The sequence below is a fragment of the Miscanthus floridulus genome, chromosome 2 (assembly GCF_019320115.1).
Source record: "Miscanthus floridulus cultivar M001 chromosome 2, ASM1932011v1, whole genome shotgun sequence".
NCBI lineage: Eukaryota > Viridiplantae > Streptophyta > Magnoliopsida > Poales > Poaceae > Miscanthus > Miscanthus floridulus.
The window spans coordinates 39,261,381-39,333,469 of record NC_089581.1 but is presented as its reverse complement, the minus strand read 5'-3'; the positions used below and the strand labels follow the sequence as shown (position 1 = coordinate 39,333,469).

The following is a 72,089-nucleotide window of genomic DNA, read 5'->3' as shown; positions in this document are numbered from 1 at the left end:
CACCTAGTTAGTTCGTTGTTGAGCAGGTCTAGGGCGGCCAAAGCCATCGATGATGACACAAGAAACAAAGGTTGAGTGATTTTTAAGATCGATTTTGAGAAGGCCTATGACAAAGTAAATTTTGAAACTTTTTATGACAAGCCCTTAGACTAAAAGGTTTTCATCCGACTTGGTGCGAAGGGATTGAGATAGTGGTTCAAGGAGGAAATGTATGAATTAAAATAAATGATCATTTGGGTCCTTACTTCCAGACTAGAAAGGCCTTAGACAAGGAGATCCTTTATCTCTAATTTTATTCAATATAGTGACAGACACATTGGTAATTATTTTAAATAGGGCCAAATAGGTGGGTCTTATTAGGGAAATAATCCCACATCTAATAGAGGATGGACTGTCAATTTTGCAGTATGCTGACGATACAGTTATTTTCTTAGGCCATGGCATCGACTTAGCAAAGAATATGAAATTGCTACTTTGTGTCTTTGAACAATTGTCTGGTCTAAAAATTAACTATCACAAAAGTGACATCTTTGTTTTAGGCAAGCGTGTGAGGAACAATACTCACAACTCTTTGGTTGCAAACTAGGACAACTTCCTTTTAAGTACTTAGGCATCCCAATGCATGTTAGAAGACTATCGAATAAAGACTAGAAAGTGATAGAAGATAGAATCGAGAAAAATTAAGCAGCCAGAAGAGTAAATTGTTATCAGCTAGGGTGGGGGGGGGGGCTACCGATGTTTATGATGTCTTCTTTTAAGATCCTTAGGGGAGTTCTAAAAAAGATTGAATATTTCAGATCTAAATTTTTTGGCAATATGATCAAGAAGAAAAGAAGTATAGGTTAGTCAAATGGCCTATTCTCTACCAGCCAAAAGACCAAGGTGGAATGGGAATTATGAATTTAGAGCTACGTCTGCTAAGTAAATGTTTGTTTAAGTTATGTAATGAAGAAGTCATTTGGTAGGATTTGATTAAAAACAAATACCCAAAAAATAAAACATTGAGCCAAGTTGGAAAGAAAGCAAGGAATTTCCATTTTGGGCAAGCCTTATGGGTGTCAAAGATTAGTTCATAAACCTGGGTTGGTTTAGATTAAATGATGGAACTAAAATTAGGTTTTGGGAAGACAAATGGTTGGGACATCAGGCTTTTAAAACCCGATATCCAAAACCTATACAATGTGGTGCGCAAAAAGCAGGCAACGGTAGCCGAGGTTCTGCAAACTACTCCTCTAAACGTGTGCTTTAGAAGGGCTTTGGTGGGGACAAAACTAACAGGATGGCATAGCCTAGTTGCTAGTATTATGCATGTTATGCTCAATAATATGCCGGATATGTTTGTTTGGGGGTTTACATAAAAATGGGTCCTTTTCTGTGAAATCTATGTATAAGTTTCTTGTCAGCAGTGGTTGCAAAGTCACACATGAGATATGGCAAATGAAAATACCCTTAAAAAACAAATTTATGTGGTTCCTTTTTTAACAAAAGATAATCAAGAAAGAAGGAATTGGAATGGTAGTAAAGTTTATTTTTTTTAATAAACATGAAACCATCCAACATCTTTTCTTTGATTGTCATTATGCTCGTTTTCTCTCGCATGTGGTTCATTGGGTGTTCGGTATTGCCCCTCTGAAAGGTCCTAATGGCTAGAGGGAGATGAATAGCCTATTGAAAATTTCTACAACAACACTTAACAAAGATGTTAGACAATTAAACAGCGAAGCGAGTGTTGCGCTAGCCTGCTAAAATGCAAGCCACCTATCACAATTCTAGTGTCTATGATCTCTAAGCACACAATGACTATGTCACTACAATAAGTTAGTGTGCTCTCAAAGATTAACTAAAGAGCCACACTAACCACTAGACCCGTCATAAGCTTGCTCTCAAAACTAATTACACTAAAGAGTGAAAGCAATGTTAGAAATATAAATGCAAGGTAGGGGATGTGATGATTATACCGCCATGTAGAGGAATTAAGCCAATCACAATGATGGAGCCTATCAATCACAATGAATACGGAGAAATCCTCGGACAAGATGACACAAGATTTTTATACGGAGGTTTACTTGCTTGCTGGCAAGCTAGTCCTCGTTGTGGCGATTCACTCACTTAGAGGTTCACGCGCTAATTGGCATCACACGCCAAACCCTCAATAGGGTGCCGCACAACCAACACAAGACGAGGATCACATAAGCCATGAGCAATCAACTAGAGTACCTTTTGGCTCTTGTAACACCTCTGGTGTTTTGACCTAACACTAAAACTTGCCATGTCATCATGAGCATTGCAAAGCATTCATAAAGTAGAAAATTTTGAATGCATTCACTAAATAAGCCTTATTTCATAATGTTGTTATTTCATGTGATGTGTTTCAAAACCCTAAATAAAGATCATGACCACAAGGGTCAAATTTCATGTGATCATGTGAGGCCATGTGTCATTTGACTCAAATAACCCTAATGGGCCATGTTACTGGTCAAAAATAAAAGTTAAAGTAAAAGGAAGACAAATCAAATTTGAATTCAAATTCAAATTATAAAAGTCCTTTTTGCCCCTTTTGACTAATTCAAAATCCATGTGGAATTTGGGGTTGAGGCAAAAAGCAAAGTTGAAGATTATTTTATAAGGATCAACTTTGGTATTCAAAGTTTTTCAAGTTTACATATAAAATTTGGAGTAATTTTGAAATGATTCAAATACTCAAATGCACCATAAATTCAAATTTCAAAATAGAGGCAGAATTTGAAAATGTTCCTAGAAGCAAAGTTGTAGAGTTTGAAAAATTGAGCAACTTTTATTTTTGGAGATTTTCAACTTCTTTAGAAAAATTGGGAGTAATTTGCAAAATTAATGCAGTGGCAATTATGTAAATACTTCAAAATTTGAAAAGCAGCCGGCGCCACCTCTCTGCTTGCCGCCGGCGGCACGCGGTTGTCGCCGCCAATCAGATTGCGCCGCTTCCTCACGCTTTGACACGCAGCTGGTGCCGTGGCGGGTCCGTGTGTGCGCTGTTGACGCCGGGCAACCCCTTCCCATCTATAAATAGTAGCAGCCGCCGCCGTCGTCCCCATTTTCCCCTTCTGCTCTGCTCCGCCGCCAGCTAGCTCCACCGCTCGCCGTAGCCACCGTCAAGCAGCTTCCGTCGTGCCCAGCTACGCCAACATGATCGCCTCATTCTTGCGCTTCTCTATGGCTTGCTCACGTCGCCTAGGTTAGTCAGAATCGCCCGGCGCAACGTCTTCTTCCCTGAGACCGGTCGGAGCTCCGCCACCATCGCCTCGACGTGGCCAGGCTGTTCCAGACCGTCTCCGTCTTCACCAACCGCACTGGCGTGATCGTGGTGAGATACTGAACACGATACTCACTTTGTTTTAGACTCTACTGCGCTGTTGCCGGGGTTACGCCATGAGCCGACGTGCTCGAGCCGCCATGGCCGGCGTGGAGTCTTCTCTGGTGCACCTTCTGCCATTCAAAGGGCGGGGATGGGTTCGTAGGAGTGTGTAGATCATTTGGGTGCGGTCTACCTCGCCGGAGCATCACCGTCGGTGCATTTTGGGCCGGCCAGTGATGGCAGCGCCGCCGTGACCTGTATGAGTCACTAACGAGTGGGGTCGGGCTGTCAGTGAGAAGGAAGGAGAAGAACAGTGATGTTTTGTTATTTTCTGATTTTGAATAGTGCCGAATCTTTGGAAATTTGTAGAAAAATAATCATAGCTCTAAAAATTCTGAAATTTTGTGTGTAGCCTCTGTACATGCTCTAGTATGGTTCAAATTTTTGAAACTTAAAATTTGAATATATTTTTAATGTTCAAATATTCAGTCCATTAATTAATAAATGCAATTTCCATGATTTTTGTAGGCCACTGAATAATTCCAAAAATTATGAAATTTGTTTTGGTACACTAATTTGTCATAATAAAGCTTACATAAAATTTTCAGGTCATTTGGAACAAGTTTATTTTTGGGCTTATTTCCAAATTAATTCGAAAATAAATAAAAGCAAACCCTAAGTGTTTGATTAGTGTTTGATCTTGTTTGGGTCATGTTTTGTGACTAGTAGGATTTCAAGATTAGTTGGGTCAAATTACATGTGTAGTTCTTGATGGTAGGATTACAAGTTAGTTTTGTTGGTTTGCAACTGTACCGTGAAGGAAAATCTTATTTGGGGTGTTTTTACATTTCATGTATCGTGAAAGCATCATGTTTACATTATCATCATGTTAAAACATATGTTATCATTTCATGTAGAACCCGAGAGTGAAACGATTCTAGTTGAGCAAGTTCTGGAAGAATCCTCGGTTGTCACGGGATTCAGTAATCGTGATACTGATCCGGAACCTGAGATCGTCAACGAAGGCAAGCCCCGGTTTATGCATTAAACCATTACCTTATTTACTTTGAAAAGTTTATCACCTATGTTACTTATTGCATTAAGTTGATTTATTCAAATGTTACCTACTTGATGCATTGCCTACCTTGTTAATTGTTTACCATCCTTGAAGATGATTTCATTTACAAAGGCGTAGAATGCTTAGTATGCTTTATGGTAGGCTTTCAAAGTAAAAGTTTTGATACAACCAAAGATGGCATACTGGCCAAAGAAAGAAAGAAGATAGAATGAACTAGAGACTAGTCGGGTGACTTATCTTGAATTTTGGGTAATGTTGCTGACTATGTCGCTTAAAGGCCACTCATTGTGGATCTTCTGAACGAGACACTTTGTAGTACTGGTCACATACTCCGGTAAGCCTACTTCAGCTAATCTGATACTAAGACGAATGCCCATGCACTAGGAGTGGAGAGATGGCGGGAGTAGCGTGTACCCTCATGGCTGGAATGTGGCCGGATTTGAGGTGTGCTGTGCTCTTGGGTGGCGTGGAGACGGCTTTGTATAGGAGGATCCGGTAGCGAGGTTGATATATACAAGATTAAGTTCTACATATGTCGTGTGATAAGGAATCCCTAGCTAGGACTTGAATCAATTTAATTGCCGGTGCTCCGCGGATATGGAGACTCGATTCATTATAGAAGCAATGTAGGACTGGTGAATTACTAAAATATGAGAAAAGAATGGAATGAGAAGGAATGGAATATGGGAAATGTACATTTAGTTGAGATAATGAACTAAAAGGACTTAGGGGTAAAACTTGAAAATAGGATAAGAATAGTAATCTTTTGGCAAAGAACTTTGAGTCTTGCTACATCCTTACCTTGGCCCAACACCTGCATCTTTAAAGTCTTTCACCCCCTATTATGTCGGGTTAGTCTTGTTGAGTACTTTTGTACTCAGGGTTTGTTAACCCTTGTTGCAGGTGAGTCGCATGCGCAGGCTTGTTTTGGTCCCTGCTGCATGTCTGTGTTTGAAGTCAATGACGATGAGGAGTGATGAATGGCCTTTGGACAAGGCACTAGTTTGTATGATAAATAAAGTTAATGTAATATTATCCCGCTACTATGGTTGTATGACACTTATGGTATTGTAAGTTTGAAAACAACTGGTTTGTAAACTATGTTATCTTAAGACTTTCACTATCTTTACTCTGATGTATATATTTGAATAAACTGTTGTAATCTGCAATGTCTGTGATTAGGATCCTGTTTGAAAAGAGAATCATGGATGATTTGGGTTTCGTGAGGACACCCGACAGACCTGTTGAGTTGTTGGGAACTCATGAATGCTATTCGAGGTCTGTTAAGACAATGATAGGTGCATGTGGGCCCCATTCCTTAGGAGGTTCTGCCACAGCTCTCTGTCGAGGAAAGTTCAAGAACCCCTCACAATCACCACGATCAGAGCCAGAGACAAGCACCTTCCTTCACTCGACGATCCTTGCTGCACCAAGCCATCTAGGTGACGGCAACCACCAAGAGTAACAAGCGAATCCTATAGTGAAACACGAATACCAAGTGCCTCTAGATGCAATCACTCAAGCGATGCACTTGGATTCTCTCCCAATCTCACAAAGATGATGAGTCTATGACGAAGATGAGTGGGAGGGCTTTGGCTAAGCTCATAAGGTTGCTATGTCAATGCAAATGGCCAATAGAGTGAGCTTGAGTCAGCCATAGGGCTTAAATAGAAGCCCCCACAAAATAGAGCCATTGGGCTCTCACTGCAGCCTATTATAGGGTGATTGGACACACCGGTCAGATCGATCGGACGCACGCCACCAGCATCCGATCGCCCAATTTCTACCACATGTCACTAGGCATTTAACCTCAGCCGTAGATCTCCAATGGCTAACTCAGACACCCGTGCGATTAAGTAATGACCGAACACGCTATCATGAAGACCGGACACGCCGATCCACAGTCAGCCCCCACGCGCGTGCCACAGCCATGCCGTGATCAGGCGCGCCAATCCCTTTGGCTCCACGGCATCAGGTCGCATCAAAAGAGCATCCAAAGCACCTAGATATGTACCTAACGCATCGGGTCCACCACGACCGGACATGCCCCAGCGTTCGCTTGCCCTTCACCTCGCTGCGCGTCACCACATCATCAGATGTCAGCCTAACCGAACGCACCAGTGTCGTGTTAGGTCACCGTTTGCCTCAACGTTCGGTCAAGCACCAGACAGAGGCCAAGCATGCCAACCTTTTTATAAATGACCAGACTCACTGACCCCACATCCAGTCAGTTCGAGCACAGCGTTCGGTCACTGATTTTTAGTGAAAATGAACTCCTCCACTTCAACTTCTCCACCCTTGCTCAAATATGCCAACCGCACCCTTGTCTTTCATGCATTAGATCGGCATCCACCGAGAGCCCCGACCAGCTAGCCGGGTGCGGCACAACTTTGCCAGCAACGGCGGGACAAGCTGCCCAGCAGGCAGCCGTGGAGGGGCCTATAGTAGGAACTCCGCCTGGACCTCAGCAGGCGGTCGACCAGACGCCAGTCCCTGAGCGGTTGGTCGAGAAGACAGCCGAGCAGAGTAGAAGTGCTCTGAGCACGAACCCTGCTGAGATGGATACCATGGCGCCAAGGGAGCCGAGTCTAGCCAAGGAGCAGCAGCCAGAAGTGGCCCAGAACATTCTTGCTGACGTGATGGCTCGTGGAAAAGCCCTTGTGGTCGTGGAGTCTGCAAACTCCAGACCAGTGCCGCCTCCCAAACAGGAGGCTGAAGAGGAAGAAGTGGAAGAGGTCCTGGGCCGTCCCCAAGATAGGCGACAACATGTATATGTGTCGCGCTATCGGAACGACGAATGGGTCATGCATGAAGAAATCCCAGAGGTCGAAGAGACCTTAAGAGTCGAACGGGCGGCCAAGCATCTGGTGACAGAAGTCCAGGTATATTTGGCTTGAGTCCTTGACCCTGTTATGTAGTTGAACTGTCTGACGTAGCTTGTCTGTATGCAGGACTTGATGAAAACTGCAAGATACCGAAAAAGGTGCTTCGACCAGATTGAAGGAATCACGGCGACCAATAAGGAGCTGACGGCTGAAGTGGAACGCTTACGGCGCCAACTTGAAGCCGCCGACCAAGAGAGGACAGACCGAGAAGCACAGAACCAAAACCTGGTTGGCCAGCTCAATAACAAAGAGCGGGAGAAAGCAAGTAAGTTTTTCACCGTATCATAGCAAGTGCAGGACTTGTGTTATTGTGTTCTTGGCAGTAACAGCTATAATGCAGGTTTAGAAGCTAAAGTGACCCGCCTCTAAGGGGAAAATAGCCATGTGACCGCAAAATGTGATCGCCTGAAGGAGGACAACGAGAAACTGGCACGCAGCCAGTCTGAACTCCAAGACCACACCACCAGAATGAAGGATGACCTGAAAAGTAAGTATTCTAGATCACCCTTCTCATTCTATCGCCCACCTTGCCTTGTCGTGTCACCACGTTTAATGTCTTGTACTGCGTTTAGTTTTGAAAGTCAATGCTAAGAGGCACCTAGAGGCCGTGATCAAAGAGCACAACGACTAGAGAGCACGATGCCTCAAGGCCACTGAGGAGCGGGACACGTGGAACAAGCGATGCCAAGAAATGGCAATTGGCATTATGCCCGTCCTCAATCTTATCGACCTGGCGCTCACAGAGGAAGAGTTAAGGACGCCCTAGCTCGGACTGGTCGAGAGATGCAAACAAGCATGGGGATGGTTCCAAGAGTTCGTGAAGGAGGCGGGTGAGTACACGGGTGCCCATGTGCTAAGCATGGTGCGTGCTCACTACCCCCTGATCGATCTCAAATGCCTGGAGGCTGGGTACCCAAAGGAGATAGACCCAGACAAGGCAGAAGAGCTTCAGACAGCCCAGCTGGACTTGTCGTCAAAGATAATTGGCGATATTAACCTGTGTGGAGGTGGGACAGCACCTGTATACGGTATGCCGTCGACAAGCCAGCTGGAAATGCCATCAGCTGCAAGCCAACCAACGAAGCCTGCGGTCTCGATCAGCCAGGCACCGGTGGGGCCATCCCCTTCAGCTCGACTAGCGCAAGAGTCCCCGAGACTCGAGTAGGGTATTAGAGGCGGCGAGCAGTAAATGCCATGCGCCCCGACCAGCCAGTGTAATAGGCTTAGAGCTGTAGAAGGAGGACATAGTTATGTTATTGTAAACTTGAGCCTCTTCAAGCAAGCTTGTAATAACGTAACTGTATATCATTATAAGCTTGTTTGCTTTATACAAAACGTATTTAAGCTTGAAATTTTTTGTTGGTGTAACTAAGTGGGTACGTGTTAACGTTCTGTTTAGTTGTATCGTTTTGCTCGACACATCATCCCAAAGGGTTTGTGTGGCCCTAGTTGGCATGTGGTCAGAGTGTGAGGTACTATGACCTGTGCACATGTGGACGCAGACAAGTCAAACCAGGGGGACCTGCCGATCACCCGCAACGTAGAGAGTGGATCCCGTGCACGTGTTGGGAGGAACCGGAGACAGGACCTGCTTCGAAAACCGTAGAAGGAGTGGTGGTTGACTTGTACTAGCTAAGTCAGAATAACCATAAAATTCGGAGTGACACATTAGAGTGGTCAGAGAAATCATAATTGCTTTATTAAAGTAAATCAAAAATACAAGTAAAGTACATATCTCAGTAGTTAAGCATAGAAACGTCTAAGCTTGTCGATGTGCCATGAGTTTGGTACGTCCATGCCGTCCAGGTGAGCTAACCTGTAAGACGTTGGACGTGTGACTTCCTTGATCATGAAGGGTCCCTCCCATGGGGTTGCAAGTTTTGTGGACACCAGCCTGGTTCGTCTTCCACTTTAGGACTAAGTCCCCGACCACAAAGAAACGCTCTTTAACATTCTTGTTGTAGTACCTACGCAAAACAGCAAGGTATTTGGCCGTGCGTACACAAGAATCGAGCCTTTTCTCCTCTGCGCTGTTGACTTCTAGCTCCCGTACTTCATTGACCTTGCCCTCGTCGAAGTTCTCTACCCGTGCTGATCTGAAAGCTATATCTGGTGGGAGGACTGCCTCAGCGCCATAAACCATAAAGTATGGCGAGACGTCGGTGTTACGACTAGGCTGAGTCCGGAGGCCCCAGACCATGGCTGGTAACTCCTTAAGCCATCTTTTGGGAGCTTTATCATTTTCTCTGTACATCCTCTTCTTCAATGCGTCCAAGATCATGCCATTTGCCCGCTCGACTTGTCCATTAGCTCTAGGGTGCGCCACCGAGACGTATTTTACAACTATGCTCCTTTTATCGCAGAAGTCCCAAAAAGCGTTCCCGGTGAACTGAGTACCCAGATTAGTAATGATGCTGTTGGGCACACCGAAATGGTGGATGACCTGGTCAAGGAACATGACAGCTTTCTCTGAGGATGCCTGTACCAGAGGCATGTATTCTATCCACTTAGAAAATTTATCAATTAGCACGAAGACGCATGTAAATTTCCCAGGAGCCGGTTTGAAAGGCTCGATCATGTCGAGTCCCCAGCATGCGAAGGGCCAAGAGGCTGGAATCGTCTAGATCTCATGTGCTGGTACATGGATTCTCTTAGAGAAGAACTAACAACCCTCACAGCGGCAGACTAGCTTCTCTGCGTCGGCTACTGCTGACGGCCAATAGAACCCTGCTCGGAAAGCCTTACCGACCAGTGTTCTTGAGGCCACATGGTTACCGCAGGAGCCAGAGTGGATTTGGTCCAGGAGATGCTCGCCTTCCTCCGAGGTTATACACTTCATCAAGATTTCCTCCTTAGCGTTTTTGCGCCATAACTTGCCATCGACAAGCAGATACTGCTTACTGCGATGCATCAGGCGCTCGTTTTCTATTCGATCGATATAACTGCTACCATCTGTTAAGTACTTGATGAAAGGTGTTCTCTAGTCCGGCTCATGAGTGGTCGGAAGCAGCTCAGTTGTGCTTGGCGCTGGAACCGCTGCCACTAATTGCTGATCTGGAGTTTTATCGACTGTAGAATCTTCATTTTCGATGGAAGGCGTGAGCAGGTCTTGGACGAATACACCATGTGGGATTTTGGCTCGAGATGATCCTAACTTTGATAGCGCATCCGCTGCCTGGTTCTTGTCCGGACCACATGTATGTACTCGATGCTATAGAACCTACCTTCCAGCTTTCTTATCAATTTGCAGTACGCGTCCATCTTTTTGCTGGTCGTGTCCCAGTCCTTGTTGAGTTGGTTGATGACCAGAGCCGAGTCTCCATAGACATAGAGACGTTTAACACCAAGCTCAACCACAATGCGTAAACCATGTAGGCACGCTTCATACTCGGCGGCGTTATTAGATGCTGGGAAACAAATCCTGAGGACATACCGGAGCTGCTCCTTGGATGGTGATACGAAAAGAACTCCTACTCCTGCACCATCAATGTTGAGAGAACCATCGAAGTACATCGTCCAATATTTGTCAGATCTCGGAGAGGCAGGCGTGCTTAAGTCTACCCACTCGACGATGAAATCGACGAGTGCCTGAGACTTGATTGTAGTACGGCTTGCAAATTCTAAGGAAAAGGGGCATTGCTCCATTGCCCATTTGACGATGCGTCCGTTCGCATCCTTATTGCGAATGATGTCCCCTAGAGGATACTCGGTCATGACCACCACACGATATCCGTCGAAGTAATGTCTCAACTTTCGAGATGTTATCAGTATGGCATAGAGCAGTTTCTGAATCTGTGGGTATCTGGTCTTAGATTCGTTGAGTACCTCACTAATGAAATAAATTGGCCACTGTACCTTGTAGGCGTGGCCCGGCTCATCACGCTCGACCACCATTGTAGTGGAAACCACCCGATCGGTCGCTGCAATGTAAAGTAGGAGAGTTTCATCTTTTCTGGGAGCAGTAAGCACCGGGGGTGATGTGAGGTATTCTTTTAGCTGTGTGAAAGCAGCGTCTGCTTCCTCCGACCACTCAAACTTCTCGGATGCTTTGAGCAGTTTGAAGAACGGTAGCCCTTTTTCTCCTAATCTTGATATGAAACGGCTTAGAGCGGCCATGCATCCAGTAAGCTTCTGGACATCTTTCACCTTTTTGGGGGGCTTCATGTCTAAGATAGCTTTGACTTTCTCTAGGTTAGGGCATATGCCGTCGTGGCTGACGATGTTGCCGAGCAGTATGCCAGAAGGAACGCCAAAGATACACTTCTTTGGGTTTAATTTCCATTGGAACGTATTGAGGGCTGCAAAGGTGCGTTCCAGATTGTCAACAAGGGTACGTACTTCCTTGGTTTTGACAACTACATCGTCAACATAAGCCTCGATGAGGCCGTCTCTTATCTCGTCGTTGAGGCAAGCCTGTATAGCGCATTGGTAGGTAGCTCTAGCGTTTTTGAGCCCGAACGACATAGTCGTGTAGCAGTAGGCGCTGAAAGGCGTGATGAAAGATGTCTTGATCTGATCATCCTTTTTGAGAGCGATCTGGTGATAACCAGAGTAACAATCGAGAAAGGAGAGCAGCTCGTAACCGGCGGTTGAATCTATGACCTCGTCTATGCGAGGTAAGCCGAAGGGGTCCTTAGGGCAGTGTTTGTTGAGATCAGTGTAATCAACGCACATTCTCCATTCATTATTCTTTTTGCGTACAAGAACTGGGTTGGCTAACCATTCCGGATGATACACTTCTTTGATAAATCCGGCTGCCAAAAGCCATGTAACTTCTACCCTAATCGCCTCCTTCTTGTCGCGAGCGAACCATCGTAGCTTCTGCTTGATTGGTTTGGCCTTGCTGTTGACATTTAAGGAGTGCTCAATCAAGTTCTGAGGTACACCGGGCATGTCGGAAGGTTTCCATGCAAACACCTTCACGTTGCTCCTCAAGAACCTAACGAGCGCGTCTTCCTATTTGGGATCCAGGTTGGCCCCAATGAGGGCCGTTTTGCTGGGATCGCCATCGACCAGCTAGATCGTCTTGTGCTCCTTGGACCTGATGTTCTTGTGCGGAGCCTCAAGCCCTGGGATCTCCAGGTGGTCGGCCGAGGTCTTTTTAGCGTCGAGCATGGTCTCAGCCATACGAATAGAGAGGTCATGGGCCTCTGCTATTTTGAAGCTGTCGTCCTCGCAGGTATAAGCTGCATATACATTGCCCCTAAGGGTTAAAACTCCTTTCTCGGTAGGCATCTTGAGCACCAGATACCTGTAATGAGGTATGGCCATGAACTTGGTGAGCGACGGTCGACCAAGAATAGCATGGTAGGTGCCGTCGAAGTCAGCGACCACGAAGTTGGCGTAGTCGGTGCAGAAGTGGTCCGGGGTCCTGAATTGCACAGGTAGCGTGATCTGCCCGAGAGGTGTAGAGCTCTGTTCGGGGAGAACACCCCAGAACTATGCCTCGTACGGCTTTAGGTCTGCCTTGGATATTTTCAGGGCGGGCAGGCTGTTCTTGAATAGTATATCAATGGAGCTGCCACCGTCGATCAGTACCCTGTCGAACTGAACCTTGTTGATACAAGGATCGAGGACCAGGGGAAAACACCCTGGCTCAGGTATGGTGGCCCATTGGTCCTTCCTGCTAAAGTGGATTTCATGGTGAGACCACGGAGGAAGCCGTGGATCGGTGAGAAGGTTGTCGGTGTTTGCCACGTTCAAGCAAGCGCGGGCGAGCAGCTTGCATTCTCGTTTGATCTCAATGGACACCTTGCCGCCGATGATGGTGTGCACGCGATTAGTCGGCTTGACGTATTTATGGCGAGGGTCTGCATCGTCGTCGTCGTTGTCCTCGTTGTGCTGTTCCCCCGCGTTGTTAGGCTTATCGGACGTATCTGGAGCCTGTTGACGCGTGTAGATAGTCTTGAGGACGCGGCAATTCTCCATGGTGTGGTTCGACTTAGGATGGAGCTGGTAGGGCCCCTTCAATGCTTTGGCATAGTCGTCCTCGTAGTTACGACGTCCGTCGCCCTTTTTCACGGTATTGACCTTGCCGTCGTCTTCCTGAGCACGCTTGCTCCTGTAATCGTCACGACGGTTGCGCCGCTGATTACGTTGGTCACGGTGGTCGCGGGAGTCGTTGCGCTGGTTGCGATGGTCAAAATTGTCGTTCCGACCACGATTGCTGCAGTAATCGTCGCGGTGCGGAGGGTGGTCGGAGCATGGAACCCTTGCTGCTTCGTCAATGATTATCTTTTTAGCGTCGTCGGTGTCCGTGTATTTCTTAGCGGTGGCCAAGAGCGCTGTAACTGATTTAGGTCTCTTCCGAAGGAGCTTGTCTCTTAGGGCGTCGTGGAAGCGGAGGCCGGTGACAAAAGCCTCGATTGCTTCGTTGTTGGAGATTGATGGGACCTTGATGCGCATCTCCGAGAAACGCCGAAGATACTCATGCAGTGGTTCGTCTTTTCGATCTCGGATCCATTGCAGATCATACTTGTTGCCGGGTTGTTCACAAGTAGCGATGAAATTGTCGATGAAGGCCTGCTTGAGCTCCTGCCAAGAGTCAAAATAGTTCGCCAGCAAGCTAACCAGCCATTAGTGACCTGCTTAACCAACAGCGACTGGGAAGTAGTTAGACATGACGTGCTCGTCAGCCATGGCTGATCGACATGTAGTTTCGTAGAGCATGACCCATAATTCAGGGTTTTCCTTGCCGTCGTACTTCTAAAGTTTCTCGAGCTTGAAATTCTTGGGCCATATGACTTGGTGAAGGTGTGGAGTGAACTGCTTCAGACCCGGCAGGCCGTGGGCGGTGTCATACTCCATACGGCGATAGCTTTCATGGGATGCACGATCGTTGGCTCTCTGGTTGATGCGAGCACGCAGATCACGTCCACTGAGGTAATGGCGGAGATCGTTATTGCCATCACGGTGATCTCGATTGCCATCTGGATTAGCCCTACGACCGTGGTTATCACGGCGACTGTCGCGGTTATCTCGGCGGTTGTCACCTCGAACATCATGGCAATTATCCTCCCGGCGGCAGTTTTCGTCCCGACCACCATCATGACCACCGTTTCTGCCTTGACGGTGGTCCGATGGGTTGTTGTTGTGCGAGCCAGGTTGGTTGAGCGGCTATGAGCAACTTGAGTTTTGGCGGCTGTGGCTTGATTCAACTGAAACGGATGGAGCCCGGGCTTGATTCATCTCTGTGGTCTGAGCCATAGCAGCCGTTAGATAAGCTTGTATGTCATCACGGACTGCTTGGGTCTCAGGAGTGTTGGGCAGCCGCTGCATTATCGCCATGGCGATGGCTACGTTGGCGCTTGGAGTCTTGAAGACTTGTTTGTCCCCCACCCTGTCGAAAGCATTGTTGAGGTCATGTGGTTGAACCCTTATGCGTCGTGCCTCCTGGTCTGCTTCAGCTTCGATTTGCTGGCGATTAAACCGGTCAATATTGTGTGCTTTGCGTGCAGTCTTTTCTTGTTCTATTTTGCCAACTGCTGGCGGCTCGTCATTGCTAACAACGTGGATCAAATCCCCTCGTCTTGGCGAGAAAGACAGAAATTGGGGGAAACCCGGGGCGTGGTCTGGTAGATCCAGATCGTATTTGACGCCTTCATCTTCATGATGCTGAAGCTCGATGTGGACAGATGCGTTGGATGTGATGCTGGATGAGGAGCTGGAGTCGCCCTCTCGGACCATGTGGACGGATCCTTCTTGATAATCTTCAATCCGGACCATGTTGACGATGTTGCATGGCTTCGGCGGAGATCGGTATATAGGACACAGATCTGAGCGGCATCATAGATTGTACACGTAGCTGGAGGCAGCATTTTGCAGGCCATAGGGCTGGACCTGGTGGTTTTCTGTCGGGACTTCGTACTCGCAGAGTCGGAGACTCGTCGCGAAGGCTGGCTGGCGGCGAGCGAAACGCCCCTTAGGAGTAGATACGACCACGAGATCTGTTCCAAGTCGTGCAGGACGACTGGTCTGAGCTAGTCGGGTAGATCTGTCGTGGGGAGCTGTTACCTGCTCATTAGGTTGGCTTTGAATCGTACTTACTAGAGCTAGGGTTTCAGCGAGTTTGATGCCGACCCGATCGATGGAGTCGAGCAGGTCAATGTTGTCGATCTGCCTTCCTCTGTAGTGGGGAAGCGGATGACGGGTTATTGGCATGGCTGTAGGCGTGGTCGGAGCCAGATGTACCGTGGTTGGAGCCAGATCCATCGTGGTCAGAACTGTATTCGTCGTGGTCGGAGCCATGTTCACCGTGGTCGGAGCCGTGTTCACCGTGGTCGGAGCCGTAGCCGATGCAGGTGAAGTAGCCATCGGCGCAGGTTGAATCCACGCCTCCTCCATGGTCATGGCGATGGAGTCATCGGAGCCGGTGGTCCAGGTGATCTGGCCAACGATGAACATGAGGCCGTTGGGCGTAGCCATGGAGCCGGAGATGATGACCATCTTGTTTGCTTGGGGAGCAGTATGCACACCCCCTACCTGGCGCGCCACTGTCGATGAAATATGGTCAGCAGTCTACCTAGGGGTATGCCCAAGGTAGTAGATTATGGGCAGACAGATGCGCAAACCCCAAATAAGACGGTGACGCAAGACAGACATGAGGTTTTATCCAGGTTCGGCCACCGAGAAGGCGTAATACCTACGTCCTGCGTCTGATTTGTATTGTTGTATGTCAATGAGAGATGTTTTTTAGAGGGGTACCCCGCCCGCCTTATATAGTCTGGGGGGTAGAATTACAGATCTGGAAACTAATCCTAGTTAGTTATAATTGCCATATGTGGTCGGATAAGGATTCCTATTCTAACCGACCAGGATCCTGCTTGATTCCTTGTGCGGGACTCCGATCAGGTTAACTGGGCCGCATGTCGTCTTTCGGGTGGACCGAACCCATCGATCCGGGCCAGCCCAAGCTTAGCCGTAAGGGTATAGGGGTTAATACCCCCACACCAAGTGTATCACCTTGTGCATGTGTGTTAGCATATTTTCACAAATATTTTCAAGGGTGTTAGCACTCCTCATGGGGATGGTGAAGTTACAGATGAAGAAATGATTGTAGCTCTAGGAGAAGTCGAGAATGAAGAAGAGGAGGAGGATCCTGAGGAGTTAGTGTACTTCTCAGATGAAGAGGAGGTTTCGTCCGGTATGGGCACGGATGTCGAAGACTGAGAGCTTAGAGTAGTAATAGTTCCTTTACTGCTTTCTTAGAAAACCAGGGTTGTCTTGTGGGATACAAGACATGTAATATAAATAAGGACCCTTTGTAGCATGAAACCTTTTAAATGCTTTCAATAAAGAATAATGTAAGTAAATGTGTTTCTCTAATAGATGCCTCATCCTATCATCCGAACTGGTGCTAGTGGCTCGCATGACGATGATGAGTGCCCAAATCCTCCACCAATGCCTTCGACTATGGCAGATGCCATAGCCGCACTCATCAATGCAACGATAGAGAATGCTAGGCTGTTAAGGGAATTGGCGCAAAACCAGCAGGCACCATACCCTAATCATGGCCATCGTAATAATGGAAATGATGAGTCAACCTATGTGGATTTTACTGACACACGTTTGCCTGTGTTCTCTAAGGCAGAAGAACCTTTAGAAGTAGATGATTGGCTTAGGACAATAGAGCAAAAGTTCAAGCTGATTCACTGTACCGAGGTTCAGAAACCTAGGTTTGCGGCATAGCAACTCCAAGGAGCTGCTGGTGCCTGGTGGGCAAATTTGGTAGTAGTATAGCCCGCTGGTCACCAAATCAACTAGAGGGAGTTCAAGGATGCCTTCAGGGCACACTATATTCCAGATGGTGTGATGACCATGAAGTTAGAAGAGTTCTCGGCTCTTAAGCAAGGGGAGCACCCGGTGATGCACTATGTGGGGTGCTTCAATCACCTGTCGTAGTATGCTATTGAGTATGTGAATACTGACAGGAAGAAGAAGAATCATTTTCTTAGAGGCCTGAACACTAAACTTCAGACCATGATGGCAACTTGTGGTAACGCAACTTATCATGAGACAATCAACATTGCTATCGCTTCGGAGGAGAATTACCGCCGACACAAGGAGACGAGGAAAAAGAAAATATCTGCTTTCGGATCATCGAGTGGAAAGCGTCAAAAGATAGTCTACCATCCTCAGAATCATGGCCATGCACCATTCCGCCCACAACAAGGCCAAGGCAGGCAGCAAATCTTTATTCGTCCTACAACTAATACACCTTACCCTCATCAAGCACCGCAAGCAGCAAAATAATACAAATAATGCAAACCGCAATGCTACTCCTCAGAATCACAATTATCCATGCTATAATTGTGGTAAACCTAAACACTTTTCCTAAGAATGTCCGTATCCTAGGAAGAATAATCCTGATACACCCAAAGCCCTGATTACTCAAGCTCAGAATCAGTACAAGGGCAATGCTCAGAACAATCAGAAGGGTCAGGCTGAGAAGAAAACTAGAAGGGTCTTCTATACTCAAGTGGAATCTATTCTAGAAGGAGAACCAGTAATGATGGGTATGTTTCCCATTGCTAAGCATCCTACAATTACCTTATTTGATTCTGGTGCATCCCATACATTCATCAATCATACATTTGTTGTGAAGCATGGGATAGCTATTGGGGAAACAAAAGAACCATATCATATACAGTCGCCCGGGGGACGAATCTGTACAAGGGAGGTAGTTTAGCATGTACCTATTGATTTGGGAGGTTATGAGTTCCCTACCAATATGTTGATATTAAAGGATCAAGATATAGATGTGATCCTTGGTATGAACTGGTTAACCCAACATGGGGCTATCATAGATGTCCTGCGTAGAACCATAAGGGTAAATGCACCTGACAACAAAACCCAACTTCTCATCCAACTTCCCTTTCCTAAGAGCACAGTGGAAACAGTCTGTGCAACCATTGTTGAAGGAGCTGAGAAAGTTTCAGTGGTATGTGAGTTTACGGATGTCTTTCTCGATGATCTACCTGGTCTGCCACCAGACCGAGATGTAGAGTTTAGAACTGATCTAAAACCAAGAACAACACCCGTATCTAGAAGAGCATATAGGATGCCACCCAAAGAACTAGCAGAATTAAAAATGCAACTACAAGAGTTGTTAGACAAGGGTTTCATTCAACCCAGTTCATCACCTTAGGGATGCCCTGCTATCTTCGTGAAGAAGAAGGATCAAACCTTAAGGTTATGTGTTGACTATCGGCCGTTAAATGAAATCACCATAAAGAACAAATACCCCTTACCTCGAATTGATTTGCTTTTTGATCAACTTGCGGGAGCTAAGGTGTTCTAAAAAATAGACTTGAGATCAGGCTATCACCAGATTAAGATCAGACGAGAAGATGTGCCGAAGACAGTGTTTACTACCCGATATGGTCTATATGAGTATCTAGTCATGTCTTTTGGGCTGACCAATGCCCCGGCTCATTTCATGTATCTGATGAACTCAGTTTTTATGCCCGAGTTGGATAAGTTTGTCGTGGTGTTCATTGATGACATTCTTATCTATTCTAAGAGCAAAGAGGAACATGTGGAACATCTCCGCATTGTTCTACAAAGATTAAGAGATCACCAACTATATGCCAAATTCAGTAAATGTGCATTTTGGTTGGAGGAAGTACAATTTCTAGGTCATGTGCTATCTGCTGAAGGTATAGCAGTTGATTCGAGCAAGGTAGAAGAAGTCCTTAACTAGAAAGCACCTGCAACTGTTCATCAAGTTCGTAGTTTTCTAGGGTTGGCAGGGTATTATCGTCGGTTCATCCCTGACTTCTCTAGAATTGCGAAGCCAATTACTGGATTGCTGAAAAATCAAACGAAGTTTGTATGGTCAACAAAATGTGAGAAGGCCTTTCAGACATTGAAGAAGTTGTTGACAACTACACCAGTATTAGCACAACCTGATATCGAGAGGCCATTTGATATCTATTGTGATACGTCCGGAATTGGTATTGGTTGTGTTCTAATGCAAGAAGGCAGAGTCATAGCATACGCTTCCAGACAACTCAAGAAGCATGAAGAACATTATCTCACCCATGACCTTGAATTAGCTGTTGTTGTTCATGCACTCAAGATTTGGCGACATTATTTATTGGGCAATATCTGTCATATCTATACGGATCACAAAAGTTTGAAATACATCTTCACTCAGTTAGAGTTGAATATGAGGCAAAGAAGATAGTTAGAACTTATCAAAGATTATGACTTAGAAGTGCATTATCATCCGGGCAAGGCTAATGTGGTTGTCGATGCCCTTAGTCGCAAGAGTCATTGTCATTGTTTAGTTGTAGAACCTATGCAACGAACATTGTGTCAAGAGATGGAGCATCTGAATTTACAAATCATAGAATAAGATTCCCTATCCAATATTGCAATTGAGTCCACTATCAAAGATCAGATCATTGCTGCTCAACAGAAAAGTAAGGGCATAGCCCATATCAAGGATAAAGTCAGATATAGAAAACCAACATGTTTCAAGATTGATGAATCAGATATCATATGGTTCAAGGATAGATTGGTAGTACCCAAGAATCTAGAACTGCGAAAGCAGATTCTTGATGAAGCTCATTCTACAAGATACTCCATTCATCCGGGTAGCAACAAAATGTATCATGATCTGAGAAAGAGATATTGGTGGACCAAAATGAAAATAGAAATAGCTCAATATGTGGCCAAGTGTGATATTTGTCAGAGAGTCAAAGCAGTTCATATGAAGACTGTAGGTCCATTACATTCTTTGTCAGTTCCATCTTGGAAGTGGGAAGATATCTGTATGGACTTTATCGTGGGATTGCCTAGGACATCTACAGACTATAATTCAATATGGGTTATTATTGATCACCTAACTAAGATAGCTCATTTCTTACCAGTTAGAGATAAATATCGAGCGGAACAGTATGCAAAGCTTTATCTTGATAGAATCTTCAGTCTGCATGGAGCACCCAAGACCATTGTCTCTGATAGAGGGTCATTGTTCATATCCAAGTTTTGGAAAAGTCTACATGAGTCTTTAGGAACTAAACTTATCCGTAGTTCTGCTTATCATCCGCAAACAGATGGACAGACTGAAAGAGTAAATCAAATTCTTGAAGATATATTGAGAGCATGTGTCCTTTCCTTTGGTGCTAAATGGGATGAATGCCTTCCCTTAGCTGAATTCTCATATAACAATAGCCATCAAGAGAGCATTAAAACGGCACCATTCGAAGCACTGTATGGCCGTAGATGCCAAACACCTTTAAATTGGTAAGAAGCTAGAGAACATTGGTTCTTTGGACCGGATGTGGTCAAGGAAGCTGAAGAGAAGGTTAAACTCATACAAGCCAATATGAAGGTAGCTCAATCCCGACAGAAAAGCTATGCTGATAAGAGGAGACGACCTCTAGAATTCAAAGTGGGAGATTATGTCTACCTTAAGGTATCACCAATGAAAGGAGTTCATTGTTTTGGGATTCGGGGAAAGTTGGCGCCCCGTTATGTAGGTCCTTTTCAAATCCAACAACGGTGTGGACTAGTCGCCTATCGCGTCAAGCTACCAGATCACATGTCAGTTGTGCATGATATCTTCCATGTATCTCAGCTAAAGAAGTGTCTTTAAGTACCGGACCAAGAGATCGACTTTGGTGATGTAGAATTAGAACCTGATTTGACTTATGCCGAGTACCCCATTAGAGTCTTAGATCAGAAAGATCGAGTTACTCAAAGGTGTACAATCAAGTTCTACAAAGTACAATGGAATCAACACACTGAAGATGAAGCTACTTGGGAGTCCGAGGATTACTTAGAAGAGAACTTTCCTGACTTCTTTGCTTCTATCTAGTTGCAATACCTTGCCTATATTGTAACTTGTCTCGTTTGATTACAGAATGGAAAACCCCCTCACTAGCCTTTTTAATAAAGTTCTGATGTGTTCGCTTGACACATTTCCTTTTCCATTACTTAGCCTTAAGTTTTAAATCTTGGGACGAGATTTCTTTAAGGGGAAGGGTTGTAACACCTCTGGTATTTTGACCTAACACTAAAACTTGCCATGTCATCATGAGCATTGCAAAGCATTCATAAAGTAGAAAATTTTGAATGCATTCACTAAATAAGCCTTATTTCATAATGTTGTTATTTCATGTGATGTGTTTCAAAACTCTAAATAAAGATCATGACCACAAGGGTCAAATTTCATGTGATCATGTGAGGCCATGTGTCATTTGACTCAAATAACCCTAATGGGCCATGTTACTAGTCAAAAATCAAAGTTGAAGGAAGGCAAATCAAATTTGAATTCAAATTCAAATTATAAAAGTCCTTTCTGCCCATTTTGACTAATTCAAAATCCATGTGGAATTTGGGGTTGAGGCAAAAAGCAAAGTTGAAGATTATTTTATAAGGACCAACTTTGGTATTCAAAGTTTTTCAAGTTTACATATAAAATTTGGAGTAATTTTGAAATGATTCAAATACTCAAATGCACCCCAAATTCAAATTTCAAAATGGAGGCAGAATTTGAAAATGTTCCTAGAAGCAAAGTTGTAGAGTTTGAAAAATTGAGCAACTTTCATTTTTGGAGATTTTCAACTTCTTTAGAAAAATTGGGAGTAATTTGCAAAATTAATGCAGTGGTAATTATGTAAATACTTCAAAATTTGAAAAGCAGCCGGCGCCACCTCTCTGCTTGCTGCCGGCGCCACGCGGTTGTCGCCGTCGATCAGATTGCGCCGCTTCCTCATGCTTTGACACGCAGCTGGTGCCGTGGCGGGTCTATGCGTGTGCTGTCGACGCCGGGTAACCCCTTCCCGGCTATAAATAGCAGCAGCCGCCGCCGTCGTCCCCGTTTTCCCCTTCTGCTCTGCTCCACCGCTCGTCATAGCCACCGTCGAGCAGCTTCCGTCGTGCCCAGCTACGCCAACACGATCGCCTCATTCTTGTGCTTCTCTACGGCTTGCTCACGTCGCCTGGGTTAGTCAGAATCGCCCGGCGCAACGTCTTCTTCCCTGAGACCGGCCGGAGCTCCGCCACCATCGCCTCGACGTGGCTAGGCTGTTCCAGACCGTCTCCGTCTTCACCAACTGCACCGGCGTGATCGTGGTGAGATACTGAACGCGATACTCACTTTGTTTTAGACTCTACTGCGCTGTTGCCGGGGTTACGCCATGAGCCAATGTGCTCGAGCCGCCATGGCCGGCGTGGAGTCTTCTCCGGTGCATCTTCTGTCATTCAAAGGGCAGGGATGGGTTCGTAGGAGTGTGTAGATCATTTGGGTGCGGTCTGCCTCGTCGGAGCATCACCGTCGGCGCATTTTGGGCCGGCCAGTGATGGCAGCGCCGCCGTGACCTGTATGAGTCACTGACGAGTGGGGTCGGGCTATGAATGAGAAGGAAGGAGAAGAACAGTGATGTTTTGTTATTTTCTGATTTTGAATAGTGCTGAATCTTTGGAAATTTGTAGAAAAATAATCATAGCTCCAAAAATTCTAAAATTTTGTGTGTAGCCTTTGTACATGCTCTAGTATGGTTCAAAAATTTGAAACTTGAAATTTAAATATATTTTTAATGTTCAAATATTCAGTCCATTAATTAATAAATGCAATTTCCATGATTTTTGTAGGCCACTGAATAATTCCAAAAATTATGAAATTTTTTTTGGTACACTAATTTGTCATGATGAAGCTTACATAAAATTTTTAGGTCATTTGGAACAAGTTTATTTTTGGGCTTATTTCCAAATTAATTCAAAAATAAATAAAAGCAAACCCTAAGTGTTTGATTAGTGTTTGATCTTGTTTGGGTCATGTTTTGTGACTAGTAGGGTTTCAAGATCAGTTGGGTCAAATTACATGTGTGGTTCTTGATGGTAGGATTACAAGTTGGTTTTGTTGGCTTGCAACTGTACCGTGAAGGAAAATCTTATTCGGGGTGTTTTTACATTTCATGTACCGTGAAAGCATCATGTTTACATTATCATCATGTTAAAGCATATGTTATCATTTCATGTAGAACCCGAGAGTGAAACAATTCTAGTTGAGCAAGTTCTGGAAGAATCCCCGGTTGTCACGGGATTCGGTAATCGTGATACTGATCCGGAACCTGAGATCGTCAACGAAGGCAAGCCCCGGTTTATGCATTAAATCATTACCTTGTTTACTTTGAAAAGTTTATCACCTATGTTACTTATTGCATTAAGTTGATTTATTCAAATGTTACCTACTCGATGCATTGCCTACCTTGTTAATTGTTTACCATCCTTGAAGATGATTTCATTTACAAAGGCGTAGAATGCTTAGTATGCTTTATGGTAGGCTTTCAAAGTAAAAGTTTTGATACAACCAAAGATGGCATACTGGCCAAAGAAAGAAAGAAGATAGAATGGACTAGAGACTAGTCGGGTGACTTATCTTGAATTTTGGGTAATGTTGCCGACTATGTCACTTAAAGGCCACTCATTGTGGATCTTCTGAACGAGACACTTTGTAGTACTAGTCACATACTCTGATAAGCCTACTTTGGCTAATCCGATACTAAGACAAATGCCCATGCACTAGGAGTGGAGAGATGGCAGGAGTAGCGTGTACTCTCATGGCTGGAATGTGGCTAGATTTGAGGTGTGTTGTGCTCTCGGGTGGCGTGGAGATGACTTTATATAGGAGGATCCGGTAGCGAGGTTGATATATACAAGATTAAGTTCTACATATGTCATGTGATAAGGAATCCCCAGCTGGGACTTGAATCAATTCGAATTGCCAGTGCTCCGTGGATATGGAGACTCGATTCATTATAGAAGCAATGCAGGACTGGTGAATTACTAAAATATGAGAAAAGAATGGAATGAGAATGAATGGAATATGGGAAATGTACATTTAGTTGAGATAATGAACTAAAAGGACTTAGGGGTAAAACTTGAAAATAGGATAAGAATAGTAAGCTTTTGGCAAAGAACTTTGAATCTTGCTACATCCTTACCTTGTCCCAACACCTGCATCTTTAAAGTCTTTCACCCCCCCATTACGTCGGGTTAGTCTTGTTGAGTACTTTTGTACTCAGAGTTTGTTAACCCTTGTTGCAGGTGAGTCGCATGCGCAGGCTTGTTTTGGTCCCTGCTGCATGTCTGTGTTTGAAGTCAATGATGATGAGGAGTGATGAATGGCCTTTGGACAAGGCACTAGTTTGTATGATAAATAAAGTTAATGTAATATTATCCTACTACTATGGTTGTATGACACTTATGGTATTGTAAGTTTGAAAACAACTAGTTTGTAAACTATATTATCTTAAGACTTCCACTATCTTTACTCTGATATATATATTTGAATAAACTGTTGTAATCTGCAATGTCTGTGATTGGGATCCTGTTTGAAAAGAGAATCGTGGATGATTTGGGTTTCCTGAGGACATCCGATAGACCTATTGAGTTGTTGGGAACTCGTGAACGCTATTCGAGGTCTGTTAAGACAACGATAGGTGCACGTGGGCCCGATTCCTTAGGAGGTTCTGCCATAGCTCTCTATTGGGGAAAGTTCAAGAACCCCTCACAATCACCACGATCAGAGACAGAGACAAGCACCTTCCTCCGCTCGACGATCCTCGCTGCACCAAGCCGTCTAGGTGACGGCAACCACCAAGAGTAACAAGCGAATCCTATAGTGAAACACGAATACCAAGTGCCTCTAGATGTAATCACTCAAGCGATGCACTTGGATTCTCTCCCAATCTCACAAAGATGATGAGTCTATGACGAAGATGAGTGGGAGGGCTTTGGCTAAGCTCATAAGGTTGCTATGTCAATGCAAATGGCCAATAGAGTGAGCTTGAGTCAGTCATGGGGCTTAAATAGAAGCCCCCACAAAATAGAGCCGTTGGGCTCTCACTACAGCCTGTTATAGGGTGATCGGACACACCGGTCAAATGGACCGAATGTACGCCACCAGCGTCCGATCGCCCGATTGCTACCACGTGTCACTAGGCATTTAACCTCAGCCACTGATCTCCAATGGCTAACTCAGACGCCCGTGCGATTAAGTAATGACTGAACACGTTTTCACGAAGACCGGACACGCCGATCCATAGTCAGCCCCTACGCGCATGCCACAGCCATGCCATGATCAGGCGTGTCGATCCCTTTGGCTCTATGGCATCAGGTCGCATCAAAAGAGCATCCAAAGCACCTAGATATGTACCTAACGCGTCGGGTCCACCACGACCAGACATGCCCCAACGTTCGCTTGCCCTTCACCTCGCTGTGCGTCACCACATCATCAGATGTCAGCCTGACCAAACGCACCAGTGTCGTGTTAGGTCGTCGTTTGCCTCAATGTCTGGTCAAGCACCAGACAGAGGCCAAGCATGCCAACCTTTTTATAAATGACCAGACTCACTGACCCCACATCCGGTCAGTTCGAGCACAGCGTTCGGTCACTGATTTTCAGTGAAAATCAACTCCTCCACTTCACCAACTTCTCCACCCTTGCTCAAATATGCCAACCACCAAGTGTATCACCTTGTGCACGTGTGTTAGCATATTTTCACAAATATTTTCAAGGGTGTTAGCACTCCACTAGATCTAAATGCATATGCAATGAGTTAGAGCATCTAGTGGTACTTTGATAACTACATTTTGATACGAGTTTCACCCCTCTTAATAGTATGGTTATCGATTCTAAATATGATCACACTCGCTAAGCGTCTCGATCACCAAACCAAAAAGTTCCTATCAAGTTTCACCTTTGCTTTGAGCTTTTTGTTTTTCTCTTTCTTCTTTTCCAAGTCCAAGCACTTGATCATCACCATGGCATCACCATCATCATGATCTTCACCATTTGCTCCACACTTAGAATAGTGCCACCTATCTCATGATCACTTTGATAAACTAGGTTAGCACTTACGGTTTCATCAATTCACCAAAACTAAACTAGAGCTTTCAATCTCTCCCTTTTTGGTAATTAATGACAACCCTTTCATAAAGATATGAATTGAAATTCATTTGAATCCATGTTACTTGCCCAAGCATATTTACCATGTCTAAAGGGATATGAAAAAGTTTCATGAACCCCAAATGGTAGCATTAGTTCCCCCTACATATGTGCTTAGAGTTTGGATTGAAGCTTGCACATATGCATGAATTTGAGTTGTGGGAGAGTAATGACTACCAAATGATACTAAGGTATAAGAGATGGGCCTTTGGAGCGTGATACCAATCGGAGTGCACCAATATACCATCCTTAGCACCATTAGTAACTAGACATACACAAAAACTAGAATACCCTGTGAGATCAGCATTAGAAGCAAGGGTCTAGTTTTTACAATATAAACACAAGTCTAGTTACTCAACCAATGCATGCTAGTTTTCATTTCATCATTTAAACCTACAACTAGCATACACCACATAAGCATGGATATTAAAATTTAAAACTTGTGTCATGCAAGCAAACATATGAAATGCATATTCAAATGCATCAATCAAGTTTATGAGCTTGCTCCCCTACTTGTGTGCTCAAAATTTTAATTGACCCTCTTCCTTTATCTTATCTCTCCCCCTTTGTCTTCTTTTCAATATCTTTGTGCAATTTCTCTCCCTTTGTCATCAATGACCATAAAGGTTCAATTTTAGATAGGTTAAGATTATCAATATCAATCAATGGGGGTGAGAATCATTTTCCAAATTTAGTTCAATCTAGAATATTTGCCAAAGATATTTAACTCAGTTTGATCCAAGGACAAGCTTCTTCACACCTCATTTCAAGGGTTATCTTGTACCATGTTGAGTTAAACCCTTATAGCTTATTTTCTAGATCAAACACTAGGTTCACAATCCCACAAACATGTCATATGCTACCACTAGATCAAGTCAAGCATAGAAACAATAGTGGTACCCTACAAGCATCAAATTCATTTGATTTTCATGAATGAGCCTATAAGACATGTGGAATGACTAGATGCACTAAACAAGTCCATAGCAAAGGATGTATGACATGTCAATCAACTTTTACCTTGGATTACTAGAAGGAGAGGCATGTCATATAAGTGGGGGATGCATCAACACATATTTGAGAAATCCAATATGTTCAACTCATTCCTTAGCTTGCAAAACCTCTTCTCATCCAATGGCTTGGTAAATATATCGGCAAGTTGATCTTTGGTGCCCACACTCTCAATGCAAATGTCTCCTTTTTGTTGATGATCTCTAATAAAATGGTGGCAGACATCAATGTGCTTTGTTCTTGTATATTGAACCAGATTGTTGGTTAGCTTGATTGCACTCTCATTGTCACATAGCAATGGCACTTTCTTGAACTTGATTCCAAAGTCATCCAAAGTATTTGTACATAATAACTACTGGCGAATATGTATTCGGCTTCGATGGTTGATAATGCAACACTATTTTGCTTTTTTGATGACCATGAAACAAGTGATCTCCCCAATTATTGACATGTGCACGAGGTGCTCTTCCTTTCAACCTTGCATCCTGCATAATCCGAGTCAGGGTAACCAACTAGCTCAAACTTTGCTTCTTTGGGATACCACAAATCAACTTTTTATGTATGCTTTAAGTATCTCAATATTCTCTTTGTAGCAGTCAAATGACTTTCTCTTGGTGAGGCTTGAAATCTTGCACACATGCACACACTAAACATGACATCTGGCCTTGATGCGGTCATATAGAGTAGGCTTTCAATCATAGACCGATACAACTTTTGATCCACCATGTTGCCACTTGCATCACTATCCAAATTGTCATTTGTTTCCATTGGTGTACTTATGGCCTTTGCTTCATTCATGCCAAACTCCTTGAGCATGTCCTTGATATACTTGCCTTGACTCACAAATATACCATTCTTTAATTGCTTGATTTGAAAACCAAGGAAGTAACTCAACTCTCCAATCATGGACATCTCAACCTCATTAGCCATCATCTTCCTAAACTCTTCATAAAAGTCTTAATTGGTTGATCCAAAGATAATATCATCAACATAGATTTGCAACATAAATAAGTCATGTCCAATCTTCTTGGTGAAAAGAGTGGTGTCAACCTTGCCCATCATGAACCCTTTAGAGAGTAGGAAGTCCTTCAACCTCTCATACCATGCTCTAGGTGTTTGCTTCAAACCATACAATGCCTTCTTCAACTTGTACACATGGTCGGGCTTCTTGTCATCTTCAAAACCAGAAGGTTGCTCAACATAGACTTCTTTATTGATGTAACCATTGAGAAATGAACTCTTGACATCTATTTGATATAGCTTGATGCTGTGGGCATAAGCATAGGCTAGCAAGATTCTAATTGCTTCCAATTTAGCAATCGGGCATATGTTTCTCCAAAATCAAGACATTCCACTTGAGTGTAACCTTATGCTACCAATCTTGCTTTGTTCCTTACTGCTATCCCATCTTGATCTTGCTTGTTTCTATAGATCTATTTGGTTCCAATCACATTGTGTCCCTTTGGTCTTTCCACTAACTCTTAGACTTGATTTCTTGTAAAGTTGTTCAATTCTTCATGCATTGCATTCACCCAATCAACATCCTTCAAAGCTTTATCTATCTTCTTTGGTTCAATGGATGACACAAAAGAGAAATGCTCATAAAATGAAACCAATCTTGATCGAGTTTGCACACCTCTAGAAATATCTCCAATTATAGTGTTCAATGGATGATCCCTTGCAATATGAGTTGGTTGGTGTATTGGACCATTGTTGCTAGCACTTACTTGATCATTGGGTTGAAATGATGTACTAGCCACTTGATCTTGCTCATTGTCATGAGAGCCATTTGTACTTGCTTGATTAGTGTTAACTTGTATATTTGAGTTAGAGAGCACTTGCACTTGATCATCTTCTTCATCATTCACTTGCCTAGGCCTCAATTCAGCAGCATCCATGTTCTTTATAGTATTTGAAAGTTGAATGCCTCTAACATCTTTCAAGTTCTCATTCTCATCTTGGGAACCTTTGGTTTCATTAAATTCAACATCATGTACCTCCTCAAGAGTACCACTTGCCAAGTTCCAAACTCTATATGCTTTGCTTGTAGTGGAGTAACCAAGTAGGAATCCGTCATCACATTTCTTACCAAACTTGCTCAATCTAGTGTCTTTCTTCAAGATATATCATTTGCAACCAAAGACCAGAAAATATGCAATGTTGGGCTTTCTACCATTCAAGAGTTCATATGGTGTCTTCTCTTTCAATGGGTGACAATATAAGCGGTTGCTACAATAGCAAGCCATGTTGATAGCTTCGGCCCAAAAGGATTGACTCATATTATACTCACTCAACATTAATCTTGCCATATCAATCAAGGTTCTATTCTTCCTCTCAACAAGGCCATTTGATTGTGGAGTGTACTTGGCCAAGAATTGATGTCTAATTCCAAATTCATCACATAACTTATTAATTATAGTATTCTTGAACTCACTACCATTGTCACTTCTAACTCTCTTGATGGTTGTTTCAAACTCATTATGTATGTCCTTGATAAATGATTTGAATGTTATAAACACATCACTTTTGTCCACTATAAAGAATGCCCAAGTGTATCTAGTATAGTCATCCACTATCACAAAGCCATATTTGTTTCCACGGATGCTAGTGTATTATGTTAGTCCAAACATCAACTCAAATGCTTTACTAGTGCTTATCATGCTTTTCTTAGGATGGGTGTTTCTAACTTGTTTGCTGGCTTGATAAGAGCTACAAAGCTTATCCTTCTCAAACACAACATCTTTCAAGCCTCTAATCAAGTCATGCTTAACCAATTCATTTAATTGTTTCATTCCAACATGACCAAGCCTTCTATGCCATAACCAACCCATACTAGACTTAGTGAATAAGCATGTAGACAATTGAGTTTCACTAGCATTAAAATCAACCAAGTATAGATTCTCATATCTAAAGCCTTTAAAGATCAAGTTAGAGCCATCTACACTTATGATCTCTACATCATCTACCCCAAATATGCATTTAAATCCAAAATCACACAATTGAGCCATGGATAGCAAATTGAAGTTCAAGCTCTCAACTAGCAACACATTAGAAATGCTCATGTCATTGAATATTGCAATCTTATTAAACCCTTTGACCTTGTCTTTGTCATTGTCACCAAATGTGATACTATCATACCCATCATTGTCATTGGTATTGATTGAGTTGAACATTCTTGCATCACTGGTCATGTGTTGAGTGCACCCACTATCAAGAATTCAATGTTTTCCTCTGGCTTTAAATTGACCTACAAAGGAAGATCAATTCTTTTTAGGTACCAAAACTTGCTTGAGTCCTTGAAGGTTCGTGACTAAGCTCTTTGGCACCCAAATGGTTTTCTTCTTTGAGCCCATCCATGGTGCACCAATGAACTTAGCCTTCACACCATTTGTACCCTTAGTAAGCACATAGAAATAATTAAGCCTAATTGAGGATACATTAGCATTCTTGTTCTTGGTCTTGCACTCATGCTCTTTATAACCAACTTGCTTGTAACTAGTGCAAAACCGACCATTGTTCTTCACAAAACTAGTCTTGTGAGGAGCAAAGGCCGCCTTGTCTTTCTTGGGGGTATAGCCCAACCCCTCTTTATAGAGAGAAGCTCTTTGGATACCTAAGCATGTAAGCAAGCGGTCCTCACCACCATAGGCTTTGTCTAAGGCACGAGTGAGCTCATTGACCTTCTTCTTGAGAGTTTCATTCTCAACCATTAGTGAGGCATCACAAGTGAAACCATCACCACTAGATGAGGTAGAAGTAGATGTGCTTCTCAACCATTAGTGATGCATTGAGCTCATCAAAGGCTTTCTTAAGAGCTTTTAGTTCCTTTCGCAAGTCTTTGCATTCCCTTCTCTTAATGTCAAAATGTTCTTTAGCATCTTCTAACATGTTAATTAGTTCATCTTCATTGTCACTTTCACTTTCATTATCATGTTCCTCATTACTTCTATCATCACAAGTTTATACCTTAGTGGCCTTAGACATGAAGCATGATGGAGTATCGAAGAGAGAAGTCTTCTCATTGATAGCAATACTTGCAAGAGCTTCTTCTTGATGGTCTTGTCATCATCACTATCATCATCATCACTTGATGAAGCATCACTATCCCAAGTGACCACATATGAACCACCCTTCTTCTTCTTCTTGAAGGTCATCTTGTACTTTTCTTTCTTTTCTTTCTTGTCCTTCTTCTTGCTCTTTTTGTTGTCATCATCATTGTCGCTATTGTATGGGCATTAAGCAACAAGATGATCCTTGCTTCCACAATTGAAGCACCTTCTTGACTCTTCTTTGTTCTTGGATGAAGACTTCTTCCTTCTAGCACGGTAGCCCTTCTTCACCATGAACTTGCCAAATCTCTTGACAAAGAGAGCAATCTTCTTATCATCCAGCTCATCAAAGGTTAAGTCTTCATCTTTACTTGATGATTCTTGCTTTGCCTTGCCCTTGGATGATGTGGCCTTGAATGCCACACTCTTCTTCTTCTCATCCTTCTTCTCATCTTTCTTCTCCTTCTTTTCTTCTTTCTCATCATCATCTCTATATATGTCATCGGTCATCACATCTCCCAACACTTGGTTTAGTGTCATGGTGTCCAAACCACTCCTCACTAGAATAGTGACCAATGTGCCAAATCTCAAAGATAAGCATCTCAAGAACTTGTGGGAAAAGTCCTTGTCCTTCACTTCTTCTCCAAGTGCTTTGAGATCATTGACAAGCACTTGAAGACTATTGAACATCTCTGGCACACTCTCATCATTCTTCATCTTGAAACTAGCAAACTTCTCCTTAAGGATGTATGCCTTGGCACCCTTTATGGCTTGAGTGCCCTCAAATGATTCCTCCAACTTCTTCCATGCCTCATGAGCCATCTCAATGTTCTTGACTTGCTCAAATGTTCTCTCATCCAAAGCATCATAAATGGCACTAAGAGCAATGTTATTGTTTTGGAGTAGCACTTCTTCGGCGGCGGTGGGAGCCTCTTCATTGGCAATTTCAATTTTGGTCTCCACCACCTTCCACATCTTTCTATTGATTGACTTAATATATGTTGTTATCTTAGCCTTCCAATAAGAATAGTTGGAACCATCAAATTGGGGTAGCTTCTTGGTATTGTTGATTTGAGCTATTTTGACATCGAAGGTTGTTAATCCTCAAATCACGGTGACCATGGCTCTTATACCACTTGAAAGGTCCTAATGGCTAGAGGGGGATGAATAGCCTATTGAAAATTTCTACAACAACACTTAACAAAGATGTTAGACAATTAAACGGCGAAGCAAATGTTGCGCTAGCCTACTAAAATGCAAGCCACTACCACAATTCTAGTGTCTATGATCTCTAAGCACACAATGGCTATATCACTACACTAAGTTAGTGTGCTCTCAAAGACTAACTAAAGAGCAACACTAACCACTAGACCCGTCAGAAGCTTGCTCTCAAAACTAATTACACTAAAAGTGAAGCAACACTAGAAATGTAAATGCAAGGTAGGGGATGTGATGATTATACCGCCATGTAGAGGAATTGAGCCAATCACAATGATGGAGCCTATCAATCACAATGAATACCGAGAAATCCTCAGACAAGATGACATAAGATTTTTTACTGAGGTTCACTTGCTTGCCGGCAAGCTAGTCCTCGTTGTGGCGATTCACTCACTTGGAGGTTCACGTGCTAATTGGCATCACACGCCAAACCCTCAATAGGGTGCCACACAACCCTCAGTGAAAATCAACTCCTTCACTTCACCAACTTCTCTACCCTTGCTCAAATGTGCCAACCACCAAGTGTATCACCTTGTGCACGTGTGTTAGCATATTTTCACAAACATTTTCAAGGGTGTTAACACTCCACTAGATCTAAATGCATATGCAATGAGTTAGAGCATCTAGTGGCACTTTGATAACCACATTTCGATATGAGTTTCACCCCTCTTAATAGTACAGCTATCGATCCTAAATGTGAGCACACTCGCTAAGTGTCTCAATCACCAAACCAAAAAGTTCCTATAAAGTTTCACCTTTGCCTTGAACTTTTTGTTTTTCTCTTTCTTCTTTTCCAAGTCCAAGCACTTGATCATCACCATGGCATCACCATCATCATGATCTTCACCATTTGCTCCACACTTAGAATAGTGCTACCTATCTCATGATCACTTTGATAAACTAGGTTAGCACTTAGGGTTTCATCAATTCACTAAAATCAAACTAGAGCTTTCACACTCCAACAAGCGTGTCTCACTTGTTTGGGGATGCTTAAAATTGGGTCATCGCAAACACAATTTGCTTGTTTTGGCAGGAGCATCGGCCCTGTGTTGGGCAATCTAGCTCACACAAAATGATTTCATTTTTAACGAAAGTCAAAAACAAACTTTTTGCAGGTACTAGTTCGGGGGACATATTGGCTCCGATTGTAGACTCAATTACAGCGCTTGGATGAGCACAAGACTTCCATTGTGGAGGTATGTAGGCTTTGAGAGTCTAGTGCCATGTTTCTGTTTGCTTCTCATAGGTGGAGTTTCTCTTATCGTCTTGGACATTAGAAATGGTTCCCTAGTTTTTATCTTTAGTGTGAGTTTGTAATAATTGGTCTCATTCTTTCTCCTAGAGAAACGATGAAGTTGGAACTTTTGTTTCCATTATCTAAAAAACAAAAGTTGAGTGGATAGCTACAACAGCACTAGAAAATGATATCCTAGACTAGAGAAGGATTCCTTTGAAGATTTTGTAACAAGAATGCTAGGAGGATAGCACGTTTCATCTAACAAAGGTTGAGTGGAGTATTTGAGAGTTCTCAGAATTATCTGTTAGCAAGATGTAATCAAGAAATTATGTTATTAATAATTTGATATGACTGCACATGAAGATTTTTTATTGGAGATTATGTACCCACTGTAAGGCGATGAGAGCCATCGAAAATGTGTGTGGATCATTGACATGGTTGGCCGGCCCTTGGGAGTCATTGGAAGCCAAAAAGAGTATGAAAAGGTAAGGAGCAAAAGGTATACGTGGGTACCATTCCAGCCTCTTGACCTCCTGTACAATCAAAGAAAAAGTCTGAACAGCAGAAATGGGCAACCAAGCAACCATGCATTCTGGTGGTAGTCCTTGACTTGTCGCAGCCGTTGGTTCGATAGATCCAATTCATCCCTCACCAACAGGCGGCAGCATCACGAATGGAACTTTTCAATAAAAAGATGCAGACGCAGGGCACGCGTCCTCTTTCGTTCCTCAGTAAATCAATTTGTAGACTTGTTTTAAGTCAATTTTCTTATATTTAACTAATAACTTTATAGAAAACATCACAAATATTTATAACATCAAATAAACATATTATTTAGTGTTATAAATATTTATGTTTTTTCTATAAATCTAGTTAAATAAAAAATATTTAATTTAAGATAACTCTAGGAATTGATTTATTTAGAAACAGAGGAGTATTCTCCGTGAATGTGCACCCCATGATCAAACTTTCGGCGATCAATAGGGCGCATTGACAGAAAAAAACGGAGATGAAGACGTGCACTCCTGGTAGCATGGATGAAATTGAGCGCAGGACGTATATATTCTTGGGGGATAGCGTAAAGTAAAGAAAGATATATTCTTGGGGAATAATAAGTAAAGAAAAGATAAGGCAACGACATGGAACTTGAATTATTGTTATGGGGTATCGATCGTATAGCTACTGTTCCATTCCAGCAATATATATATCATGAAATGGATCCTCACTCGCCAAGTTGTACGCGTGTTGTCGTGACTGCGACAACGACGTGACCGTTTGCCGTTGCGTGTGTGGAGAAAAATACGCAGAGGCTTGTGGCGGGCACGGGTCTTCCAAGATCGCGTGGTAGGCTACGGGACAGGGACGCCATTATTCCTGCCACCAGTATATATACACTGTAGTATGCCTCTCCCACTCCAAAGCGAAGCAGCAATCGCCTAGACCGACTGTGATCACACGGCACGCGGCCATGGTCGTCATGGGCAAGGAGGAGGAGCAGCAGCAGCAGGAGGAGGAGGTCCAAGAAGAAGCACGAGTCGTCGTCCAGCAAGAGACGACGGCGGATGAGGAGGCCGAGGCGGCGCTGGTGCACAAGATCTCCGGCCTGGCCGCCGCCATCGCGAAGCTGCCGTCGCTGAGCCCGTCGCCGGAGGTGAACGCGCTCTTCACCGACCTCGTGACGGCCTGCATCCCGCGCAGCACGGTGGACGTGGAGCGCCTGGCCCCGGAGCTGCAGCGCATGCGCGCGTCGCTCATCCGCCTCTGCGCCGACGCCGAGGCCCTGCTGGAGGCGCACTACTCCGACCTGCTGGCGACCTTCGACAACCCGCTGGACCACCTGACGCTCTTCCCCTACTTCAGCAACTACCTGCTGCTGAGCCAGCTGGAGCACGGCCTGCTGGCGCGCCACGTCCCGGGCCCGCCGCCGGCCCGCGTCGCCTTCGTCGGCTCCGGCCCGCTCCCGCTCAGCTCCCTCGTGCTCGCGGCACGCCACCTCCCCGCCGCCGCCTTCGACAACTACGACATCTGCGGGGATGCCAACGACCGGGCGCGCCGCCTCGTGCGCGCCGACGCCGCGCTCGCCGCGCGCATGGCGTTCCGCACCTCCGACGTGGCCGACGTCACCAGGGATCTAGCCGGATACGACGTCGTCTTCCTGGCGGCGCTTGTGGGCATGGCCGCCGAGGAGAAGGCCCGCGTGGTGGAGCACCTCGGGAGGCACATGGCCCCCGGCGCCGCGTTGGTGGTGCGGAGCGCGCACGGCGCGCGCGGGTTCCTGTACCCCGTCGTGGACCCCGAGGAGATCCGCCGGGGTGGCTTCGACGTGCTCGCCGTGCACCACCCAGAGGGGGAGGTGATCAACTCCGTCATCATCGCGCGCAAGCCTGTCCCCGCCGTCGACGCGCACGCCGTCGCTGGGGTGGGGCACGCGCATGCGCACGGCGCCGTGCTCAGCCGGCCCTGCCTCTGCTGCGAGATGGAGGCCCGAGCGCACCAGAAGATGGAGGAGGTGGCCATGGAGCAGCTGCCGTCCTAGGCACTGGCACACGGCACACCACAAGATGGATTGCCCGGCCGGCCGCCCATTCAGTTGCATCTACCTGATCGATCGAGTAAACAGTAATCCCCTACTATGTCTATGTGTGTTCACACCACATGCATGGTCATAATCTGCAGGTTGACCTTGCTACTAGCTGGTGTATTATTACCGTCCCGTTTAACAGAGTCGAAGTCGAAGTCGAAACCGATGGAAGAAAAAATAGTGAAGAGAAAAAAAAAACAGAGTGCACCAAGGAGCCAAGGCCGGAGATCTACCAAAAAGAGCCTAATTTGTCCGTTAAAGTTACATGTGTGAGTGTGAGTGATGATGGAGTGGTTAATTAGTAGTAACTCCCGTGCTTAAATTGTCGTTTTGGGAGTGTTATTAGCACGTAAATGCATAAATACAGGCCACTCCGGTCCATTGGTTGTTTTGACGCGATATATATATGCATCATGGCCTTGATGTTTTGTCCGGCAAATGCTATGTTTCGAGCCTGGGCTTCTCCGGCTATGCATGCGCTGTCAAGATAACTAATACGCGATTTTCAATTAACGGTGATTCGATGAGTTAGGTCAAAACAGGCAAGAAGCTTAATTTCGCCAAGCACTAATCCTGGAATGATTGGGAGTGGGTTAATGTGTGACCGGAGAGCGTGACCCCGACCCCCACGTCTTCCTCGCACTCAGCCCCATCGTCTTTCTCGCCCTACGCCTCACCTGCCTCACTCCTGCCTTCCGCGCCCGCCATAGCACCCCCGCTGCTCCATCCCACCCTCCACTAATCCCAATCGAAGGACAAGCTCTGAATCGTCACCCCCGCCACTGACCCAAGCCAACCGGTTGTCCAGCACCACCATGGGGTGCCGCCGAGCTAGCCACTGGTCGAACCGCCACCACCGTTGGGTCAACTACTGCCTCTAGGCCCCTCCCCCTTCTAAGGGCGCCGGCCATGGATGTAACACATCTGGTGTTACGAGCTCGCTAAGAACCGAGATTATGGCCTGAGAGATAGATCTAATAATATAGTGAATTCGTTTACTTAGCGTGATGAAAACTCCAAACAAAAAGAATAGAATGAGTTTTGTTAATTGTTGGCATGAAAATAATTTCTATGAACAACGACCAATTACAACTGGAGGATAGTGTGGAAATAAAGATTTGAGGGCAAGTTACGTAGCTGGCCATGCAATTTTAAATCTTGGAGAATAATAATGTCAGCTAGTATTTTTGGGAAGCTCAGAAATCAAATTGAAATTAAATCCACTCTTCACGGTTAAGTCAGCAAACAAATGATTATGTTTAAAGTGCTATCTTTGGTGAATTATATAGTGAAACATACTCAAATAGTGCTTTAATATTTTGTTCCTACGAGTTAGTACGAAATATGGACTAGGTCATGGTATGTTAGTTAGTTGAAATTAACAAGGTTTAGACCCTTTAAAAATTACGGCTAAAGTGTTAAAAGTTGTAGATCAAACTGAACCCTTAACTTTTCTAAATAAGAAATGATAGACAATGTCGTTTTTTGTATTTAAATTCCAACAAAATTGGTTAAGCGACACACCTATGTTTTTGCACGATTGGGTGCATTGAGGTGTGAACTTGAGCGTGGTGAAGGTTGTGGTTGCGTTTGAGTTGCGATGTTCACGCAAGTAGTGTCCGAAGTACGTCAGAACGCGTTTTAGTTATGCCGTTGCCGCTCTATTCGTGAGCTGTCGTTCGGCGCGACAAACCTACCTTGCGCCTCTCCAACTTCCTCTCGGGGCATCCAGTGGCGACGGCAATTGCTTCGTTAGCAAGTCGATAGTGTCAATTTAGGGTTTGTGGACTTGGTGGAGTTTTTTGTCGAGCTAGTAAGTGACATTTGGGCTGCTTTAAGAAGCGTGCAAGACGTCGTTCTAGGCTCTCGGCCTGAGTACCCCGGTCACCACGCGAGCATGTCGTCGTCGGCTGGCCGCTCTTGGCCGTCCTCCCTCACTGGCTCTGGCTACACGCCGCGCCGCGGGCTATCACTGTTGCTGCCGCTCTCGGTGCTGTGCCGTGTCCATGCCTGAGCCATACGCGCCGGGTTGTGCTGCTACGTTGCGTTGCCACTGCACGTGCGCTGCCGGCGCGAGGCCGATGGCTACTACCAGCCAAGAGCCACATCTTTAGCTGACGTGACGCCCGTCTCGACCACTCGATCCACCTACTGTCAAGGCGCTGCCTGTCTCCGTTGTCCTGTCGTGTTGCTGCCTTTGTCGCGGAGCCACTGCCCGCCTGCCATCGCCGCCGTCAGAACCGCACCGCTCCGCGAGTTAAATTCACGCTCCACGGGGCACCACACCTCGATTCAATGCCCCAATAGCTAGGTGTGGAAGCTAGCAAACAACCCATCCCGCACCAGGGCACAACCAAGCTTTATTGTCGGCCAATTTCGAGTTTTGCTCGTCGCCGGTCCGTTTCGCCGTCGTGTCTTGGTTTGGTTTACGGTGAGTCTCTTGTCACCGTTGTAGTTCATTCGATGGTCGTACAAACTCACCATTGACCCCTCTATCTAGTGCTCGCCTTGGCTTCGCCAGAACCTTCACCGGTGATGGGCTGACGCATTGATGCTGTGCCCGGAGCGCCGTCGCGTGGTGCAGGCGCACGTGGCCCGGTTACCTCGTCGCTTCCCCGTCTTATCCATCACCGCAGCTAGCCTCGGGGTAAGCTCCTATTTCTCTTGCCCGATCCGTTATACTCGTCGTAGCCCTAGTTTGTTGGAGAATGCGCACCGCCGTGGAGGTTTGCCCACCTATGTGGGCAACACACTAGGGGTCGTCGTTTAGCTTCAAATCACCGCTCTAGGTTTCGTCTTGGCCTCGCAGTGCTCATAGGCTTGCTCGTAGGGTGGGTGCTTCGCTCTGATGGCCGGCGAGGGCGCGCTGCGACAGCCGGAACCGCGCTGCCGTGCATGGGGGTGTCGAGGATCGGCTTGTTGCGAAGATAGGTTTGTTGGGGGGTGCTCTCTGCAAAGGGTTTCTCTGGTGCAATAGTACTCGGAGGCGCCACATAATATTCAGGTAGGCTAGGGGCTATTTTACAAAAAGCGCAGCGCGGGCACGGGCTCCCCTGCCTTGGGTCGTTGCTGGGCCAGCTACCGCGCATGTCGCGTCCGCGTGGGCCGATATGGTTGCTGTCGGGCTCTTTTTCTTTTCTAGGCATTTTCTAATTTAGTTTCTAAGGAAAATTATAAATTCAATATAAATTTGTGAAGTGGACCAAAAATTGTGAAACCAATTTTGTTAAGCTTCTAAAATCATGATCTATCCGCTAGTGTACTTGGTTCACGTGGTTCTAAAATATTTCACGGATGCTTTAAATGTTTTAACGTGCTCTAAAATTATTAAAGTATGAACTTGTAGGAATTTTTATAGCAAAATAATGTTAGCTTTGAAAATTTTATACTAGCTTCACAATATTATTATGTGCTTTCTGTAATTTTGTAGCTCCAGAATAATTAGTTTGCTAGAATACCTATTAAGCCCTGGTTTGAAAATATATTAAATCAATAAAATGAATTATGGATATATCTCGGGATTTTGTAGCTAAAATACTTATTGGGAAGTAATGCCTCGCCCAACAACATGGATACGTAGCCTTGTACGTTAGTCGCTAGAGCCAGCTCATTAGTTTAGCAGCGTAATCGTATTTTAGAGTTGCGATTGCCGTGATCATTTACGTTTCTGCGTTGCATGCACGTATATCATAATAGGAACAACGATGGATCATGGAGTCGACCAAAGTAGCGGAAGCAGATGGTGACTTGATGATCATGCCACCACGATGAAAAGCCAACTTGGTTATATTTTACCTAGGCAAGCCTCGGTGCATAACCCCTATTATTCTGCACTTTATTTTATGCTTGTGCATTAAGTTTAAAGAGTTGAATGAAACCCACTTGCATATATATATATATATATATATATATCATTATCCTATGAGTCTTACTAGTATGATAGGATCATGTAGATTGCTATGCTGTAGGATTTTGGTAGAAGTCGAGTGATTGTCTGTCTCTCGTGAGAGATAGAAAAGATATTATTGTTATTATTATATTACTATCATATGGAATATATATGAATGATAATTGAAGACCGGACGGAATGGTACTTTGGATCTAGACTTGGTTTGGCATTCGAGCGAGGCTCGGATTGTACTTGTTCCGCCTGTGTCGGTTAAGGACCTTCCGTTGCATTGGATTCTAGTCAGATCATAGACTTATTATCCTGAGCACATACTTGCTTATGGGGGAGGGAAGGCTCGTTGCTCTCTTATCGTGGGTTCTGGCTCTTTTCAGATCGACTGATTGGAGGCGGGGATTGTGGAGGTCTAAGTACCACACTGAGTCCATGACTCAGGTGTGGGGGCTTGGAGTCCAAATTTGGACGGGGACCTAGACACCTTGACAGGAGAGTAGTGGGTTGGTCCTGCTTGTGCCTGGGGTATAAGCGGGATGTGTGTTTTAGGGTACCCAGCTGGGATACATTGGTTCACGAATCGTCGTGTGATATGGTACGGCTTGGCTACGATCTAGCACCGTAGTAAGAACTGGAATATGAAAGATGGTAAAATAGTTCTGATTGCTTACCACCTGCTTGAAAGTAGCACAGGTGCTTACATATAATGGTTAGTTAATGAACTAATGATGACTGCTAATAAAATTGAATATAAGGATGCACGTTTAGTAATGCTTTCTGCAGATGCAATAAACCACAAGCTAGATAGCCTTGCATATCCTTGGAGTCTTTTCTTTCCTCCTAATAGGTAAGCCTTATGGAGTATAATTGAGTACTCAGGGTTTGTTCTACCCTGTTGCAAGTGACAGGAACATGTGGAGCTAATACTTGTGTGTGGAAACCTCCTGGTGGGCTCAGCGAGGATTTCCTTAACGTTGCAAGCATAGAGTTTATTTGAAACTTCCACCCAAAATGTTTTACAATAGAAAAACTTATAGCATGTTATGATGTATATAACAGATCATCATGTTAATGTTTAACTTGTCATGAAATAATTTTATTTCTGCTGAAACTCTGATAACATGATTATATTCCGCTATTATAAACAATAAATATTATAATCTAATGTTGCATGGAAAGTGATGTAAGAAATGGCTAAAATATTGTAAGCTTTATTCTCTCATTTACGATCCTGTTGAAAAATGTAGATTTTCAGGTTCTTCCATGGGGTGTGCTCGACAGAACTGTTTAAATTAGCTCACTCTTGGGGTGTTTAGCGTCTAATGGAAGACAAGCACCTCCAAAAGTGAGTTATTTTAGACGGTCCAAAAACCTAACACTGGCGAGCTCATCTCTAACAACGACGATGGAGGAGAAGGGCACGTGCCGTGAGGTCACGTCGAGCTCACGGGCTATGGGAGCATGTGTTCTCATGCTCCGCGCGACACGTGACATGGAGGCCCACAAGTCCTGGCAGACACAGCCGTAAGTACCTCATGCTCGCTTGTATGACCAAGAGGACCAAAGTAAGCATGCGATCAATGATGGCTCCAACAAACTGGGTATATAAGTACCACGGTTGTGTTAAACTAAAGTTGACTCTAAAGAGAGGAAGAAAAAGATCGCATGAAAGTTACATTGAAGAGGAGGTGTCTCACGCCCTTAGTATGTCGTGGGTGAGGGGTAGTATCCCTAGAACCCTGGCAAGCAGGCCGACCATTGCTACGATGGTGAGCGGGACCGACAACGCCCACATCGCTGTGTTGGTGAAACGGGGTCAGGGCTCATATCTGCAATCATGATGTGATAATGTGATGTGAGCAGAGGAGCTTGATAGGGTTAGTTAGTGCCAGGCTGAAGCTACAATGTTTGTAGAGGGTGCAAAAGCCCCCCCCCCCCAAATCTTTTTTTGGAAAATTAGTGGTTTTAACTCAAATTTCACCATATATGCACCCTTCTTAACACAAGTCTATGCAGCCACAAAGTAAGTGCGCTCTCTTATAATTTGCTCTAGCTTCGCCACTGGTTGATGTTGTGGAATGCTCACAGTAGCTTGATGGCTTGATGGGTTGGGGTCACGGTGTAGTAGCATATAATAACGAGGTGAGGTGAAGGTAGTGATGACCATTGATCCATGCATGCATGCAAGTATATCCTATCATGCTAGCTAGCAAGCTAACTTGTGCAATTAGGCGAGTTTGTGCTATTGCAAAGAAACTTTTTTTAAACAAACTTGCAAAGAAACTCTGTGGGATACTCACTCACATTGTTGTAGTTTTTGATAGATTAGATAGTAAAGAGGCAAGATTTTACATATTGTTGACATGCACATAGATAGCCAGCCACCTTTATCTTTATCATTGTTTGGGAATGGGCATCGTAGGGAGCAGGTACCTAGCCCGGACGGCTGAGGCAAGCATTATTTTTCCCTCCAACCACACTCGTGGGAACACACGGCTAGGCGAGGGAATTGACAAGATATTTAGCTATAGCTGTAGGTATAAACGATCATTTAGGATTGGCTTTTGCACATAACACAAACACAAACTTCACTCGGCACCTACTTGACACTTAGTTACTTAGGGCCTGTTTTAGATGCTGCCCCTGCCAGGCAACAAATCCTAGCCACCAGGCACTCAAAATCGATGGCCTGGATTGATGTCTGGCCAAGCAAGCTCGCTTGTGTAAGCAACCAAACAACTCCTGGGCCCTGTTGTGAGCTCGTCTGTCATATAATGAGGTGGGATGAAAATGAAAATATTTATCTCATATACAGGTCTCTCTTATCAAACGAGTCTTAAAACAACATGCGCTTGCAAAACAACTTTAGCTTCACGTAAAGCCAATACCAAAAAACCTAACATGACCTAAACGACACACGCTTTTGATAGACAAGTTGGACTCTTCCCTCTCTTTTCTTTTCACTGCTAGTGTCCGTCCTCTTACTGCGTAATTCATTAGAATGAAAAGATAATTGCTCTGGCAGGGAGTTGGGGCTGTTGTGACGGACGAGTAGCTCCATGTGAACCGCAGGTACCTGACGCCGCCAATCTCCATCTCCTTGTACGTCTTCCGGCTGATCGCGAAGGATCATCTCAGCTGCATCAATGGAGCAACACTGTTCAGTTAGGACTACCTCTGGTCCGGAACAAGTTTCCTACATTTAGACGCACATGTATTCATCTCAATCCACGTGTATTGAAGTAGATTAAAGTAAAATTAAACTAAGTTTTATTCCAATCCACTCTAACACATATGGATTGAAGTGAATACACATTCAACCAAACAAACACTAAGGGGCCGTTTGGATCTCTTCATTTTGGAGGAATTAAAATCTACATAATGAATTAGGCTATTTGACTTAAAATTTGACATTCCATAACTTTTCCAAATTCATAAATAAGCTTATCTCAAATTCATAGAGTGGGAGATAGAAATGAATTCTATAGATCACTATGCTATGATTCTATTCTCCAACTTATAGTACACTCTTTAACATACTTTTCTACAATAGAAATTCAACATATAAGTATAAGTATGTCTCTCGTATGCCTAACAATAAATATACAAATATATTTCATATACAACTATATTAGCTTAATTAATCTATATCTAAATTCTAATTATTAGAATAAATTCAATTTCAAGATTGAAACGGACCCTAAAAGAAAATGGAGTATCAAGCGAATGAACTCGTTTTGAGCCGGCTGAGGCCATCATATTCCGGCTTGTTTATCCCGAACAGGCCAAAGACCTCTCTTGCACGGTCCTGCCACTCCGGTGCATCCATCGCCGAGACAGCCTGTTCGGCTGAGACTGAAATGATAAAAATTTATGATCGTTTACGACCTAGCGAACATGCTGAGAGTTTAAAAATGATTGGACTGCGGTATCCAGGATCGCCGGATCGGTGCTCTCGGGCTCTCGGCGGTGTACATAGCCAAATGATTGGACTACTAAATGTGTGCCGGCCATTTGCACCGCAGGACATGGACAGCAGGGGCTATTGGACTGCGGTATCCAGGATCGCCGGATCGGTGCTCTCCGGCTCTCGGCGGTGTACATAGCCAAATGATTGGACTACTAAATATGTGTGCCGGCCATTTGCACCGCAGGACATGGACAGCAGGGGCTATTGAAAATTGGCTTAAGACACTAGCAATATTCTGCGAGGCATCCACTGGGAAAAAATAGGGATGAAAATGGTCCGTCAGAAAATTGTGATAAGTGAGCAATAGAATAAAGGGTCCATAGTGCATAAAAAATATATTTTCTCTCTCCTTTGCTTCCTGGTTCTTTAGGGTTGACACGTAAAGTTTAATACTTCCTCTATTCTAAATTATGTGGTTTTTCTAGATTCATAGCTTTTACTACGCATCTAAATATATATTATGTCTAGATACATAGTAGAAGATATGAATCTAGAAATAACAAAACGTCTTATAACTTAGAACGGAGGAAGTAATATTTTATTTTCTATTGATTCAAGTTGCAACTTTTATAAACCATAACCATTATGCAACTTACAATAATGGAAGTAATCCCTCCATCTCAAATTATAAGTCATTCTAACTTTTTGCAAAGTCAAAACATTTTGACTAAATTTATATTCTAAAATAATAACATTTATGATACTAAATAAGCATCGTTAGATTCGTCATTAATTATATTTTTATAGTATTTGATGTCATAAATCTTTGTTATTCTCTTTATAATTTTGGTCAAACTTAAAATGCTTTGATTCTTCGAGAAAGTTGGAACGACTTGTAATTTGGAACTGAGGGAGTAGTACTTTATTTTGGGAGTATAAATGACTCATGAGTTGTTGTTCGGAGGACTTGACAACAACGGTGGTTGCTGCATTTCTAGCCTGCATTCCCCGACAGCGCACGGTGGTAGATGCCTACAGGATTATGGGAGTGCTCGGCTGGCTAGCTGAATAAGCCAAAATACCGTTCAGCTGGGTTGTTGTGAGAGAAAAATATTATTCTGCCTGAAAAGACACTGCTCATGTGAACAGTGTCCACGTGTGTCGGCTGGCCAGCACCAGCTGAACACGCCAGCCAGCCGAACACGCAACCAGCGAACAGAGCCAATGGCTCCATCACCTTTGCGCCTTGGTGGCGTCTATGGAAATCCTAGGCATCAGCAAAGTGCAAGCTATTTTGATGGTTTGCATTATGAAACAGGTGCTAGACGGTAGATCGATTAGCCAAGAGAGGTTTGCTTCACCCAAACCACCGCCCCTTGTGTGATCACGAAGATGAGACGGTCCAACATCTGCTTACTACGTGTCCTCGCTCGAGAATTCTGGTCACGGATTCTCACTCCTTTGGGGCTGCAAGACCGGATTCCCAAACGACGAGAGAAATCTTTAGCAGAGTGGTGGCGCAAAGCAACCAAGAGAATTCCAAAGGAGAAGAAGAAGGGGCTGAACACAATCATCATTCTAGGCTCCTGGATCCTTTGGAAGCACCAAAATGCCTGCATTTTTTAAGGGACTCAACCCAGGTTGCTCGCTAATTTCAGAGATGAGCATCATATTTGGCACATGGCGGGAGCGCGTGGCTTGCCCACGCTGGGTCTAGGTCACGGTGGTGGGCTAAGTTAGATTATCATAGCTTGGTTGGAGCTTGTGTGGTCAGGTCTCACCCCTACCTTAGTCTTTATAGTTTAAAGTTGTTCAATGTTTTGAAACTGCCCCTCACAACCTGACCCAGAGTGAGGTGGTGGTATTTGTAAGGGGCCGATCTTTTCTCTCTATAATACAATGATACACAGCTACGTATTTGAGAAAAAAAATTATGCAGCTTACCATAGCAAATGTCAAGTGTTCAAGGGCCTCAGCTTAAGGTTGAGTTGAGCAACAAATGTTGCCCTTGCCCTTACTACTATCACTTTTACATGCATTTTTTAACCTAAATCAAAAAAAAATTGAAATTTATAAAGCCAAAAACAAAAATGGTATTGGCTCAGTCATTCGGAAATGTGTCAGTAACATTTGTGAACCGATAATTAGGAAACGACATAACTATGATTTTAAATACTTAAGTTGCCACAAGCAAATAACATAATTTATGTTCTTACAATTAAGTTCATGAGAAGAGTTGTGATTGTTTCGTCAAAGCAGAAAAATGGTAAGTGACAATGAAATTATTTCATCTTGTTTCTTACTCGTAAACGTACTCCCATAAAAAGGTTTTTGTTTATTCTTTTAGAGAAACATATTATTTATCGTTTTAGGGGAAAAGGCATTTTGTACACTAGGACTTTATGTTCGTTTTGGTGACAAAAGGCAATGGGGGAAACAATTGATAAACACCTGCAAATCTGTGGTATTGTACTGATTTACAGGATTACAACCTTGTGCTATCATTTCTGTATTAATATCTGTTACTGATATATCTTACAAACAAATGCAAATTTGTGAATTAACACATGGGACTTTTCACATTTCTGACCTCTCATTCCATATTGCGTTGTTTCCAAGTTTCACATGAAATTTGTTAGTTAAAGCTTATCTTAATTTAATAGGCGACCCTAAACAGTTTCAGTAGATAACTCCATGGTGTATCAACAAGCATCTTTAGATGCTGCTGCATTAATTTTCATTTGTTTTTTAACACTTGTACTTTTGCAGTACTACTCATGGTTTGCCCCTTAGTTATTTCTCTAGGCCCCCCCATTATCAGGCAGATATGATGTGGGTGCAATCTTTATGATGGAGCACTCTGAGAAACTTCAGAATCTTGTTAATGATGCTCTAGGCAAAGGTGCCGAAATTGCCGTCAGAGTGAGCTTTGGCAATCTTGGTGAATACGCAATTAATCAATTTTTCCCTCCAATTGTACTGGTGAATGTTAATTACACAAAGAAAATTATGCAAGAAGAGGTAAGCTGGATTCGATCTTAGTCTTAGCATTGTCAGTTGATGACCAACAAACATTTCACATTTGGAGCAATTCTACAAATGATGAAATTAAGTTCTGCTTAAGAGGCTATCGAACTTGCAAACGACTCAAATCTCAAGTATGGCCTTGGTTGTGCTTTTTTTTTTCTGGCAACCAGAAGCGTGCCATTGGAATAGCATGCCAATTACACTGTGGGGTAGCAGCAATCAATGATTTTGCTTCAAGTTACATGTGTCAGTAAGTGTATAATTCATGCTCTGCCTGCCCTGTCTAGCATTTTGCAGTGTCTAGCATCTTGCAGTGTCTATTATTTTAATGTTACAATATCACATCATGCTTACAAGCAATGCAACTATGCTTTGAGTTTCTGGCTACAGTCTTTGCCATTCGGTGATGTTAAAGACAGTAGATTTGGTAGATTTGCTGGTGTAGAAGGCTTGTGAGCTTGCTGCCTTGTGAAGTCTGTTGTAGAAGATAGATTCTAGCCATAAATTAAAACAGTGATCCCGAAACCTATCCAGGTCTACTTCTTCCCCCATGATACAAAGTCTGGTTTGCATGGTTTACTTGGTTCTTTCTGCTCTGATATTCAGCTGCTTATTATTTTTGTAGTATCCTGTGTCCTAGCATGGATTTGAGTCCCAGGAGTTGCTTGTGCAGACTCTGTATGGCTATAGCTTGTGGGACAGGTTGCAGTCCCTTGTGAATCTTATGAAGATGGTTACCGAGCAGAACTCTGCCTCAGCTGCAAATGCCCATATGAAGAAAAGGCAATGAGGCGATACTGAGGGGTTCAGTTGAATCTTATGTCGAGTATCAACTTTCTCTTATGATATTCCTCTCATCATATCGGTAATCTGCTCTTCAGATGTTGTATCCTCCCCCAAGCTTCTTGAGGAGGTAGGTTCGATGCTATGGCGGTGCGTACTGTCTGCATGCATGTAAACGGCGTTGAGAAATTAGAAGTAGCCTCATTTCATGACAAGGGGAAATCGAAATAGAAATCGACAATGAGATGTGTGATTTCGAGTTTGTAGTCTGAAACAATCTTGAGCCTAGGACTAGGACTAGGAGAGTGTATTCAAGGGGTTTAGCTTTCAGAAGTTAGAACCTTTTACTGCTTTACACCTGTTGCCTTATGGGCAATGAAATTCCACTATGAATGTGCTAGGAACTGTCATGTGCTGCTATTGTGAATTCTGAACACCATCGGTGTTGAGAGCAGCCACAGTAGTGAGGTTTCAAACGTCTTGTCATTGATATGGTGGCATTGATGCCCAAAACAACTTTTTAAAGCACATCAGCTTTTAGTTGAATCGGGCACCACAAATTTGTACCAACCCAACCAGCTGAAATAGTATTCTATACTCCCTTGGTGCTAAAAAGAATGTCATTCTGTTTTTTCTCAAGTTTAACCAAATATATACAAAGAAGTATATCTGTGCATAATTTAGAGCTAGAAGTCTTGTTCCCTCAACTGAGACAAAAAGTATTTCCATGGCACTCCACTCCTGTCACCAATAATCTCCACAAGAGCATTTTCCATCTTTGAAATGGTGAAAACGGCTTACATCTCGGACCACAATCTCCCGTCCAGTCACTTTAGACATCAACTTAATAGCTACATGGCAATCATCACATACACGTAGATTCTTCATAACCCGAATAGGCACTCCTTCAGGTAAGCTCAGAAAAGCAAATGCTATAGCCAACTTCTCACTATGGTGAGCTAAACTAACTTCTTTCTCCTCATCCTCCATGTCATGGAAAACCATGCTCATGTCCGGTGCATACCCACATTGCCTGATCTTGGTCATCATTTCTTCCAAGCATTCATCAATGTCCCTTTGCCTTGAATGGGATTTATCTCCGGTGCAGAACTGGTGAATCTGACCCTTCAGCTCCACCCACCTAACTCCAGGCTCTTTCCTCACGTTCTGTTCCCTCATGGTTTTTCTTACCTTACTGACATCCTCCCATCTGCTGCTGGCTGCTCGAATATTTGATAGAAGAACATAAGATGCAGAATCATAAGTGTCCAGTTCAATGACACGTTCTGCTATCCTCTCGGCCATGTCAAAGTTTTTCTGGATCTTACATGCAGACAGTAGTGTCCTCCATATGACCCCATCAGGTTGCACAGGCATTGACAGGATAAGGTCCTCCGCCTCATTTAGGCAACCTGAACGTCCAAGAAGATCTACAATACAAGTGTAGTGTTTAACACTTGGCTTTAGTCCATAAGTATTAGTCATAAGCTCAAAACAACTCATGCCTTCATCTTTAAGACCACTATGGCTGCATGCATATAGCAAGGTCAAGAAAGTAACGTCACTGGGTTCTGCACCGCCAGCTATCATCTGTTTGAACAGACTAACTGCCTTCTGTCCATGCCCATGGAATCCATAAGCTGAGATCATCGCACTGCAAAGGACAAGATCTGTACCACTATACCCAAGGCAAACCCTTTCTGAATCACATAAGCACCCGCATCGAGAATACATATGCACAAGAGATGTCATGACTGGCACAACCTTGTCAACTCCAGCTTTGATAGCCTGTGCATGAACCTGCTGACCTTGTGCAAGAGTTGCCAAGTCCGAGCAAGAACTAACGGCGCTGACGAATGTGACTGCATTTGCTTCCACACCAGCACCTGTCATCATGCAGAAATACTCGAGTGCTCCCTCTGAGTCTCCATTCTGTGTTCTTCCAGCGATAATGGTATTGCATGACACAATGCTAAGCAGAGGCAATGCTCGGAGAGCAGCCTCCCCTTCTTGAAGAAAACCACACCGCATATACATGTGTGCCAACGAGCTCCCAACGCACGTCCCTGTCCAGTCCAGTCCAAACCACACCGCATATACATGCGGTGCAGGATTTCCGCTGGCTGGACGGCAGTAGAGGGCGCGGGCTATCCTACCTTCAACATGACTGCGTCCTCCCAGCCATCATCCGCATGGACGCGGTGAAATAGAGCATCTGCCATGCATGCTCCATCGCCCATCGCCATGGTGCTTGGGTTCGTTGCTCGCTCATGGTGCAGAGCAGAAGCAGCATGGTTGGACGACGGCCACCAAGGACATGATAGCGAGGTCTTATTGGCCTGGTTCGTTTCGTATCCGACGAGCGGGCATTGAAGCTCCGAATGGGAGCCAGACGAGCACAACAACGTCGGAATCACCTCTGAGGCAGAGGATGAACATATACATCAAATTAAATGTCGAATACCCATTTTCATCATTCAGTCGTCCAATGCTTTATTTCGTCTTTGAACTAACAAAGTGATTATTTTAGTTCTTAATTAAAGGTTAATTTTAGACTCAATTCGTCTCTGAATTATCAAAGTGGTGCTTTCAATTGACAAACTTTACTTTTAAATTCAGTTTCCTCCATCCGAAATTAAGGGCCATCTGCATATTTGCCATTACAGTAGTCCATATGGCTGATATATCCAGCCACATTAAGGGCCGTCTGGTCTGCCTATTTGCCATTGTTTCATATGGTTGATGGTCACTTGACACTTGGGTTGGAGAGTTGGAGTTGGAGGCCTGGACGGCTGGACCATTTGCAGAGCACAGCCGTCACGCCGCCACTGCATTGCCATATGCCATTGCACCAGCAGATGGGTTCTGCTCCAGAAACAATCCACACACACGTTCGTGACCACCCAGTCATAAAAACGGCAGAAAACTAGAAACGCAGCCGTTGAGCTGAGCTGCACAAAAGACGAGCAAGGCGAGGCCGAGAGCCCCCTTGCACGCTGGGGGCCCAATCGTGATTCGTGTCATGTGTCCAGGATCCATCAGGCGGGCCGCCACTGGCAGTGCCTTTGCCATCATTTTCAGTGCGTGCACGCACTCTCACTCTGGCGACTGTCACACTCATGAAACGAAACAAGCAGATAGATGACTCCCCACGGTCCCGAGACGATAAAAACTCTTACTGAACGCAGTACTACAAGGATGACATATATAACAGTCCAAGGATATCTGAATTCTCATCATCTCCTGCTTCTGAATCCTGTCTGCCATATGAAGCAAAAGCCTCGCTCACGTGAAGCAGCCTGCCTTTCCCTCCCGTATGCGTACAATGCGCACCCGTACGGCAGATCTGAAATCTGATCGCTACGCCCAGTGGCGGAGCTTGCATGAATGTGCAGGGGGCAATTCAAATATACACTGCTACAGTATTTACCAATAGTAGTATAGATAATTGGAATTATGTGAAAAATCTTTGTTTTTTCAAGTTGTATCTATATAGACTGCCATGAACAATTGGAATTCTGTCAAAAAAGAATGAACAATGTGCGGATTTACGTACTTGTAAGCTGTGATCCATTTATCAGCAACAGCAAGCATGGTACGAGAGAGGCATGAATTAATTGCATGCATGCAGTGACATGCAAACCTCCAGAGTGATACAGTCGGAACAAGAGGGGCAGGACCTAGTTTGGCCCCACGTAGCTCCGTCCGTGCTTCTAACCGCGGGCTAACGGGCTATTTGACACGGCTCCGGCAGCAGAAGTGCGCGAGAAGCTGTAGCAAACACCACAAAAAGCTAAACTATTTTTTTTACGGAAGAGGAGTGACCAATACCTGAGTAAGGGTACATACGTACCTCAGCCTAACGACATATATTTTAAATCCCCGAAAGGTCACAAGAAATGAGGCGCACTAAATGGGCGGACACTAAGCCTTGGAGTGAGGACTCCATGCGCCACGAGTCTCCTAGGGTAACTCGGTGGCAAGGACTTAGTTCAGTGTTGACTCAATTGTGCCCAGGTCATGCAAGCCATCGAGTCACGAGGCACAACTAGAAAGTTTATTAGTCTATGTTTATTAGAATCATACGCCTAACTACCCTTCAAGGAATTGTCCATGCTCTGATCCCATCCCATAGCATATATCATTTTTTTTACAGGGCAAGGGGGGGGGGGGGGGAGCCGCCAATAGCTGGCTCCGCCGTTGGCTACGCCACAAGTGTTGTAGCAGTAGATTATTTTCAGCAAAGCATCTTTTCTCTGTTGAATTTTCAGGCCCATCACCAGCTGCTTGCAGCAAGCCATCTGACCTCCACTCGGTTTTCAACCGGCGATGGCCTCACCTGTCACCACGCTTTGAATTAAATCTTTGATGATGAGCAAAGCGGACCACTATTACCTTCTTTCCACATCGATGATGATGCCATGTGAGCAACATACATACAGTATATTACCTGAACTGACGGTGTTTGTGTTGGCAGTAGAGATGGACACGTCTTGCCAGTCCCTGTGAATTGTGATGACTCACTCACAGTCACAGCCTCACAGGGACATGATCACATGAGCTCTCCCTCTCGTTGCCGACTAGAGCCGCGAGCACTCGGCTCCTGACAAAAGCTCGCGAGCTTTTTGCAGGTCGATGCGAGTGCGTGCCAAGTGGCGTGCGCCCGTTCTGATCAGCTGAATTGATCTGCGTCTTGCAGTTTTATATGTGTATATACTCCTGCAGTATGTGTTTAGGTATGTCGTGAGCATGGCGGTTTTAGAAAGTGCACGCTCTGATTATGCATGTGCTGACTGGTGAGGAATCAGAGCCAGTGCCCTTTGTTCAATGTTCATGCAGATTCAGAGATTCTGCTGGATGTCCAGTTCCAGTCCAGATCCTTTGGCCTATTTCGGTGCATTCCTAAGGTGCTAACTGTTACTAGTTTAACAAAGGGCATTTGTTGCTCAATTCTAACGCGTGGATATCACGGAAAACTGCTCAATTTCCTGTAAGAATCCGGAGAAAATCACCCCTTCCAAGTACCACACAGAAGCCTCAAATGTTCTACACTTGTACTGAGATGCTCTGCAAGTTCCATTGAAATTGCATTGTCATTTCTGCTCCTTCCCTTTGATCCAGATCGCAAGCTGTAGCATCTAATTTCTGATCCTATTGGGAAAACATCCTGTACAAGTTGGGACCATCCATGTGTCATCTTCAACACGAATTCATGACTGGAGACGAAAGAATGTAACAAAATCAGTTGATAGTACTGTACCAAACGAGGTACTCTTGTTGGTAGCGCAAGATTTTTTTTTTTCTGACTGGAATTCAATGCAGCGGTGTTCTTGACTGGTGCGATGCAACGGTCAATTTTTCACCCACCGACGATACGGCCTTAAACAATTTCAGTTTCACCCACAATCAAATCCATCCATCCATGTAAACACAAAAACAGAGATGACGCCTGATCATATGAACGAATGAATACAATAGACATTATTATTATTTCTGTTATTGATGTTGCCAACATCGACCAGGAAGCCTCATCAGCCGAGGCTTGCTGCTGACGGCAACAACCGATAAAAAAACAAGGCAATATGACACAAGCAGATTACACGGAGAAGGGAAGATGATGAAACGATCAAGAAAACGAACTCGACTGATCAGCGATCAGTAAGTAGCAGAGGTAGAGAGCAATTTCAGCATGCTATCTAGAGGACCCGGTCGGAGAGCGACGGCAGGCGGCGGAAGAAGTTGAAGCCGGCGGAGGGCATGTCGCCGCGGAACCTGGGGTGGCGGAGGTAGTAGAACCCCATCCCCAGCAGCAGCACCTTGAAGGGCACCGCGTACAGCACCAGCGCCGCCAGCAGGCACACCACCGAGAACACCGCCGTCGCGCGCGGGTCCCGCCACGACAGCAGCGCCTCCACGCGCTCACCCTGCACCGCCACGTCGCCCAGCAGCGTCTGCGCACGCCCGGCCACGGCGCGCAGCCGGTCGTACCGCATCCGGACCACGTCGGCGGGGCGCGCCGAGGGGAGCCCATCGAACTCCTCGTCCAGCTCGTCGGGGCTCACGCTGTCCACGTGGGACAGCCGCGGGTCCATCCCCGTCGGCTGCCGCGCCCGCGCGCGGTACCGCCACAGCAGCACCAGGAATAGGTACAGGCACACGGTGGGCAGGATCATCTCCGGGCATAGCACCACGGCCACCAGCAGCGCGTGCACCAGCACGGTCGTCGGCGGGTGCGCCCAGGTGCGGACCCGGTGCTCCCACCGCAGCGCCGTCGCCACGTGGGACAGGCACCCGACGACACGGAACCAGTTGGCCTTGCTCCGCCGCATGCTCCACGAGTGCGTGTCCGTGTCCAGCAGGTACTGCACCACCTCCGGACCCAGCGGCGGCTCCGACCGCGCCAGCCGCCCCGACACGATGCGCATCGCCGTGTGACGCAGCACGTCCTGCTGCGCGGGGCCCAGCGGCTTCACGTAGTGCATCCGCGGCAGCAGCGGGCTGCCGTACGCCTGCATCAGCGTCAGCCACGACGGGCAGGTGAACCTGATCGCCAGCTCGAGCTCGCCCATCTTGCGCACGCCCACCGGGTGCACCGCCGTTAGCGCGAAGGTGTTGGTGTACACCCGGTTGGTGTCCAGCGTGGAGAGCCGGATGCGGAGCTTACCGATGCGGGAGTCCCTGGGCAGCTTCCCGGGGTCGCCGCCGTCGCCGGCGGCCTTGTACCGGACGTTGTCGAAGACGGCGATGGTGAGCACGGTGCAGGGGTCGAAAACGTCCCACGCGTACTGCTCGTTCCACCGCGGGTTGAACTGGTCCAGGATGGTGCGCGTGCGCGCCCACTTGGGCCCGTACTTGAGCACCACGTACGCGTCCGTCGACCCGCTCGCGCCGTCCTTGGCGATCTTCATCGGCACCAGGTTGGCGGCGCCGCGGACGCCCACCTCCAGCATCCCCACCGGCGGCTTCGACAGCTGCTTCGACGCCGCGCGCACGTCGCTGGCCACGTTCGCCGCCTCGTCCAGCACGTGGTACCCGCCCTCCAGGCACACGCGCACGTGCACCCGCCCGGCGTACGGCCGGGCCTCGTCGCCGCACAGGTTCAGCCACCGGGACGGTGGCTCCACCCGGTGGTCGGATCGCCTGTGCACCGTCGATAGGGGCACGCGGGTTTGGCCCACAGTCTGCCCGGAGAACACGTCTTCCACGACAACGGTCAGGAAGGGGTCGAACGGCTCCGCGGCGACGAACAGCAGGTCCTCGTTCCAGCTTGGGTTGGCCGTCCCGGCCGCCGCGCTGCCGAGCGGTACGCGGCCGGTCTTGAACACCTGGGCGCCGAGCTGCGCCTTGACGTACAGCTCCGGGAAGACGGGACTGCACTGCTTCGCCTTGGCGTCCGGCGGGGACGGCAAGCGCAGGTCCTGCGCCTGGATGACGCTGAGGCGGAGGTACCAGAGCTTCGGGGAGAGGTAGGCCTTGGAGCGGGTGTGCACCAGGTAGCCGCCGGAGTCCGACTGCCACGCCTCCTGGAACGCCTCGTCGACCTGCGTGCCGACCCACACGGCGAGCATGACGTCGCAGACCGCGGCGCCATCCTCGGAGCCGTGGCCGTCGAGGGTATACCACTGCGGCGCGAGCGCGCTGTCCGGAGGCGACCGCTTCGGGACATCCTGGAGGTCGAAGGAGACGAAGCCCAGGTTGGCGTCCGGCGGAACGGGGTCCCCGTCCTTGGCCGGCTTCTTGGCCTCCTCGTGGACGGTGACCTCGAGCGAGGTGTCGGTGAGGCTGTCCTTGTGGAAGGCGAACACCAGGTCCCACTCGCCGGCGGCCGTGGCGGCGCGCGTGCGTACGGCGTGGGTGCCGATGGACAGCTGCGCGTAGAGTGGCTGGGCGTCGCCGCCTCCGTGTCGCTTGGCCTTGAGGAGGCGGACGAACAGGTACGGCACGCGGTCCACCAGGTCGTACGACGCGCTGGCGCCCGACGCGGCCATGCTCTTCTCGGCGGCGCTCTGGGGGCGGATCTCCAGGTCGCCGGCCACCCCGGCGATCGCCAGGTCCTTCTTGGACGGCGAGGGCGGCAGCGGTGGCAGCTTGGATGGAGAAGGCGGCGGCGCGGCCGCCGCGTCCTTCTTGTCTTCCTCCTTAGCCTTCCCTTCCTCCTTGGGCTTGTCACCGTCCTTCTTCCCCTTCTCCGGCGACTTCTTCTTGCAGCCCTTGTCGTCCTTCTTCTCCGCGGACTCGGGTTTCTTCTCCGCTTTGGCCTCCGCTGGTTTCTTCTCCTCGGCGGGCGCCACCTCCGGCTTCTTCTCCTCGGCCGCCGCCGGTGCGGCTGCGCTGGCGGCATGTGGAGCCTTGTCCTTGTCATCCTTCCCCTCGGCCGCTGGCGCCGCCGCGTCCTTCTTGTCCGCCGCAGCCGCTTCGGCGCCCTTCTCTTCCGCCGCAGCGGGCGGCGGCGGCGGCGGGTCATCGACGAACCAGATCTTGAGGCCGATCTCGCCCTTGATCTGCGAGAAGACGCTCCGCTTCTCGAGCGGGTAGTAGACGAGCGCCTCGTCCCCAGCCTTGGTGAAGGAGGCGCCGGCCACCTTGACCTTACCTAGGAAGGTGCCTCCGCGGCGGGCGCTGCCGGCGGCCGCGGTGGCTTTCTTGTCGTTGTAGAGGTTGAGCTCGAGCGTCTCGGAGGCCATGGCGTCCGGGTCGTGGACCAGGAACTCGAGGCGCTCCCCCCACTGCGGGTTGAGGTCCCGCGGGCGTGTGGCGGTGCGCCGGCGCTGGCCGTCGAAGTCGACGACGGCGTAGGCGCACGCCGTTCCCTGCCCGTCCTTGGGCATCAGGTTCCGCGCGTTGCACACCTCCACCACCACCCGCCGCCGCGCGCCCTCCGCCACCATCGCGGCGCCGCCGGGGAAAAGGCTAATCGATCGTTTGGAAGGTTCTTCCGTGTGCGTGCGCTGAGAGAGAAAATTGACCGTTGGAGGGGAAGAGCGGGGGTAGAGTGGACTGAGAGGGCGTAGGCGGGCGGCGGGCGGTGCGGGGTTTAAAAGGGGAGGCAACGGGCGGGGAGGTGGGGCCGGGTTCCACGTCGGACGGTGGTGCGCGCCGCGTGTGCCTGCGGGCACGGAGACTTGTCCCGTAGCGGTGGATGCCTGGACGGAACGCGAACGGGAGGGACTGCGGCGAGGCAGCGCGACAGGACAGGGACGTTTAACGGCAACGGCATTGACGCGACCCTCGCGACGGGACACGGGCCATGAGCGGCGGCGGCGGAAATCCCGCGCCCCCGGGCTGCGTGCATGGCCTCGCGCTCACCGGGAGCCTGTTCCTGTTCGCGTGGCGTGTTTTGCGTCCCCGATCCTTTTCGGGGCTGTTGCGCCGCACGTCCACTTCGTTGCGTCGTAGTCGCTGCTGGCTCACTCTGCCAGCGCCAACAATTGCTCTATTCGACTTATAAGTCATAACTAAAAATATGATTGACTGATTTGATATGAGAAAAAAATATTATTTATTGATTAATAAGCTATAATTTATAAGTCAAATACGATCGAGCAAACGGACTGAATGGCGGTGGTGGGTGGAGGCATGGTCCTCAGCAGTGTTGCATCTTCATTTTGACTCGCTGGGCATTTTTTAAGAAAGAAAATAGAGCCACAGCGCAAGTAAAAAAAACTAAGTTTTCATACTAGTGACGTTTTAATAAAGTTGTCTAAAGTCAACAATTTAATCTCTGGCTAGGAATTTCCATATTAATATATTTAATATATCTAATACCATGGCAAATATATATATATATATATATATATATATATATATATATATATATATATATATATATATAAACTATGTTTCAAACAAATATACTCGTATCATTTTAAACGATCAAACCTAACATGTACAAGGTAATTTTTTAATCAAAGTTTTACAATGGTTGATTTCAGATTATCTCAAAACAACATTTATCTGTTAGCGGCTACCACCATAGCAAGTTACATATCAACGCTCGACGTTCACATCAAACAAACACTTATTTGGGCAACAAAATTACGATGTTTACATAGCTGATATGAATTTTGAACTTAGTGATGAATTAACATATATGTATCTTTCAAATATGGGCATGAGGATATCCGTGTTTCTATGTCTATTCACTCCTTTTGTCCCTCTCTCTTTGTTGTTGGGTATTACTACTACCTCTGTCTCAAAAAGTATACGATTTTGTCTTTAGTTAGTTAAACTATCTAAATTTTATGCAAGTTTATAGAAAAAGTTGATGATACTTATGACACATAGCAGGTGTACTATGAAATTACAGTTCATGACAAATCTAACGACATTTACTCCCTTCGTTTCAAAACAGTCTCTATCTCTCATTTCGATGAGTCAAACAATCTCAACTTTAACCAAATATGTACCCAAAAAATACTAGTATATGTGATACGACATAAGTACCATTAGATTAATCACGTCATATTTTCATAGTAAATTTATTTAAAGATATAAACGTAGAAACTATTAGTTATAAGAATAATATGCTATATATACTGAATAATTGTGATATTTTGATGCCTAAGAATGTGGGAATAAACACCTATGAATCATCCAAGTGGGTCTAGTTTAAGTCAACTTCAAGTCAGAGTCAGTGCTTAGTTCGGATTCAACACCGCAATAAAATGGAATCTATTCATATGGAGTCTACTAATTGAGATGGTCTTTAATATGGCCTCGTTCGGCTTGTTGAATCTTGGCTGAAATTGGTTGAAAAATATTGTTCTGGCTGAAATGTTATAAGAGAAAAACATTGTTTCAGCTGAAAAAAGAAGCCGAACAAGCCGGATATAGGGTAAGCCGAACGGGGCCTATGTTGGAAAACTAAGCATATGATAGCTTTAATTAATTTTGTTCTAGTGCTAATTCAACATTCACCATAGAATTTTCTATGTTGCCAAAGACAATGTGTTGTGTCCTAGATTTGTCAAAACTTTGTCATGTATGTTTTATACCTAGAAGTAAACGTCAAGAACTTTTTGGGCTTTGCTTGGATTGTTTTCATCATAGGATAATTTGGACGTTATTTGATTTGTGAAACCTCAACTTGTGAGTAATTTCATATTATGATTTTCCCATTCTTCACCACTGCAAATACATATTGTTTACACTAAAATTTGGGAAGAAGAATGCGGAAACTCGAAGCTTCCAAGATCATGTCATCAAGGAATCGATTACATAAGGGTCGATGTCAGCTGATTCAAATGCAGCACTGGAATTGACTCTCTTCAGATGACGCCAGCAGATAACGACAAAAAGCTACGGTTAGCGTCGGGGAAAACATATCGGACTCTATAAAAAGGGAAAGATTAGGGTTCAAGTAATCTTAAATTAGGAATGTTTTATCTTATGCCAGAAATGGTAATGAGTCGTACTTAAGAAGGATTCATGCTTAGGTTTCGGGTATAAATATTGGACCCCGGCTATTATAAAAAGGACATCCAATCAATCAAATACAATTTACTTTTTTCGGCTCCGTGCCAACCCTTAGGAGTAGGAGTAGAGTAGATCTCGATGAGTTCTTCAATAAGCAGGGCTGCATCGGCTTATACTTCTGTTTGTACGGCTTGTCTGTAAGTACCGTCATGGCTTATACTTCTGTTTGTACGGCTGCATCACTTAAGTTCGACCTGCACTGTGAACTCTAGTATAAGCTAGTTATCGACTCTTATCTAGTTCAAGTACGGCTGCATCGATCCAGTCGACCTCCACTGCTCTAATTAGATTAAGGTCAAGTTATCGGCTATATCTAAGGGTGGCGTCCTTCGGGTAGATTCATTAAGTTACCGATCTTGCTGATGTTTTTATTATTATTGATTTTTAGCAGCATAAATTTGCCTGATCAAGATCGGTCTAGATCAGCCTCACATCCTTTTAATATGTCATTTGCTTCGTTACAACACAATATCTCTTACGATGAACGACGGGTTACGTTTTATCGGTAGTATTACTTCGATCTTGGTCGTGCATATTATGCGGTTAAGGCACGTATAATCTTGAAGAGGTTTGTTGGTTGGTTAAATCTGGTCTATAGCTCGCTATTATGGCTGCAACGATCCGGTCGATCCCCACTAATGGCACTGTAGATCGGAGGATGCTAGTTAGTAGATTTGTTCTTGATTAGGCGTGACCTTAATTGTTTGCTATGCCTGCATCGGCTAAATAGCCGATCGCCTATGTTTTAACGCCTACAGTGTATATCTATGATTCTGTTAAGCGTAAATAGATCTATGTACTTTAAGGGTTTAATTTATTGTCTTTATCATAGCTGCATCGATCCGGTCAAACCTCACTGTTAGAGATAGTAGGTTAAGTCTGATGAGTCCATGGGTTTGCCCATATGAAATAGTCGATTGTTCACATGTTGTAGTCCCTTTTTACCTAAATTGGCTATTTCAGCCAATTCGCTTGAGCCTTCACGTATAGCATGTCTTTCGAAAAGCCTGTCGAAGTATAGATGGTTTTATAGATTTTTCGGTTTTAGTTTGTTATTATCATCATAGCTGTCATCGATTCGGTCGAATCTCACTGTTAATGGTAACATATTAGATTTAGAGCGTTTGTAGGTCTATTTATATTAAACAGTCGATTTGTTTGCATGTTATATCGTTTCTTGATTAGATTCATCGGCTCAATGATTCACACTGGTAATATCCACCTAACTGATGATCTCATTTATATCTGTAGGCATTGTATTTATCAACATAAAATCAATCACGATCCATAAGCTTTACTGCCCGTAACAGCCGATTTATGTGCGTATCGACTATTTAGTCAATTTTCTCATTTGGCTGCTCCCGAAGCGGCACACTTGGAACTATCTGGGCAAAGACCAGCATATTCCACCTTAAATTACTGATAAATTTTCTCTCCTTGTCAATTGTAGGTCAAATTGACTGGCACGCCTCAGAAGGAATTTGTAGGATCGGTTAACCCTATGTTGAAGCCAAGCGGATCTCTAGGCTCATCCTAAGCAGATCCTTCCGGCTTGCTGTGTGTCGACGTTTTTGCGTCAAGACACGTTTTGGCACACCCGATGGGACAGCACAATCATCATGGCGACTTACAATAACAATGACATCCTTATGATGACATACCTAATGAAGATAAAGATGTCATCAGCAAAGCTATAGAAGAATTTTAGAACAAATGTTTATTGTCCTACACCAAGACACGTGATAACAAAATTATTTAGAAATATCTACTATCGAGAGTTCTGTTACATGGGCAAACATATGTAGATGAAGCTGAAGACAGGTGTTCCTTCGTAGAAGCTGTAAACAAGTCTGTTTATGATGCCATGTTGAATCATAATGAAGTTTTCTTGAACACATTCCACAACACTATGAAAGAGGTGTTTCATGGATATCCAATTGATTAGGTTGGGCTAGCTTATTACAACATTCCACATCCATCGACTCAGGGGACTAATCAAGCTGGTACTAGCCATCAAGAAGCAGCACCGACTAGCAATGATGATGCCCGGGCAGTTCATAGCTCATCTGAGTAAGTTTAGGGTGCCACTCAAATACAGTATGATCCTAGATCATCCGAACAACATGTGCAACAGCCAATGGGGCAAATTTAGAATCAAATGGTCAATTTTGGCACATCAGACCAGATACCGTCGTTGGCTCAAAAAATAGCGCCATCAGTTTAAATGATTTATAGAGATATAGATCCTAACATCTACAACCAGAGACTTTAAGCAGCAAACCAGTAAAGGACCCAGCAGATAGAGATTCTGCAATGGTATCATTATGGCATAGATTACAACACCCTTCATATGATTTCGAATCCGAGGTATCAAGGTACTCAAAATTTTAATCCACAGATGGGTTAGCAATTAGAGAGAAATCCAAATCCAAATACTGATGAATTGTTGCTTAGAGTGACTGAGATGATGAAGAATCAGTTCGGTTTGAAGCCAAAAGGGGAGACCTTCTCGTACAAACGCCCATATTTAGAATGATATGATTTGGTCACTCTTTCTACAAATTATAGGCTCCTAGAGTTTGCCAAGTTTACTGGCCAAGATAGCATAAGCACAATAGAATATGTCAATTGGTATCTTACACAGTTGGGTGAAGCATCCATTGAAGAGGCCCATCGAGTTTGTTTCTTCTCCTTGTCCCTGTCGGGGCCAGCCTTCACTTAGTTTTCATCGCTGCCAATTAACTCCATTGCCAATTAGACTGACCTAGAGAAGAAGTTTCATACATATTTTTACACTAGGATAGGAGAAAAGAAGATTACCAATTTGATAACTATAAGGCAGAGAACTAATGAATTGAGCATCGAGTTTCTTCAGAGATTTTGAGAAACCAAAAATTTATGCTTCTCACTGAACTTAACTGATGATCAGTTGGCTGCTTTGGCTGTTCAAGAAATGTTACCAACATGGAGAGAGAAGCTGCTGGGATAAGAGTTTGACAATTTAGGTCAGTTGGCTCAACAAGTGGCAGCGCTCAATAGCCAATTTTAGAACATGCACAGAGATACCCGATTCTAGAAGAATGCCACAATTGCTAAAACCTATAATCCATAGTTGGTTGATGATGGCTATAAAGACGATGAAGAAGAAGAGGTTGCTGTGGCCGAATAGAATCAGGGTAAGAAGACAGTAATGACGCCAAATCCTTAGGGAGGAGGAGTCAAAGAGAGCTACGATTTTGACATCACAAAATCAGACAAGCTCTTCAATTTCTTGCTCGAGAAGGGACAAATCAAGTTGCCCGATAATCATGTTATGTTGCTCCCTGATTAGTTGAAGAACAAGAAGTTTTGCAAATTTCATAATGCTACTTCTCATTCCACTAATGAGTGTAGAGTTTTTCGACAACATATACAGAGGGCTATTCAGTAAGGAAGGCTCAAATTTGATACGCCTTGAAAGATGAAAGTTGATGATAATCCTTTCCTAAGAGATCAGAACATGGTTGATGCTAGGCTGCTCAAAGGAAAGACTAAAGTCCTAACATCAGTTAGATAAAAAAACTAGAACAGTCGATCCTGAGATACAAATATCGGCTGATGAATATAGAGAGGTTAGAAGGCGTCATGACCAACAAAAGAGCCGATATGAGCAGGGAGAAACATCGAAGGATGGGGTGACAAGGCCATGTATTACATCTTGAATTTTGTTGAACAAATGGCAGCGGCAGAAGAAAAAGAATTATCAGTGTTGGTTAGAAGAGCAAGAATACCAATGTCAATAGAAAAAAGAGAGGTATGAAAGAAAGCAAGTTGAATCACATTGGAATTGTCCTTTCTTTAGACATTACTGGAATGAAGGTTTGAAATTGCCTACAAAAAATATATGTCCAGAGTGCAGCGAGCAATATTGGGAGTTTAGGCAATCTCAAGCCAACCGTCGGTCTATCCATGCTCGAGATGCGTATCATCATAATATGGACTGATACTTAAAAATAAAAGTGTTCATAATCGGCTTGGGAAACAAGTTGTTGATCAAAATTAGGCTGATTATGAAGAAGAAAGTAATGAGGAAGAATATGTTTGGCAGGAAGGCCAATGGTGTCCAGGAAGTCTGACAAGAAGCTAGAAAAGAAGAGTGCAATGCCTAAGGAACAGAGAGCTAGAATAGGCTCAGGCATCTGCTAGACCTCAAGTATGGCGTGCTAAGCAAACAGCCAATAGAGGGCAACCATCAGCTAATATTCAAATGGCTTTTCTGTTGCCATCAGAATTCAGAGCTCCAGCAGATCAAGAAGTTTACTCAGATTTTGATGAATCGGAAGTATGAGGAGATAGTTACCAAGTTGACAGTTATACAATAGGCTATATTCAATAAACCAGTCAAGCATCGACATTTAAAAGCTTTATATGTAAAAGGTTTTGTTGATGGAAAGCCGATGAATAAAATTTTGGTGGATGGGGATGCTTCTGTCAATCTTATGCCTTATACCACTTTTTGCAAGCTTGACAAGGGGCCAGGAGATTTGATTGAAATTGATATGATGCTTAAGGATTTTGGGGGTAATGTGTCTAAGACCCGGGGGCAATGAACGTCGAATTGACAATCGGAAGTAAGACTTTGCTCACCACATTCTTCATCATTGATGAAAAAGGGTCATACAGTTTACTCCTTGGTCATGATTGGATTCATGCAAACTATTGTGTGCCATCAACCATGCATCAGTGTTTGATTCAATGGCACCGAGATGATGTCGAGCTAGTTCGCGTTGATGAATCTATGAGTATCGCAATGCCTGATCCAGTATATTGGGAACTAGAAGAATTTGAGTGTTTTTCTGGCAAGCTATGGGAAGAAGGCTTCATTAAAGTCAATGATGAAAGCCAATAGCCAATCCAAATAGTTGGCTTTGAAAATTTGTTTTAATGGATAATCCAATAGATGGTACGGATGCTAAACTAGAACATGGCTTTACGTCGACCGATGAAGTAGAAGAAATAGATATTGGTTCTGGAGATAGGCCTAGGCCGACGTATGTAAGTGCCAAGTTGGATCCTGAGTATAAGCAAGAGTTAGTGAATTTATTAAAGGAATTTAAAGATTGTTTTGCTTGAGAATACTATGAGATGCTTGGTCTAGACCGATCGATTGTTGAACATCGGTTGCCAATCAAACCTGGATATCGGCCGTTTAAACAAGCTCCGAGGAGATTCAACCCAAACTTTCTTGATGATATCAAAAAGGAGATTGAAAGGTTGCTAGAAGCGAAATTTATCCGACCGTACCGATATGCAGAATGGATATCGAATGTTGTTCCCGTGTATAAGAAAAATGGGAGGTTAAGAGTTTGCATCGATTTCAGAGATCTGAACAAAGCTACACCCATAGATAGTTATTCGATGCCGATAGCCGATATGTTGGTAGATGCAGCAGCCGGGCACAGGGTTATTAGTTTCATGGACGGCAAAACATGATATAACCAAATTTTCATGGCTGAGGAAGATATAGCAAAAATAGCTTTTAGATGCCCTAGCACAATTGGTTTGTTTGAATAGATTGTGATGACCTTTGGTTTAAAGAATGCTGGTGCAACTTATCAGAGAGCAATGAATTATATTTTTCATAAGTTGATCGGCAGGATTGTTGAAATCTACATTGACGATGTGATGGTAAAATCTAAGGGGTACAAAGAGCATCTAGCTGATTTGTGAGAGACTTTGGAGTGCACAAGAAAATATGGTCTAAAGATGAATCCTAATAAGTGTGCTTTTAGAGTATCAGCTAGACAATTTTTGGGTTTCATGGTCCACGAGAGAGAAATCAAAATTGGTCAAAAGAGTTTGAAAGCAATTGATGAGGCAGTACCCCTGACTACTAAAATAGAGTTACAATCTTTGCTTGGTAAGATTAATTTTATCAGGAGGTTTATTTCAAATTTATCAAAAAAGTTCTATCGTTTTCTCCCTTGTTGAAGTTGAAAAATGATCAAGTGTTTAAGTGGGGTGACGTACAACAAAAGGCGTTGAGGAGATAAAAGAATATATAAAATGTCTACCTGTGTTGGTCCCTCCTCAGCAAGGTAAGCCTTTTAAGTTGTACATATCGGCCGATGACCAAATAATTGGATCGGCCTTGATGCAAGAGTTTGAAAGAAAAAAACGAGTTATTTTCTATCTAAGTAGAAGACTTTTGGATCCAGAAACAAGATATTCTCCCATCAAGAAGTTATGCTTGTACTTATATTTCTCTTACACTAAGTTGCGACATTACTTGTTATCGGCTGAGTGTACAGTCGTTTCCAAGGCTGATGTGATCAAGCACATGCTATCAATGCCAATATTAAATGAAAGAATGGGGAAGTAGATTCTTGAGTTGTCAGAATTTGACTTGAGATACAAATCGGTTAAAGTAGTCAAAGGGCAAGTAATAGCCGATTTTGTCACCTAGCATCATAAGCCAAGTGTTAGCTACATAGAGCCGTTAGCTTGGGCGTTGTTCTTCGATGGGTCATCATGCAAGCAAGGTGGTGGCATTGGTATTATTATTATTTTGCCTTAGGGGGCAAGTTTTGAGTTTGCTTTTCCAACTGAGCCAATGATTACCAACAACCAGGTAGAATATGAAGCTATTCTTAAGGGGCTTCAACTTCTTCATGAAGTAAAGGCTAAAGCAATTGAAGTATTTGGAGATTCACAATTAATTATTCTTAAGAGGCTTCAACTTCTTCATGAAGTAAAGGCTAAAGCAATTGAAGTATTTGGAGATTCACAGTTAATTATTAATCAGTTGATCGGCCTATATGAGTGCAAAAAAGATACTCTGAGGGGATATTATGATGAGTGCCAAGGGTTGCTCAAGGAATTTCCTCATGTCTCTCTTCGACATATTCCAAGAGCATAGAATCAAGAGGCTAATCGTTTAGCTCAAAGTGTGTCAGGTTATCAAGTGTTTCAATAGGTCTTAAATAGTGAAACCTAGAATAATGATTGGAGAGTTTAAATAGCCGATTACCTTAGGAATCCATTATAGAAGGTTACTAGGAAGCTAAGATATAAATCGACTAAGTATGTTTTATTAGATGATCAACTATATTACAAAATAGTCGATGGGGTATTGCTTAAATGCTTAAATCAAGAAGAAGCTAAGGTGTTGATGGGTGAAGTATATGAAGGGATATGTGGAGCTCATCAATCGGCTTATAAGATAAAATGGATTATTAGTAGGACTGGATATTTCTGGCCAATAATACTAGAAGACTGTTTTGAATATTATAAGGGGTGCTAGAACTGTCAATGTTTTGGTAATATTCAGAAATCACCCGCATTGGCTATGAATCCAATAATCAAACCATGGCCGTTTCGAGGTTGTTGAATTGATCTAATTGGCTAGATTTTTCCGCCTTCAAGTAAAGGACATAAGTTCATATTGGTAGCAACGAATTACTTCACTAAGTGGGTTGAGGCAATTCCTTTGAATACAATAACCTTAAAGAACATGGTTGACTTTGTCATGGAGCATATTGTATATCATTTTAGGATTCCTCAAACTATCACTACCAATCAAGGCACAATGTTCACATCAGAAGAGTTTAGAGATTTTTGCTGCCAGTATGGGGATTAAGTTGCTAAATTCTTTTCCTTACTATGCTCAGGCTAATGGCCAGGCAGAGGCGTCCAATTAGATTATGATTAAGCTGATCAAGAAGAAGATTGAAGAGCATCCAAGGAAGTGGCATTCAACGCTTAATGAGGCATTGTGGGCACATAGGATGGCCTATCATGGATCGATTAAAACATCACAATATAAACTTATGTGTGGTCATAATGCAATCCTTCCTTGGGAGATTCAAACTAGATCGAGGCGTGTCACATTACAAAATGATTTATCGGCCGAAGTCTACAAGAATCTTATGATCGACGACTTAGAGGGCTTGAGTTGCCATCGGCTACGTGCTCTTGAGAATATCGAAGCCAATAAACTGAGGATTGCAAAGTATTACAATAAAAAGGTCAAGAGCAAATAATTTTTTGAAGGAGACTTAGTCTGGAAAGTGAAATTGTTGATGGGGTCAAAAGACAATAAGTTTGGCAAATGGTCACCTAATTGGGAAGGACCTTATCGAATTAAACATTGTGCGCCTGACAATGCTTATATTTTGGAAACACTAGGAGGAGGAGAAGGGTTTGACAGAGCAATCAATGGGAAATATCTAAAGAAATATTATCCTAATGTTTGGATTAATGCTTGACAACTGATTTGTTCGATCATCGGCACTAATAGCCGATACCAGAAGGGTATCGCCTCTAGTTAAAAAATAAACCCAAAGAAGTAAAAACCGGTATGATATGTATCGCCTATAGAGCCAGAACAAACACAGATTGGTACATGGAATATGAGTGCAAGAAACCAATTAAAACAAAGAAATTGTTTGCTAGCTTCTCCTATTATAAACTAAAGGCCGGGGAACACTTTATTCACTATGTCCTTGGCCTAGGTAGCAAGGGATACGGAGTTGGCAACGTCGAAGAAATCCTCAACTAGGCGCTCATGATCCCCAGGGTGTTCAGTGGCTGGAAAACCATGAGGAAGAAGTCAAAGCTCGTGGCCAGAACGAGCTTGCGCAGTAGCCAATGCCATGGCAGCACCATGACGAACACCATGAAGAGCAACCTTCCTGACATGGTTTAGGATGTCATACAAATGAACCACCTGCATGGCACCCCTAGCATTGACAAATCCTGCCGCATGCTCCGCAACTCATCGAAGGCTTTCTAGTTGGGCCGATAGATCTAAAAAGATTTGAGGAAGAGATGATTAAGATCTTGAAAATAAAAATTATGGTAGGCATCTCACCCATGATTCTGGCCTCAGCCTTGGCCAACCTCTCCTCCTCATGGTTAGCCTTGGAGGGTGATCAACGCTGAACCATGGCCAGAGCCAATTCTACGATGGAGAGGCAGTCGGTGAGCTTCTAGCTAGTTCGATTGATGGAAGCAATCAGATCGTCGTTGTCGATCTGCCTCCTCGAGTAGTAGGGGAGCTGGCGGTGAACTATTGATGAGGATGACCTCAGATGTTGAGCGGAGTCGGCCCCATGCTCTGAGATGATGGGAGCATCCCGAGTTGCACTCTCTTGATGACGAAGACACCGGTGTGATGACACAGAACTGTTGAAGGCCTCCTCAGCATGCCTCTTGCCGTTCTCCATGCCTTTTAAACTATGAGAAAGTAGAATCACACCAAAGATACGGAAGGCTTGAGACGAAGCAGGTTGTTTTTCGATCCACAGTCGTGGCCCATATATATAGATCGGGATATGAGAAGATAGGCTTCACCGAGGTTGTGGAATTAAAGTCAGATATGGAAATGGATCGACACTCTAGAAAAATCAAGGGACGGATCACAAAGAGACAACATATTTAGACTTATTGCTTCCCATAATTACAAAATATCATGGGATTGATACGAAGGGTTTACATTAACTGGCGATCAACCCACCAAGACTTCTTTAGATTGAAGGGAGTCCAGATCCCCATAAGGCCGAAGGTCATCATGGACCAAGTCATATCGGCCCGTTGATAAAATTGCATCAGGGGAAGAGGAAAGGCCGCCTGCTTAAAAGATGCCCGTATACCCAACCGATTTCTCGGTGACTGGGAAATAATGGGAAAGAAAGTCGCCTATTAAGAGATGCCCATTTATCGGTGGCTGGGAAACCGTGGAAAAGAAGTCTGTGGTTTTTCCGATGGGCATTTGATGAAGCGAACAAGGGGAAGGTGTCCACACATTTTAGCCCTTGCAAACACTAGAACAACTCTACGATCATGGTGAGAAAACTCAGGTGATGTCACAAGAATTCTTCTAACCGCAGTAGCCGATCCTCTTGCTCGATAAGGCGCTAAAAGGAGCGACACAATCACCCTATGCACAAGAATTCTTCTAACCACTCAATATCCTCATAGCAAGGAATTAGACCATGGAGGGTCTGGCGAAGCCAGGGGCACCCGAGGAAGCAAACAGAAGAGAAACATAACCGAAGTTGTTGAGTTGCTCTTGCCAGAGTTGAATAGATATTTATAGTTGGCCTCAAAAGATGGATCTAAGCGCCCGTGAAGCAATGATGCTCTCGTAAAGCTTTGAAGCATGGGCTCATAAGCTGGCAAAGACGGTGACAAATAGTAGACCCCAAATCAAGATTCTCTACCCGTGACTACGGACCTATCGGAGGTATATGCATGATAATTTTGGAATAAAATTACTTTTATCCTAAAATTGGGGGGGCATGTGTTTACACTAAAATTTAGGAAGAAGAATGCAGGAACTCAAAGCTTCTAAGATTATGTCATCAAGGAATCGATTGCATAAGGGTCGATATCAGCTGATTCAAATGCAGCACTGGAATCGGCTCTCTTCAGATGACGCCAACAGATAACGATAAAAAGCTACGGTTAGCATCGGGTAAAACATGTCGGACTCTACAAAAAGGGAAAGATTAGGGTCTAAGTTATCTTAAATTAGGAATGTTTTATCCTATGCTAAAAATTATAATGAGTCATACTTAAGAAGGATTCATGCTTAGGTTTCGGGTATAAATATTAGACCCCGGCTATTGTAAAAATGACATCCAATCAATCAAATACAATTTACTTTTTTTGGCTCCGTGCCAACCCTTAGGAGTGGGAGTAGAGTAGATTCCGGTGAGTTCTTCAACAAGCAGGGCTGCTTCGGTCCGGCCGACCTCTGGCTTGTCTATAAGTATCATCATGGCTTATACTTCTGTTTGTACGGCTGCATCGGTTAAGTTCAACCTCCACTGCGAACTCTAGTATAAGCTAGTTATCGACTCTTATCTAGTTCAAGTACAGCTACATCGATCTGGTCAACCTCCGCTGCTCGAATTAGATTAAGGTCAAGTTATCGGCTCTACCTAAGGGTGGCGTTCTTCGGGTAGATTCATTAAGTTACCGATCTTACTGATGTTTTTATTGTTATTGATTTTTAGCAACATCAATTTGCCCGATCGAGATCGGTCTAGATCAGCCTCATATCCTTTTAGTCCGTCGTTTGCTTCGTTACAACACGATATCTCTTACAATGAACGGCGGGTTACGTTTTATCGGCTGTTCTACTTCGATCTTGGTCGTGCATAGTTTGTGGTTAAGGCACGTATAATCTTGAAGATGTTTGCTGGCTGGTTAAATCTGGTCTATAGCTCGCTATTATGGCTGCAACGATCCGGTCGATCCCCACTGATGGCACTGTAGATCGAAGGATGCTAGTTAGTAGATTTGTTCTTGATTAGGCGTGATCTTAATTATTTGCTATGTCTGCATCGGCTAAATAGCAGATCGCCTATGCTTTAACGTCTACAGTGTGCGTCCATGATTTTGTTAAGCGTGAATAAATCTGTGTACTTTAAGGGTTTGATTTGTTGTCTTTATCACGACTGCATCGATTCGGTCGAACCCCACTGTTAGAGATAGTAGATTAAGTCTGATGAGTCCATGTGTTTGTGCATGTGAAATAGTCGATTGTTCACACGCTGTAGTCCCTTTTCACCTGAATCGGCTATTTCAGTCGATTCGCTTGAGCCTTCACGTATAGCATGTCTTTCGGAAAGCCTGTCGAAGTATAGATGGTTTTACGGATTCTTCGGTTTTAGTTTGATATTATCATCGTAGCTGTCATCGATCCGGTCGAACCTCACTGTTGATGGTAACATATTAGATTCAGAGCGTTTGTAGGTCCATTTGTATTAGACAGTCGATTGGTTCACATGTTATATCCTTTCTTGATTAGATTCATCGGCTCAATGATTCACACCGGTAATATCCACCTAGCTGATGATCTTATTTACATCTGCGGGCATTGTATTTATCAACATAAAATCAATCGCTATCCATAAGCTTTATTGTCCGTAACAGCCGATTTATGTGCGTATCGGCTATTTAGTCGATTTTGTCGTCTGGCTGCTCTCGAAGCGGCACACTTAGAATTATCTGAGCAAAGATTGGCATGTTCCATCTTAAATTACTGATAAACTTTCTCTCCTTGTCAATTGCAGGTCAAATGGACTGACACGCTTCGGGAGGAATTCGCAGGATCGGTTAACCCTGCGTTGAAGCCAAGTGGATCTTCGAGCTCATCCGATCCTTCCGGCTTGCTGTGTGTCAACGTTTTTGCGTCAACACATATCATCATTGGTATTATCACCGCCAGTTTAGAATCGACAGTGGCAGTACGTCACTGCTAGTTTGTGTCTATGAGCGGTTGGAGAATTGTATATTTAGCAAGTTTGTAGGAATATGAATATGTCTACTCTAAATAATATATTTAGAGATGCTTTTGATTGGTTAACTCCATATTTGTTTATTGTAATTTGTTTATAAGTACTTCCCACGAAAAATTGGGAGTCGATCATGACGAAAAGTTTAGTTTGTCAGGGTCATTATTAGGTCCATCTAAAACCCGTTCAGCTGAACTAACATCCGGATCTGAAAGCATAAAAAATGGAACGGAAATGAAAAAAATTAAGGGCTCATTCGTTTGGCCTTGATTCCACCAGGAATCATTTCAGATGGTCAAAGATAGTTTAAATTAACATAACATTCCTGGTTGGAATTGTTCCAGGATGCATTATCTGGCAA

The 72,089-nt window shown here is 44.6% G+C and overlaps 3 protein-coding genes across 3 annotated transcripts; 1 reads left to right on the top strand and 2 right to left on the bottom strand.

Annotated features, from left to right (window-relative positions):
• The first annotated feature begins 35,050 nt into the window (after positions 1–35,050).
• On the top strand, positions 35,051–36,777 carry LOC136522211 (nicotianamine synthase 3-like). Its single transcript, XM_066516009.1, has one exon. It carries the CDS (start codon positions 35,236–35,238, stop codon positions 36,301–36,303), a length of 1,068 nt encoding a protein of 355 aa, XP_066372106.1. The 5' UTR covers positions 35,051–35,235; the 3' UTR covers positions 36,304–36,777.
• An 11,799-nt stretch (positions 36,778–48,576) lies between these two features.
• On the bottom strand, positions 48,577–50,011 carry LOC136538549 (pentatricopeptide repeat-containing protein At2g41080-like). Its single transcript, XM_066530505.1, has one exon. The coding sequence runs from the start codon at positions 50,004–50,006 to the stop codon at positions 48,714–48,716; it is 1,293 nt and encodes a 430-aa protein (XP_066386602.1). The 5' UTR covers positions 50,007–50,011; the 3' UTR covers positions 48,577–48,713.
• Positions 50,012–53,461: 3,450 nt separating this feature from the next.
• LOC136538548 (multiple C2 domain and transmembrane region protein 14-like) lies at positions 53,462–56,948 on the bottom strand. Its single transcript, XM_066530504.1, has one exon. It carries the CDS (start codon positions 56,855–56,857, stop codon positions 53,666–53,668), a length of 3,192 nt encoding a protein of 1,063 aa, XP_066386601.1. The 5' UTR covers positions 56,858–56,948; the 3' UTR covers positions 53,462–53,665.
• Between the last annotated feature and the right edge of the window lie 15,141 nt (positions 56,949–72,089).

Bases quoted from the DNA above. Each gene is read 5' to 3' on its own strand.
- LOC136522211 (XM_066516009.1), top strand. From the start codon at position 35,236: ATGGTCGTCATGGGCAAGGAGGAGGAGCAGCAGCAGCAGGAGGAGGAG.
- LOC136538549 (XM_066530505.1), bottom strand. From the start codon at position 50,006: ATGTATATGCGGTGTGGTTTTCTTCAAGAAGGGGAGGCTGCTCTCCGA.
- LOC136538548 (XM_066530504.1), bottom strand. From the start codon at position 56,857: ATGGTGGCGGAGGGCGCGCGGCGGCGGGTGGTGGTGGAGGTGTGCAAC.